The 72,089-nt window shown below is 40.1% G+C and overlaps 1 protein-coding gene across 1 annotated transcript; it reads left to right on the forward strand.

The window, feature by feature from the left end:
* The first annotated feature begins 29,030 nt into the window (after positions 1–29,030).
* LOC121390454 (tumor necrosis factor receptor superfamily member 11B-like) lies at positions 29,031–59,455 on the forward strand. Its single transcript, XM_041522273.1, has 6 exons — positions 29,031–29,196; positions 42,289–42,381; positions 50,023–50,338; positions 51,881–52,078; positions 53,488–53,576; positions 58,607–59,455. The coding sequence occupies exons 1-6, from the start codon at positions 29,194–29,196 to the stop codon at positions 58,619–58,621; spliced, it is 714 nt and encodes a 237-aa protein (XP_041378207.1). The 5' UTR covers positions 29,031–29,193; the 3' UTR covers positions 58,622–59,455.
* Positions 59,456–72,089: the final 12,634 nt, after the last annotated feature.

Genomic DNA, 72,089 nt, shown 5'->3' on the forward strand with positions numbered 1-72,089 from the left:
TTAATCAAGTTTAAAGTAATTGGAAAAGCTATATTTGTGATTTAGTTTTTATCATAGTTTAAAATAATTGGGAAAGCTATTTGTGACAGGTTTTCCTGCCAACCACCAAATTGTGATATCCCACAGACGACAACAGTAACATGTGGCTAAAATTCCTACCTGCAGCGTATCAATCGACATACACAACATGGATATAAATACTACCACCCCTCACACTTAACAGTAAATCAGAAAGAATTGGGAGTTATCCTGCTCATTTCTGACATAACGGGTACTTTCTATGACTACCCTAGTTCCACACAAACATTGTCAGCACAAGGATAGTTGGTACGTTGATACGTAAATCAGAAAGAATTGGGAGTTATCCTGCTCAATTCTGACATAACAGTAGTTTCTATGACTACCCTAGTTCCACACAAACATTGTCATGCTATATTTAGTAGAACCCCGCATGTGTTTCAAGCACAAGGATAGTTGGTACGTTGATACTAGTTCAGGTTAAATTACAGGAATTTATTGGCCAGATGAATTTGTAACAACTGAAAATGCACATTAAATACATTTTCTTTTGAATATCGGGGGAATTGTTTTGGAGGTAAAATCCAGTTTGGTCTTCTTACACATATTAACCGAAAAGATGCTGAATATAAAGACACCGATACTGGGCCATTCCTGAAAAAAAGAGAAAAAAAATCTCATTGTGGCTTGAAAATCAGTTGAAGCCTGACAGCTTTAATAGATGTTATAAGATGTCTGTAGTACCTTAGGTCATATCATGCAACTAGCTAGAGAGAGTCATCACTTATATGGTGGCCATCTTGTTTGTTTTTGTTTGCCTTTGTTACCAATGGTAACCTGTTACAGTGGCAGCAAACTCAGGACAGTCTCTTTAACTGATTACTTACACAATACAATTATATATGTATATTTTAGAACAAAATGTTACATTTAAAAAAAAATTATAGTTTGTCATTTAAAAGGTATTATTATTAGCCCTACTGGAGGGGATTATAGCTTCCATCTCCGTCCGTCTGGCAGGCTGGCTGTCCGTTCCACATATAGATGAGTTTTTTTCACAATATTTTGAACTATTCAGCTGAAATTTAGTATTTAGCTTTATCGTGTACTGTTACAGATCAAGTTTGACTTTCATAAGAATTTACCCATTTTTAACAGGAGTTACTTATATGACCTTTGGGGTGGGATTTAGCTCAGTCGGTTGAGTGCTCGCTTGAGGTGCTTGCGTCGCAGGATCGAACCACCTCGGTGGATCCTTTCAAGTGATTAGGTTTTTTCTCATTCCACAAAGGAAAGGCTGTGGTATGTACTTTCCTGTCTGTGGGAAAGTGCATATAAAATATCCTTTGCTGCATTAAAAAAAAATGTAGCAGGTTTCCACTGATGACTATGTGTCAGAATTACCAAATGTTTGACATCTTGTAGCCGATGATTAATTAATCAATGTGCTCCAGTGGTGTCATTAAACAAAACAAACATTTGTATGGCCTTGACCTTAGCAGATGTGGAAATTTGTTTTCTGAACTTTTTTCTCCAATGCCTCCAGATGTTGAGTTGCAATTTGTGTAAAGCTTTATCATGTACTATTACATATCAAGTTTCACTTCCATGATGATGTGTACCCAGTTTGTCAGAGTTATGGCCCTTAAACTTGGGAGATACTAAGATTTGTTTTCCAGAATATGAAGTCACATGTTAACCTATCAGTGACCCTCAATGGACTAGGATCGATCCCCTCGTTGTGTTGTTGGGTTATTGTTTGTCCCAGCCAGTGATCCACAACTTGTATAATGATATGTTGGCAGCGGGTTTCCTCTCATTATCTGTGTGGTCCAACACGATATAACTGTAATTGCATCGTTAAAACATTCCTTCCTTCCCTCAGTGGATTTTGTAATATTATAAAATTTGATATATAAAACATAGTAAATGAAATTATTTTGTTACTGTTCATTGTATATCATTATCATTCCCACCAATATTTATTTCTTATTTATTTTTAATATAAATTGATATTTATTAAAGTATTGTACATTTGTAAAGTTTACTTTTTGAAATAACTATGTAGGCCCTACTAATGCTAAGTCAAACAGGAATTGCAATATTTTGCAAACTTCACTGCTTACTGTGGCTGCATTGAGATCCGATAAAACATGGTCCCACATGCCTGTCATCTATTAATATTCATTGAAATATTAGCCAATCAAATTTCACCTTTATTGTGCTTAAAGATGGTGGTAATTTAAGTAAGAACTACCACACAGTGTGGTAGAGGACCAAGTATCTTCTTGATGAGATTTCATTGCTAACTGTTCATAAATGCATTTATATATAGTAGAAACTTGAATTAAAACCAGATATTGTGGCACACATTTGCCGTTCACCCCAACTGAGATATGATGGTGATTGTCAGATCTTAATGTAACACATAGTAAATGTTCATTTTCATAGTGTAATTCTCTCACATTGGGAGAACACTTTAAATACTCTTGTGTAATGTTTGCTCAGGAACTTACATGTCTTTGATTGTATTATTTAAGTATTTTTGATAAATATTGTATACTTAATGTTGACTGTGATGAGTTGTAAAGTGCCAGTTTTGTATATTTCCCTGTATAAATTTGTATTATTCAATATATTACTCCTTTTAAGCCAGTAATTGTTAACAACATTTTCGTAAATAAGTAATGAACAAAAATATTGCTGTTTGTTACTTTTCACTTAACTTTTCATTGATGATCAAAGCCAGTTTCCTCAACTGAAGTGTGACGTGTCAATTGTATGATGTAGATCCCATCACAACCAGTGCCACACAACTGGTATACCAAAAGTTGTGGTATGTACTGTCCCATCTATGGAAAAGTGCATATAAAAGTTTTTTTTTTACCCACTTTAACCCCCCTCCCCCCCCCCCCCCCCCCCCGAAGTATTTGGTAGTAGTTGGTATGTGATACAAATGGATTTTCTCTCTTTTTCCAGACACAATTGTCTTTAACATTGTTAAACAGCAAATAGCTGTACTTATTAAAGGTGCTGCTATTTCGTCAAACTTTTCTCACAAACTGTAAGTCCTAGATCAGTGAAACTTGGTTTATAGTTGCATCGAATGTTCATCACAATGCATATTAAAAATATTAAAATTTATTAAATTAAATTTTAAAATCAGATATAATTTAATTTAATTTTTTTTAAACGTTTCACTTGTATTTTATTTTTAAAAATTAAATTAGTCTTTAATTTTACATTACAAATTATTTCTTTTATAAAATTATTTTGGAAACTTGTTTACATTTATTTTTATTTTTTAACATACATCGGGATGAACATTTATGGATGCTGTTTAACAGCTTTAATGTAATAAATAAAATAACTTGTCTACAGTGTTGTGTTAGTGATGTTTCATGTTACAGCTGTTAAATCAGTTTTATCATATAACGGCTGTTGAATTGAGTTTATTATATAACAGCTGTTAAATCAGTTTTATCATATAACAGCTGTTGAATTGAGTTTATTATATAACAGCTGTTAAATCAGTTTTATCATATAACAGCTGTTGTATTGAGTTTATTATATAACAGCTGTTAAATCAGTTTTATCATATAACAGCTGTTCAGTTGAGTTTATTATATAACAGCTGTTAAATCAGTTTTATCATATAACAGCTGTTGAATTGAGTTTTATTATATAACAGCTGTTGAATTGAGTTTATTATATAACAGCTGTTGAATTGAGTTTGTTATATAACAGCTGTTGAATTGAGTTTATTATATAACAGCTATTGAATTGAGTTTATTAAATAATGGCTGTTCGAGTTAAATTTATTATATAGTACGTGTTGAATTGATAGAGGATTCTTAATATTGGAAATATCAACCAAGTCTATGATAATTGGTATTTGTGGAGGCTCTGCCAAGACCAGTACTAATTAACGAGATGAGAATATTTAGTAAATCACAGTTTTTAAAGTCAGTACTATGATGTCATCACAATCAGCACAAATGTAATTTGATGTCACCCTAAATATTATCAAAGCGTTATGCTTAGGGTCCAATTCCACAAAACATAGTAAGCCTGGTTCTACAACTCGACCACATTTCTTATGACTGTTAACATTATAGCAAAACATAGTAAGCCTGGTTCTACAACTCGACCACATTTCTTATGACTGTTAACATTATAGCAAAACATAGTAAGCCTGGTTCTACAACTCGACCACATTTCTTATGACTGTTAACATTATGACTATTAGCAAAACATAGTAAGCCTGGTTCTACAACTCGACCACATTTCTTATGACTGTTAACATTATAGCAAAACATAGTAAGCCTGGTTCTACAACTCGACCACATTTCTTATTACTAGTAAGCCTGGTTCTAGAACTCGACCACATTTCTTATTACTGTTAACATTATAGCAAAACATAGTAAGCCTGGTTCTACAACTCGACCACATTTCTTATTACTGTTAACATTATCGCAAAACATAGTAAGCCTGGTTCTACAACTCGACCACATTTCTTATGACTATTAACATTATAGCAAAACATAGTAAGCCTGGTTCTACAACTCGACCACATTTCTTATGACTAGTAAGCCTGGTTCTAGAACTCGACCACTTTTCTTATGACTATTAACATTATAGCAAAACATAGTAAGCCTGGTTCTACAACTCGACCACATTTCTTATGACTAGTAAGCCTGGTGCTAGAACTCGACCACTTTTCTTATGACTGTTAACATTATAGCAAAACATAGTAAGCCTGGTTCTACAACTCGACCACATTTCTTATGACTAGTAAGCCTGGTTCTAGAACTCGACCACTTTTCTTATGACTATTAACATTATAGCAAAACATAGTAAGCCTGGTTCTACAACTCGACCACATTTCTTATGACTGTTAACATTATAGCAAAACATAGTAAGCCTGGTTCTACAACTCGACCACATTTCTTATTACTAGTAAGCCTGGTTCTAGAACTCGACCACATTTCTTATTACTGTTAACATTATAGCAAAACATAGTAAGCCTGGTTCTACAACTCGACCACATTTCTTATTACTGTTAACATTATCGCAAAACATAGTAAGCCTGGTTTTACAACTCGACCACATTTCTTATGACTATTAACATTATAGCAAAACATAGTAAGCCTGGTTCTACAACTCGACCACATTTCTTATGACTAGTAAGCCTGGTTCTAGAACTCGACCACTTTTCTTATGACTATTAACATTATAGCAAAACATAGTAAGCCTGGTTCTACAACTCGACCACATTTCTTATGACTAGTAAGCCTGGTGCTAGAACTCGACCACTTTTCTTATGACTGTTAACATTATAGCAAAACATAGTAAGCCTGGTTCTACAACTCGACCACATTTCTTATGACTAGTAAGCCTGGTTCTAGAACTCGACCACTTTTCTTATGACTGTTAACATTATAGCAAAACATAGTAAGCCTGGTTCTACAACTCGACCACATTTCTTATGACTAGTAAGCCTGGTTCTAGAACTCGACCACTTTTCTTATGACTGTTAACATTATAGCAAAACATAGTAAGCCTGGTTCTACAACTCGACCACATTTCTTATGACTAGTAAGCCTGGTTCTAGAACTCGACCACTTTTCTTATGACTGTTAACATTATAGCAAAACATAGTAAGCCTGGTTCTACAACTCAACCACATTTCTTATGACTAGTAAGCCTGGTTCTAGAACTCGACCACTTTTCTTATGACTGTTAACATTATAGCAAAACATAGTAAGCCTGGTTCTACAACTCGACCACATTTCTTGTGACTATTATCATTATAGCAAAACATGGTTATTATATAACAGCTATTCATTATGGTTATTGTATAATAGATGCTCAATATGGTTATTATATAATAACTTGAATATGGTTATTATATAATAGCTGTTGAACATGGTTAATATATAATAGCTGTTTAATATGGTTATTGTATAATAACTGTTCAATATGGTTATTGTATAATAACTGTTCAATATGGTTATTATATAATAGCTGTTGAATATGGTTATTGTATAACAGCTGTTGAATATGGTTCTTGTACAATAGTTGTTGAATATGGTTATTGTATAATAGCTGTTGAATATGGTTATTGTATAACAGCTGTTGAATATGGTTAATGTATAATAGCTGTTGAATATGGTTATTGTATAATAGCTGTTGAATATGGTTATTATATAATAGCTGTTGAACATGGTTATTATATAATAGCTGTTCAATATGGTGATACAACAGCTGTTGAATATGGTTATTATATAATAACTGTTGAATAAGGTTATTATATAACAGCTGTTGAATATGGTTATTGTATAACAGCTGTTGAATATGGTTATTATATAACAGCTGTTAAATCAATCTGATTAAAATGAGCTCTACCTTCACACATACACATACACCTTGGCATAATCGCAAATGTTTTCAAATTCTTTTCAAATCACTGGCATGATTTTGCAAGTAAGGTTTTGATTGGTCGAATGAAAGGTCAACTGGACATGATCTCCAACGGGGTGCTGTAAGATCCACATGTAATAGTTGAGCTAATTTTAATTAGATTGCTGTTGAATATGATTATTATATAATATAACAGCTGTTGAATATGATTATTATATAATATAACAGCTGTTGAATATGATTATTATATAATAGCTGTTAAATATGGTAATTATATACTGGATGTTGAATATGGTTATTATATAACAGCCGTTGAATATGGAATCAGGATTAGTGTTGCTGCCCATAAAAATTAATACTATACTAGTATTGGTCCGATTTAGTAACCATTACGTCGTACAGTAGAAGATCGATACCTTTACAATCTTGCAAAATAAAATATGTGAAGAGTTATTTCCCTTAAAGTATCACAATGCAATGTTTGATTGCACTTCTAAAAGGTGAGTGCGATAAATAAGGCTGGAAAGAACAGTTAAAAAGAGCAGCCAGCTATTTTGAAGTTGGGGCGGGGTGGGGTGACAGAGACATGCTCCAACTGAAAGGTTGGTGAACTCAACTGCGATTTCTCAGCAACTGGATAACAAAAGGCCATGTTTTAAAACATTTCCGTATATACATGTAATGTGCTTACCTTTTCTGACACCCAGCAACCCATGTGTATTTTTGTGCCGTGGTGTTAAACATTCATTCATTGTCTCTCTCTCTCTCTCTCTCTCTCTCTCTCTCTCTCTCTCTCTCTCTCTCTCTCTCTCTCTCTCTCTCTCTCTCTGTATCACTCGAGCCCGGGGTACATGGAACCTGCTGTGTTTGCCAGGTAATCATTCCCCATGTGGGGTCATACACTCTGGAGACACGCCCATGATCGCACCTGTGAAGTGGGTGAAACTGTGTATGTGGCCTTACACCTACCCACTGAGACTAGTAGTGCACTCCAGGTTGGAGCTGATACTAGCATGAAAATGCCCCATTGTCACAGGTGGGATACCAGTACCTACCAGCCTGAAGTCCGATTGCATATGGGGGAGGGGGTGTGTGGGTGTGGTCATAGAATTTAATGTCTGTTAATTTTGCCCAGGGTTCGGTAAATTAAAGCTAGTGATTTTTTTTTAAACATTTGTCGAACTCTGTTTTGCCATGTGCAAAGTCCCACACCGCACCACTGTGTTAATAAGGAGTGACACCACCTCTCGCTCGTAGACAATCAACACAACGTCGTAGCATGCAGCTGTCGATCAGACGTCGAAAGAACTGCAGGCTGTAGCCTGCCACTCCGAATGGAAGCAATGCCCCAACTCTTGAACACTTACAGGTTGGCTATGATTGTCTCTCAGTCGGTTTCCCAATTCGTCCTTGACAGGCATGTTCATGGTATATCAAAGGTCGTGGTATGTGCTATCATGTCTGTGGGATGGTGTATATAAAAGATTCCTTGCTGCTAATGAAAAAATGTAGTGGGTTTCCTCTCTAAAACTATATGTCAAAATTACCAAATGTTTGACATCCAATAGCCGATTATTAATAAATCAATGTGCTCTAGTGGTGTCGTTATACAAAAGAAACTTTAATTTTGGTATCTGCAGATATCTTACCTGAACGACGGTAGACACTGATTGTGGCGTCATTGAACTTTACGGCAAACCTAGACTCGTTTGTGAACAGTACCCTCCGCCATTCATCACGTGTCTTGACGTACTGCTCGGTGACGTAGGAGAAGAGGTGATCTAACTGCTTGGCAGCGAGATCGAATACTGTTGACTCCTAAACGATTCTAGGTTGTCTGGTCAGAGACCCGTGCACCTGTTGCAACTCTCAGCTGGTCACCAAGATGTCTTGACTGACAGGGCGTTGACGTAATGTCACGTGTACAAGATACCGGTCTTCATGGTGTGATGCTGAGCATACTAGATCGAGGACAATTCTAAATGGAACTGAGGCACCGTTTTACGAAACGATCTTACCACTAAGATCACCTTAAAGCTACCTTATACATTTATGGCGATCTTAGCGCTACGATAGCTTCGTAAAACGAGGCCCAGGGCAGTTGACACTTTGACTACAGTCGATTAATTATCTGTGTCACGTTCCTCTTAGACCAAATCGAATGCACGCTATAGCCCTTCTCCAACTGACGTCTAGGCATGGTCCAATTTAACACTAATGAATCATCTGAATTGTAGAGATTTGCCAGCCAAATCTATGCACTATGACTGTTATATCAAAGGCCGTGGTATGTATTATCCTGTCTGTGGAATGGTGCATAAAAAAAGATCCCTTGCTGCTAATCGAAAAGATTAGCCCATGAAGTGGCGACAGCGGGTTTCCTCTCTCAATATATGTGTGGGACTTAACCATATGTCCGACGCCATATAACCGTAAATAAAATGTGTTGAGTGCGTCGTTAAATAAAACATTTTCTTAATTCCTTCATGACATCTTGTTCAGGGGCATTATGTCTCCAAACCCCCTAAAAGTTACTCGCTTCGTATTCTCTTCCTCAGTCAGTCGGCCCCTCCCAGCAATATTCACTTGCTTCGGCGGTACCTGCACTTAATTATTCATTATTCAAAACTGTTTTATCAGCCTTGATGGTGTACCGGTTTAGCCATCAGCATGAAGTCCCGTAGTTACTGGGTTCGCGTCTCAGTACCAGCTCACACCCGGAGTGACTTTTAAAGCAATAAAATTGAATTATTATTAAAACGTTTTACAGACGGCCACTACACCACTCTCTAGGAAGTAACCATTAGTCCAGGACAGCGTACTTGAACCGTAATCAGGCTCGTTTGCAGGAATTTGAGCAGTGTGTGTATGTGTGCGTGCGTTAGTGCGTGTGTGTGAGTGAGTGAGTGTGTGTGAGTGTTAGGGTGTGTGTATGTGTGTGTATGTCTATGTGTATATCTGTGTATGTATGTATGTGTGTATGTGTGTGCATGCGCGCGTATGTCTGTGGGTATGTTTGTGTGTGTATGTCTGTATGTGTGTGTATGTCTGTGTGTGTCTGTATGTGTATGTTTGTGTGTGTATGTGTGTATGTCTGTGTATGCCTGTGTGTGTATGTATGAAGAAATTCAGAAATTCAGCACAGCCTAAACGGACAGCATATCACATAGCAATATTAGTAAGTTTGCAGATTAGAGTGGAAGCATAGATTAACTGCAGTTATTTGTTCTTTTTTGGTCGGACACAAATGCAAGTAAATTTAATAATAATAATAATAGATGTTTATTCCAGATCAGAGATCCATAGAACATATTTAAACATCACACACACACACACACACATATATGTAATAATAATAATAATAATAGATGTTTATTCCAGATCAGTGATCCATAGAACATATTTAAACATCACATACACACACATATATATGTAATAATAATAATAATAATAGATGTTTATTCCAGATCAGAGATCCATAGAACATATTTAAACATCACATACACACAGACACACATACACACACACACATATATATATGTAATAATAATAATAATAATAGATTTTTATTCCAGATCAGAGATCCATAGAACATATTTAAACATCACATACAAAACTGATTACATCATATATACAGTAGCTTGTGCCAGCGATTTAAACATACACATTTGAGGTACACGTTTGTACACCGCAGGTGGGCAAGTAGGTCGTTTGAGGTTGTTTCGATTCTGCTCTTCAGCGAATATGCTGTTGAGCGAAGTAAAGCGCCAAAACGTTTTACTCGACGACTGACAAACATCTTGCTGGCACTGTATGGTCGTCGTTGTCCGACCATCCATCACATGGGCGTACATAGGATTTTGAAAAGGGGGGTTCCAAAATAGATTGCAGATATTGGGCATATATTTCTGTTGAGTAAATATAATAATGTCAGATATATTAAATTATAAAAAAAGCGATTTCGGGGGGGGGGGGGGGGGGGTCGGTCGAACCCATTGACCCCCCATGTACGCCCATGCATCAGTATGCATTATTATAACATATATTAAGATTCTCCATGGTATCTGTGTAAATTTCACCTATAATGCACCCGCGTACAAATTACTACAATAATTCACAAATAATTGTGTTTTAACAGATTCTGAACATTTTGCAAATCGCCGCAACGTTTGCACGTACACAAAGGGAAATACTTAATCGTAGCCACCAGGATGTAACATCTCGCGAAATGCGATTTTAAGCTACGCCCTTTTTCGTAAGCCACGCCCCATGTCATAAACTAGTCTGATATGTTTCCGCGGGAAATAAACATAAATATGAACGAATAGGCCTAATTCCCTAGTAAATTATGTCAAATATAGAGCTGTGTTATTGTAACGAGCATTTAATAAAATATTAAGTAATACAAATGCGTTTTTCAATGTGTTTTTTTCTTCTAATCTGTACTTCCGATGTTTTGACGTACCTACGTAGTCCGATACACCTGCCGTCAACTCGGCAACTGAGTAACAGTGAGTTTATGACAGATGTATCGGACTACAAACAACGCTGTAAAGTTAATCGTTTGTAAACGTGACACAATATTAATAATACGTGAATAATATAATATATCGCATAGTTTGGGGGGAGAGACTAAATCGTAGACACTGAGAGTCGTCAGCCAGTGAGCGTCTACTGAATATTCATGATCAAACGGTTGATCGACATCGAGATTTTACGACATCGAGTAATGTTCTGGTGTATACATATATAAATTATTCCAACTGTAGATATTAATGTAACAAGTATTTAATAATATACAGTGTGCTTAATAAATTGTGTAATTGAATGTTACGTAGCGTATATCAATGTCGTTGTTTGTTGTTTTCCTGCTCTTCTTCTGTGGGATAATCCCGCCGATATTTTGATGAATTTTACACCAGTGGTTACGGTTATCTAAACGTCAAAATTGTAATGCACGTCTGTACAACTTAATTTCATAAACAAATAAACAAACAACAACAACAAAAATCATTCAACAACTACAGAATGTATAATTTAAAATAATTACTGTATAAATACTACAGAATGTATAATTTAAAATAATTACTGTATAAATGAGTACAGGTCAAACCGATTACAAAAAATGTTGTCCACTACTGTTAATTATAATTATTTAATTATTTGTAATAACAATTGTCCTAAATAAAAATAATAACAACAACAACACAACAGTAGTTACGGTAGGTTTTTGGAAAATTATAAATTTAAGATTTCAGTAGGTTGGATTATAAATACATTATCTCAATACCAAGTACACATGAAGTCATCCACTGATGTAGTTAACAAATTACACACTTCTTGACTAATGTCTATTTCCTCCAAGTAAAAGTCTACTTTTGTAGACACAAAATTAATCAATTATCTAAGTGATCAGAGTAGATTTCTGTTTCATCCCAGATTTTTTTAAATAGGCGCCATTTATTAAATAGATTTGCCACGGCAACGTTGGGAGGTTGTGCTGAGCCAGCAACGCCTGTGTTGCCCTGGCAGTGTGCGGCCTGGCATTACATACTTGCTGCAGCAGCGCAACACGTGTGGGTGAGCGTGCAAAGTGTAACCGGGAACGACGTGATTGTTGATGACGTCATTTTGGTACACGGCGGCATTAACGCGTTGTCTCTAACACATGCAAGTTGTGTTCTGTGGTTGCATGAGAACCCACCCCACACCATCACACTACCCCCGCCCCATCGGTAACGGCCTGCAACTAACGCAGCAGTCGGAGTACACGTTCATGTCGACGTCGCCATAGACAGGATTCGGCCATCAGCGTTGGAAAGATTGTAAGCGGCTCTCATCAGTAAACAGAACATATGTTGCCACTGGCCACGTCGCCATCTTTGTTTGTTGTAATGCGCCCACTGTTGACGTTGTTGGCGGTGCCGAGGGGTCAATATTGGTCCCACATAAGGACGGCGGTTACGGAGTCCTGCTATAACATCAGACGGCGTCGGACGGTATCGGCGGACACTGGACCACGTGGACCACGCACCTGGTGAGCGGTGTTAGCTGCTGGCAGCATCCGATTCCTAAGGTGGGTCACCCGGATGTACCGGTCTAGGGCTGCGGTTGTCACCCTCGGGCGGCCGGTGCGTGGTCGATCGTTCACAGATCCAGTGATTTGGTGACGTTGAGAAAGGCGTGCGATTGTCGAAACATGACATCCCAATTGTCTGGCTACAGCAGTACGGGTCTGTCCGGCTTGCAACATCCCGATGGCCATCCCTCGCTGGAGTTGCGTCAGTCGCGGCATTTTTAAAATGTGATTCTGTTGTCTGTCACTACTCAAATTGAATTTATGCGATTAAATCCTGGGCCCATATTTTCGAAGCTATCTTAGCCTACGAAATCGTGAAATCATCGTAAGCTATGACGTCACTATGGCGTGCGCTGTAGTGACGTCACAACCTACGACGGTTTTACGATTTCGTAGCGCTAAGATGGCTTCGAAAATAGGGCCCCAGGTGTGTAGGCTTTATAAGCATTTCAACGTGTTTTGAGAATTCGTGACGTCACACAGGTAATGAAATTGACACGCAGGTGGGACTGCGGTGTGGGTGTGTGCCATGTCCTTTAACACAGTTGAGGTTCAATTCCACCAAAGATACTGCTTTACAAAGTGCAATTCTTTCGCATTTTCAGGACCTGCGTTTCTTTTGCGTTTTAGTATATATTTCAGCTACGTAAACACCGTTTAATGTAGACATGACAATTCAATATGAATGTGATGGCTTAATCTATTATTTAACTAATCAGGGTAGATTTTCTTTTCATGTGTGAAAGTTTGATTTTATTTTGGATTTTTTTTTTTTTTTTTTTTTTTTTGTAACAAGATGTCAATAATCTTACTGCATATTTACTATTCATGTCAGGAGTGGTTTTCAGAAAAGATGACTCTTAAAATTTCAAAAGCGTGGATTTTACCATACTTAACTACCAAAGGTATATGGACATCATCCACCGAGGGTAGTTTTCCTTTAATATGTTATATTACATTACACATATGTTGGCTAATGTATATTTCAGCTACGTAAACACCATTTAATGTAGACATGACAATTCAATATGAATGTGATGGCTTAATCTATTATTTAACTGATCAGGGTAAATTATCTTTTCATATCTTTTTTTTTTATTTAAATAAATAGATATGAATAACCTTACTGCATATTTACTATGTCAGGAGTAGTTTTCAGAAAAGGAGATTCTTAACATTTCAAAAGGGTGGATTTTACTGTACCTAACTACCGAAGGTACATGGATATCATCCACTGAGGATACTTTTCCTTTAACATGGTATATTACATTACATATATGTTGGCTAATGTATATTTCAGCCAAGTAAACACCTTCTAATGTAGACATGACAATTAAATATGTATATCATGGATTAATCCATTATCTAAATGATCAGAGTACATTTCCAAATTAAAAGAAATTATTATTATTATTATTATTATTATTATTTAAAAAATATATGTGAATAACCTTATGGTACATATATGTTTACTGTCAGTGCTAGGGATAGTTCTAGGAAAATGAGACACTTAAGATTTGAGTAGGGTGGATTTTACAGTACCCAACTACCGAGGGTACATTATCGTCCACCAAGGGTACTTTTCCCAAAAGATGTTATATTAATTTACATATTTGTTAACTAATGTATATTTCAGCTAAGTAAACACTTTATGTAGACACTATATGCGATAGATTAATCCATTATCAAAATGATCAGTGTAGATGTCTAAATTGTATGTAATGTTTTTATTTTGTAATCAAATATATGTGAATAACCAACCTTACAGTATGTTTACTATCTATGCTAGTAGTGGAGCAACTTAGCTGATCAATTGTGCACTTTTCTGTGAAAGCATGAACATTGGCAAATGGTTAGATTAACCCAATACAAGGATATTTAGTCCAGGGCCCACTGGAAATTGCACCCTGTATGGCTGCCATCTTGAAATCCAAGATGGCCACCATTGTGGACCTGTTTTGTTTAATATCTCCTTAACTAATACACATATCGAGAGAGTTGAAATGCCTATACCCACATGTTAGGGGACTAGGAATCCAGTGGTGACAGAAGTGTTTGCAAATTGTGGCTGTCATCTTGAAATCAAAGATGGTTGCCGTCCACATGCTATTTTGCCAATCTGATTAACAGCTCTTCTGGGTCTGACAGTAGATCTAACAGCATTGCGTGGACTCTTATGTCCAGGTGACATTTCATCTGTAAATAACAATTTAAATATTGACCAATTACACTTTGCCTTTTATAGCGTTATTCGGGAACATACAAATTCTAAAAATATTGGGCGAGACTATTTATGCAATAGGCGACCTTGTTGGTCTTTTTCAACACTGAAAAAACAGGGGGGAAAGTGCAGTAATAAACTCTGGATTGTATACTAGTATAAACAGATTTTATGGCTATACCATCACAGCGGGGTTTTTTGTCTTGAAACGAATTTTATATAAAATTTTATATTGAAATTAGTTTTCAGCATACTTCGTAATTCACCCGAATCATTTCATATACCCTCGGCATAATCCCGAATGTTTTCAAATTCTTTTCAAATCACTGGCATGATTTTGCAAGTAAGGTTTTGATTGGTCGAATGAAAGGTCAACTGGACCTCATCCAACGGGCTTCTGTTAGATCCACATGTAATAGTGGAGCTAATTTTAATTAGATTGCTATTTTGCTCAATATCTCATTTAGGAGAAAAGATATCATTACAGATTTAACACCTAGACTGACATATCAGGGGTCTAAGAATCCAATGGTGACATCGAATATATGGCTGTCATCTTGAAATCCAAGATGGCCTCATCCACAAGCTATTTTACTCAATATCTCCTAAAATATAAAATATATCAATACAGTTTTAACACCTATAATAACATTAATCATCGGCTATTGTCACTATAGGTACTTGTGCAATCATACATCAAAATGACGAATCTTGCAATAATAGTGGTCATCCTGTTCTGTTATAAAGACAGGCTGCAGGTTCTGAAATCAAGTCTTAAATGAGTGGCAAGCAGTGTGGACCATACCACTAACAAGTCAGCAGGTGTGCAGGCAGAATTAATGGAATTTTCTGTAAGGAGACTGGAATTTTAGGTGATAGTAAAGATCTTGTCACAAAGGTAGTGTTGGACAGCTCATTATTTTATATAACGGAACTGACAGAAACAAGCGGACACTTATAAACAATGGGGAATGGGGAAAGCTAACAAAACATGAGTGGCACCCAGAGGCATCAATGGCTTCACTATGAGAGCTGACTGATTTCTTCAAATGCACTTGCAAATTTATCGCTCATTAATAGGAGATGGTATAAATATAATATAAAAAAAACCCCAGAATTACAGGTAGTGAAATGTTTAAGCAACACTTTGACAGCAAATTAGAATTTACAGTTCTTAAGGGCTCAATGGATAGGTGTAAGGCCACTATACCCTCTTCTCTCTCACTAAACAACTAACCACTGTCCTAGACAGACGGCCCAGATAGCTGAGGTGTGTGCCCAGGACAGCGTGCTTGAACCTTAATTGGATATAAGCACGAAAATAAGTTGAAATGAAATAAATAATGAAACACTATATTAAAGTGACCCTTTATTGGGTAATGTTTTTTTCTCTCGGGTACTGTGTGTGTTGTTTAGTGAGCATGATAGTTTTGCCAGTTTGCAATGGAATTCAGTTTTAGCTGGTCTGGTTTTTTATTTTTATTTTTACAATAATGGTATTTAACACTGGGAATAAATAGCAAGTACTAGGCCACCTAAAATAATGTTACACTGCAAATTAACAAAATTACATCATGCATACTACACCATGCACAACACTACCAAATATCTTACATTCTATTGGCCAAGAAAAGGTCACTGTAAAATAATGTTACAATGCATTTTACATCTGTCAATCCATTCAATTGAATGGGTTCTTTCTCGTTTCAACCAGTGCACCACAACTGGTCAAAGTCCATGGTATGTGCTTTCCTGTCTGTGGGAAAGTGCATATAAAATATCCCTTGCTGCATTAAGAAAAATGTAGCGGGTTTCCTTTGATGACTATATGAGTCAGAATTACCAAATGTTTGACATCCAGTAGCCTATGATTCATTAATCAGTGTGCTCTAGTGGTGTCGTTAAACAAAACAAACTTCTTCTTTATATCTGTCAAATTATTTTATTATTATTAATTGATTATCTTAAACCCACAAGTTTTTTCAATGACTGTGTTAATCATTTTACAAATATACAGTGGCACTTATTTTTAACAGTTCCATCTCCTTAGGTACATTGTCTGTATTGGTTGGCATCTTGAAATAATTAAAATTAACTTGTATAGAAGAATTGAACTACTTTCATCGTATTCCATGACCCCTAAAACTATGGGTTAGACGCAAGAATTACATTTTAGTACCGAATAATAAGGAAGTTATTGTAATTTTCTCAATTTGGACCACCATATTACATGGCCCATTTAGTTAAATCTGAATTTTGATAGCACCATTGCCCTCCTTGGCTCCTACAACCATAGGGTAAATGCAATCATTTTTGTTTATCTGTCAATTTATAAGCAAGCTATAGCCATTTCCCTGATTTGGCCACCATTTTGTCCACCATCTTGGATTTTTCTTCAAGGGTGCCCAGGTGGCACCCAGTAGATTATTGATGTGCCCCAAATTGTGCAGACTTTGAACCCAAATTGGCATTTGGCTATTCACATTTTTATTTTATTTTTATTATAATAATAATTTTTAAAAATATAATAATTTGTTATAATATGGAAATCTACCCTGATCATTTAGATAATGGATTAATCCATCATATACTTATTTAGTTGTTAGTGTCTATATAAGAAGGTGTTTACTTAGCTGAAATATATATTAGCTAACAAACAAGTAAATTAATATATACCATATTTTGGGAAAAGTATCCTCGGTGGATGATCTTGTAACCCCAGTAGTTAGGTACTATAAAATCCACCCTATTGAAAGCTTAAGTGTCTCATTTTCCTAGAACTATCCCTAACATTGATAGTAAACATACAGTGAAATTATTCACACATATATATATATTTTTTAAATTAAATAAAAAAAAAAAAAAAAAAGTAATTTAATTCTTATAATTTGGAAATCTAGCCGTATCATTTGGATATTGGATTAATCCACCATATACATATTTAATTATTAGTGTCTACATAAGAAGGTGTTTACTTAGATAAAATATACAATAACTAACGAAGAAAGGAAATATTTTATTTAACGATGCACTCAACACCTTTTATTTATGGTTATATGGCATCAGACATATGGTTAAGGACCACACAGATATATAGAGAGAGGAAACCCACTGTTGCCACTTCATGGGCTACTCTTTTTAATTAGCAGCAAGGGATCTTTTATATGTACCATCCCACAGACAGGGTAGTACATACCACAACCTTTGATATGCCAGTCGTGCTGGTACCAGAAATTAATATACCATATTAAGGGAAAAGTAGGCCTACACTCAGTGGATGATATTGTACCCTATTGAAATCTTAAGTGTCTCAATTTCCTAAAACTATCCCTAGCACTGATAGTAAACATACAGTAAGGTTATTCACATATATTTAAAAAAAAAAAATAATAATAATAATTTCTTATAATTTGGAAACCTACCCTCATCATTTAGATAATGGATTAATCCATCATATACATATTTAATATTAGTGTTTATATAAGAAGGTGTTTACTTAGCTGAAATATATATTAGCTAACAAATAAGTAAACTGTGACGGAACATGCTCTTAATTTGTTTTCGCCTGTGGCAATGTGCAGTCCCAATATGCACTTAGACTAGGTGGGCACTTTGTTACATAATACCTCCGCGCGACGGTGGTCAAGCTGTTCTAATACACACCCAGATCAGGTGCGGAGGCCATGTGGCCAGTAGTTACGTAATACCTCCGCTAGTTCGGTTACGATCGGGGTATTGCTGGCGAACTAGGCGACGACCAGTCTAGGCTTCTAAGAAAAAATACCGACTCTGGGAGTTGTGGGAAATTCACATGATGGGGGAGGACCGCGATGTGCCCCCAGCCGATATTCGGATTTGTAATAAATAGCTAGGATTTAGATTTATCGGGGAGAAACATAGGAAGGCTGCAGGGGAAACGGACATCGTCCACTGAACGAAATATATAAGTTCAGTCCGGACGTGGTAAATATATTTTTCTGCTCTGTTGTATAACCTTGATGTGATTGATGTGACTTTAAATATTTTAATACTGTATTATACCAATATTATTTAGACAGTGTTTCCGGTAAACTGACGAAGTAAATTGTAGGCTTCACTGTTCTAAAATTATTAAGGCTTAACCAGTCATCCTAGAGGACCTAGGTAAACTGTAGGTTATTGTCTTTATTGTGATAGGTACCAGTATTAATTCTGTATTACAAGGTTACTGAATGAGTAGTTAAGGGTTAATTAAAAATTAACCAGTTAGGAATAGAGTTGTAATTCCTTTTTTAATTAAGTTCCCCTGGCAGCATTTCTCAATTATCACACGTGTGTGTGTTGTATCACGGTGAAGTGATTAGAATATTGTGTAAACTAGACACCTAGTGATTAACTAAGTGATTAGTTCTGGGTTGTTATTATTATTGTTGTTGTTAACTATTAACTGCCGCAAATATATTTGTCAGCTTAAGGTTAATACAGATTCCAAAGTGTATTGTGTTTTGTTGTGTTTTCTAGTGAACTAACGTGCTATATTATACCTAGAGCCGAGCCACTCGGGTATAGACTGCCCGATACAGAGAGATCTAATAGATCTAATAGATAGTAGATACAGTTAGGAGAGATATTTGGATAATTGTGTTTCATTCAGTTACGGGTATTATAGGATCCCTGTGACATAAACTAATATACCATATTTTGGGAAAAGTACCTTCGGTAGATGATCTTGTACCCTCGGTAGTTCGGTACCATAAAATCCACCCTATTGAAATCTTAAGTGTCTCATTTTCCTAGAACTATCCCTAGTACTGATAGTAAACATAAAGTATGTTTATTCACAAATATTAAAAAATAGTAATAATAAAAATAGAAAAAAATAATAACTTGTTATAATTTGAAAATCTACCCTTATTAGTTAGATAATGGAAAGAAAGAAAGAAATGGTTTACACCTACCCATTGAGCCTTGTGGAGCACTCACTCAGGGTTTGGAGTTGGTATCTGGATTACAAATCCCATGCCTCGACTAGGATCCGAACCCAGTACCTACCAGCCTGTAGACCGATGGCCTACCACGACGCCACCGAGGCTGGTTTAGATAATGGATATACATATTTAATTATTAGTGTCTACATAAAGTGTTTACTTATCTGAAATATACAATAGCTAACAAATACATAAATTAATATACCATATTAAGGAAAAAGAAAGAAAGAAAGAAATTTTTTATTTAACGACGCACTCAACACATTTTATTTACGGTTATAAGGCATCAGACATATGGTTAAGGACCACACAGATTTTTAGAGGATCTTTTATTTGCGCTTCCCACAGGCAGGATAGGACAAACCATGGCCTTTGTTGAACCAGTTATGGATCACTGGTCGGTGCAAGTGGTTTACACCTACCCTTTGAGCCTTGCGGAGCACTCACTCAGGGTTTGGAGTCAGTATTTGGATTAAAAATCCCATGCCTCGACTGGGATCCGAACCCAGTACCTACCAGCCTGTAGACCGATGACCTACCACGACGCCACCGAGGCCGGTCTAAGGAAAAAGTACCCTCAGTGGATGATCTTGTACTGTTGGTGGTTAAGGTACTCTAAAATACAGCCTATTAAAGGCATTATTTAGCTGAAATTAACATTACATATAAAATGGAAAATCTACCCTGATAAAATTGCAAAATCTACCCCAGTATATATAGTACATGTGCAGCTTTGGTGCAATCTAAAGAAAGAAAGAAATGTTTTATTTAACGACGCACTCAACACATTTTATTTACGGTTATATGGCGTCAGACATATGGTTAAGGACCACACAGATTTTGAGAGGAAACCCGCTGTCGCCACAACATGGACTACTCTTCCGATTGGCAGCAAGGGATCTTTTATTTGCACTTCCCACAGGCAGGATAGCACAAACCATGGCCTTTGTTGAACCAGTTATGGATCACTGGTCGGTGCAAGTGGTTTACACCTACCCATTGAGCCTTACGGAGCACTCACTCAGGGTTTGGAGTCGGTATCTGGATTAAAAATCCCATGCCTCGACTGGGATCCGAACCCAGTACCTACCAGCCTGTAGACCGATGGCCTGCCACGACGCCACCGAGGCCGGTTCTGGTGCAATCTAAAGCCCTGACATTAGCCAAATATCATGTACCACATTGTTAGGTCAGTTGTTCGGTCAATTTAACCTCACCGTACCTGTAGGTGGTAGATTATGAATTAACGCACGATTATATATTCATTTTTACATATACTGTATATATATTCATGTTTACATATCTGATACAGACGTTAACCCCCCCCCCAAAAAAAAAAAATGAAGAAAATAATATAAAAAAATAATACACCCACCCAAACTATGCGATATATTATATTATTCACGTATTATTAATAATGTGTCACGTTTACAAACGATTAACTTTACAGCGTTGTTTGTAGTCCGATACAGCTGTCATAAACTCACTGTTACTCAGTTGCCGAGTTGACGGCAGGTGTATCGGACTACGTAGGTACGTCAAAACATCGGAAGTACAGATTAGAAGAAAAAAACACATTGAAAAACGCATTTGTATTACTTAATATTTTATTAAATGCTCGTTACAATAACACAGCTCTATATTTGACATAATTTACTAGGGAATTAGGCCTATTAGTTCATATTTATGTTTATTTCCCGCGGAAACATATCAGACTAGTTTATGACATGGGGCGTGGCTTACGAAAAAGGGCGTAGCTTAAAATCGCATTTCGCGAGATGTTACATCCTGGTGGCTACGATTAAGTATTTCCCTAAAAACACTGGCTCGCATCTGTTTCACAAGTGGAAAAATGCTCATTCAGTTTCACGCCGGTTTTGAGAGAGTTGTGTTTCTGTGCTAGGGGTGGAGGGATGTATCATTTTGACGTTTATATTATATCAGTAGATATAGCAGAAATTAATTATAATTTCGCCATTTAATATGTTTAAAATATAATCTGTAAACGTAGAAACTCTAAACTAATAATGATTGTATATAAGTGAGAAACAATATGCATTCCTCAACAACGTACCCACTTCGTGGAAATGAACTCAACCATGTGGCCTAGATTTACAATATTAACCGGTACGACAAAACACGACTAATAAAATTTAAAACTTGTTGTCAAAGATTTAGTATCAACAATGCAACATGTCTTAAACAGTATTTCATTTTATTTAATCGCATTTTCGCATCCAAAAAGCAAAACCCCTGCGCGTGCTGTAACCTCACCGTGGTGCAGGGGTGTAACATTCTCTTTGAGAATGGCCAATACAGCACAAATTGAAGTTTAGAGTAAAATTCGGTGTCCGTAAAATTCTGTGATATTTGTATTTGTATTTGTATTTTTGCACAGTTCTTTACACTGTTTTTGTTTAAACCTTGAATTTTTATATTGATGCTGATCATCACTTTATTTATTTGCATTACCATAGTTTGACACCCAATAGCCGATGTATTTTTCGTGCTGGGGTGTCGTTAAACATTCATTCATTCATTCATTCATTCCAAAAAGCAAACATACACAGGACTACCTTATGAAATGTAAAAGTTGATAACTTCCAAGCAAATAAACACATAACGGTGGATGTCCCACTTTAAAACCAAACTGATAGTCCGATGTACTCAGGTCTGTTCGTGATAAAAGTACATGTTCCATAACTTTTGATATCACAGTTGCTAATGCAATTGAACGGTAATTGCCTTTATCTGTTACGTCTCCGGTTTTGTTTTTCACAATAGGAACAAGAATAACATCTGTCATACTACTAGACCAGGCCCGTAGCAAGGGGGTAGGGGGGCAGGGGCCCGCCCCCAATAATTTTGGCTGGGTTTTTTTTTGTGGATAATCTTTACATCTCGACTGAATGTAAAAGTTGTAGCGAGACTAACGGATCGAGATTTACGGCGAGAGTTACAGTAACGGGCAAATAACCTTTGAATCATGCCCCCAGACCCCCCCCCCCCCAATAACTCCGAAGGCGCTCTTTCCCCCCCCCCCCCCCCCCCCCCCCCCCCTCAATAATGCCCACCATGCTACGGGACTGTTGATACATGCCCGTGTACAAGCGTGGCACTGAAACGAACTGACAATAGAATGAATAATCTCTTGGACACATATTGGGGATGTTCCGCTGAGAGGCCATCATTCCCTGCTGATTTCCCACTGCTAAGTTTAAAAACAAACTCCATTACCTCACTGGGATTGCGTTCATTTCAGCAACATAACTTGAATCATTAGTGATATACTCTTCAGCATAAATACATGCGTGCTTCTATGGGACAGGGGCGCCTTTGTAATTTGGCGCTCCTAACGATTCATTATGACCAAGATATAGATGTGAACGAGGTTACAACATTATTCGCCCAACAGCACCCGAGAAAAATGCAACTGGACTCTGTATTTATACAATGAAATGATGTGATCTTATGCAAGTTAGGGGACGTAGCAAGAACTTCTGTCTGAGGTTCCATTTGCTGAAGGTTGGATCCTTCTTAGTGGGCCCGTTTGATTATTTCCCGTCCCAACCAGTGGTCCATAACTGGTCCATCAAAGGACGTCGTGTGTGCTATCCTTTTTGTGGGATGTGGGAAGTGCACATAAAGATCCCTTGCTGTTATTTGGAAAGAGTAGCCATGTGGCGACAGCGGATTTCATCTGTCACCAAGTGTCCATATTACTGTGCGTTTGCCAACCAATAACCGCTGATTAGTAGTCACTGTGTTCCAGTAGGCTTACATTTGTTACAATTTTTGCCATGTATCATTCAATATAATTATTATAAATACATTCGTACGATTGAAAACAAACGGTTTCTTGTCGTGGCTCTGTGACCAGGCCATTTTACATGCATACCACAACTTAATGCAACTTGTTAACGTATATTTCGCAACAAAAGTTAATGTATTATTCTCGAGTGCAACAGGCGTCATCACATTGTTTGGCAAGGGGTTATTTATACACACACACACACACACACGGGTATGGCGCCATACCCAAAATCTTTTGCAGCTTCTATTTTTTTAAGTTAACCTTTAGACAAAATTAATGACTAATCATTATGGTATGATTTTCTTAACACTAACCCTAAATTTAACCCATTTTCTTTCTGGGGGAGCGCCCCCCCCCCCCCCCCCCCTCTACATCCTGTGGACTGCGGATGCATTCAATTCCATAGCGCCATATTCAAAAATGTCTTTCTGGGAAAGAGAGACAGAGACAGAGACAGACAGAGACAAGGAGGGAGAATGACATGAGCTGGAGTGTCATATGCAATTTATGAAACGCGTTTGGGAATTGTCTATTTCCTGAGCGAAAGTGTGCTTTATAACAAACCATTCCCAGTCTGGAGATCCACGCGGTAAGACGTGTTTGTTTCGCTTGTGCACACTGCACGTGCTTTCATGTGCTCGACTTGGGGGTCCTTCATTTTGTTGTTTTTGTCAGCGAAATGAAGTTTTCTACTGGGATGTATGCGGCCATTGGAACTGATTGAACGCTGGAACGCTTCTCGTTTCGACAGCCTGCACCACCAGGTTGGATTCTTTTTTAGCGAGATTCCTTGCCTCCACGTCATGTCTCCGTCTGACTGTCGACTTGTGTTTTTTCGTGACTCGTATGACGGCCATTCTACAGAACGCCACGGTTGTTCGCGTTTAGTCTCTACATGTCCGAGGCTGTCCTAGCAGCACTGGAAGATTGACCGCTCCACTCTAAGAAGAAATAGGAAGCGGGGTCGGCCCCTACTACTTTTTTTCTAGACTTTACCTTGCTTTATAGTGATACCATCTCGTATCCTCCGGAGTCGGGCCCGTCCGCACCACTATACCAAACCATGACGACTGGACTATACCCTAGTCTGATACCTAGTCTGATAAGATCTGTATTTCAGCACAGCACTACACCTTCAACGTCTATCGACTGTCAATCTAGGGATTTTCTTGACGGGATGCAACCCATCTCGTCCCTTTAAGCTGTGCACCCAAACGGCCTTAACGAGGCCACTCGCGTGGACATATCGATCGGACTTTAAAATTTTAGATCTGCGTTCAAAATTTTATGTCGAAATTACTTCTTTTTAAAAAAAAATATTATTAAATAGTCCGATCCTCTCTTCTTTCTCTTATTTAATTTTGGACTGTCCTTCTAAAATGCTCCAAATTATATAAATATTCGGCCGAGCAGTCAATTCTTTTTATTTTTGGCTTGTAACCTTTTTCTTTTTTTTCTTTATTCTATTAATTTTTTTACTAATTGCTATTTTCAAAATTCTGCCCATTTTCAACCCCTACCCCCCCCCCCCCCCCCCATCCCGAGTTAGGCCACCGATCTTATCGGAGGTCGGACTCGGGATGGGCGTGTTCGAAACCCTAGTGGTATATGGGCACGTTAAACTAGTTATCATCATTATAACAAACGTTAAATATGAATGTAATCGCTTCACAATCAGGGTTAATAAAAGTCAGCGACGTCCATTACAGTAACGGGTAATACTGTTAATATCATAGCAGCGACCGCCGCAAGCATGTAGCTACTATAGCAACTCCAGTGACGTCACTCAGACGTGTGCTATATGCTATAAAGATATAACGTGGGTGAAATACGATATTTATGTGACCATTTATAATTGTAAACCATATGAGTGATAAATATAAACCATCGTTGTTACTACTGGATATACCAGTCATGGTGCACTGGCAAGAACGAGAAATAGCCTCTTGGAGAGGAAATCTGCCACATTTTTCCATTAGGTCCGTGCAGTAGCGGGTCCATGGGGTCCGGACCCCCCATTTCTGAAAACCGAGCATGATGTGTGCAAAAGGAGAGATCAGTCATCGCATTTGGACCCCCCCCCCCCCTTTTCAGAAATCCTGCATCCGCGCCTGCCGTGTGATTGTTTTTAACGTGCACATTAAGAGTCAGCTGTTGTAGCGCACGCTTGTCAGGGTTGCAGGTTTCAACTTGTACCATCTCCTCCATCATGTCATAGGGTTTAACGTGCACATTCAGAGCCAACTGTTGTAGCGCACGCTTGTCAGGGTTGCAGGTTTAAACTTGTACCATCTCCTCCATCATGTCATAGGGTTTAACGTGCACATTCAGAGCCAACTGTTGTAGCGCACGCTTGTCAGGGTTGCAGGTTTAAACTTGTACCATCTCCTCCATCATGTCATAGGGTTTAACGTGCACATTCAGAGCCAGCTGTTGTAGCGCACGCTTGTCAGGGTTGCAGGTTTCAACTTGTACCATCTCCTCCATCATGTCATAGGGTTTAACGTGCACATTCAGGGCCAGCTGTGGTAACGCACGTCTGCCATGGGTGTAGGTGTCGGCGTCCCCCCCCCCCCACCCCGCTTCTAAAGCCAGTGTTTAAGATGATCATAAAACTAAGTAATAAAGTAAAATAGCATTATACATCTTAATGCCTGTGCTCAACATGGATGCCAAATCCTGCTATTGTAATTCTTCTACACATTCGACTTGTATTGTGTTTTCCCTTCATACCCCATAGCCTTATAGGCCTAATATAACTGGTGGCAACCATATGGCAAAATGATGTAAACAATATAATTATAGTCTGACCCATGGGGAACGTATTTTTTTCATACTATGAAACTCGCTACAAGTAGGGCCTCCATGAGTCTAATATATTCAACTCGAGTACTCGAGAGTCAAACTCGACCCGGACTCGATATACGAGTATCCGGCACTTACACTAGATGATGAAAATGAGATTAAGGAATAAAGTAAAATAGCATAATGTACATCTTAATTCCAGCGCTAAACATTGTATTGCATTTAGAAACCGGTTGATACGTCCAGTGTTGTGACGGACGGACGGCCAGTTTAAAAAGAGAAACTAGCGCATGATTAGGTCTCACTACACAGATGTCATCTGCCATTGAAACCCATGTTAAATTGCCCAACTTCAAACGAAGATTGCTAATAGAACGGGTTCTCGTTGGCACTAACAACATAGACCATTTCGAACATACATTAAAGTATATAAGCATTTATTTTCACTCCAAAATTGAGAACATTTCCGTCTCAGTTTTTTGCTATATGACCGCATCTGGCTGTAGTACCGGTCCGAACAAGTGGTTTATTAACCGATTCACTCCGGCTGTCACTTGCGCTATAGGTTGCACTACACCAATTAATTTCCGGCTGGGTCGAAGTTCGAGGTGTACCGACTTTTGATAGAGAAGTTAACACCACAAGTCCTGTGATTGGTTATAAATGTGAGTGTGTTGGTTGTAAAAAAAATTAGTTTCATCTGGGCTAAAAATGTATGCAATTTTATTTGATGTAGTACCACCGTATCAAGTAGCCTTGTGCTTGGAACATGTATGGGGTACCTGTAAAAAAAAGTACTAAAATTTTGTGCGAAACTAGGGGTGTTGCAGAAACATCTGGTTATACCGAAAATGAGCCATGAAAGGTACCATTTTCTGCAGTTAATACTTTGAGGTAGGGGTTGTAGTACTGATATTTATGGGTCACAGTTTGGTTGATATATTGCATATAGTGTTTTTAAACACAAACGTTAACATGGTCGCCTATGGGATTTGAATTGGTATAGTCCAACCTATATACCCATGTCCCAAAAGGTCGATGCACAATATTACAAAATAACATGGGCAAAATACAGCCAGGAGGCTTACCATTAAACATACATATTGTTTTAATTCTTCACCATTTCCTAGAAGTGAATATGTGAACCATAACGTGTGTCACAATTAGGAACTATAGTGGACGTCATCAATCAACTCTCATCCGGAAGTGATCTGTGTAGTGAGACCGTATATAATTATTGTGCAACTTATATTGTTGATTATCTACTGCTGAAATTATTGTGCTACATTGTCCATTTTATTATAGTTGATCATTGTATTCCACCTTGTACGGGTACTCGAGTCCTGTGCAGGGACTCGAGTCTTCCTAGACTCGACCCGTGCCCGAGTAGGCCTATTCGTGGAGACCCTAACTACAAGTTATTTATTTCTGAGCCGATTGTTTTCTAAATTGCACACAAAAATAGTATATATTTTTTATTTCCAAAACAATTTTACTTTTCTTTTTTATGTGAAACCAAACTGATATTATTTACAAAAAAACAACAACAAACAAACAAACAAAAACCCCGATTTTTGTAGGAGGAAAGAAATAATTTTTTTATTTAACGACGCACTCAACACATTTTATTTACGGTTAAATGGTGTCAGACATATGGTTAAGGACCACACATATTGAGAGAGGAAATCCGCTGTCGCCACTTCATGGGCTACTCTTTTCGATTAGTAGCAAGGGATCTTTTATATGCATCACCCCACAGACAGGGTAGTACATACCACGACCTTTGATATACCAGTTGTGGTGCACTGGCTGGAACGAGAAATAGCCCAATGGGCCCACTGACGGGGATCGATCCCACACCGACCGCGCATCGAGCGAGCGCTGTACCACTGGCCCGACTGGGTTACGTCCCGCCCCGATTTGTAGGAGGAAGGACGGACTATAAATGAGTGCTGTTAGACGGCCCATGCCCCAGAGTACCAGTGGAGACCCTATTCTGGTTATAGTCCAAAAGTTGAGTGGGGTGGGGGTGGGAGGGGGGGGGGGTATTTAACCGAAAAGGTCCAAAATGTCTGAGGGTATTGTTGAATACCCTGATATAGGCTACGTAGTTTTACGACATTTTAGTTATCCCTACCCCTAATTCCTCCACTTTAACACTGTTATTAAGAACATCAACATTTTTCAAAATCGGAATAGATTTGGCAACTAAGATTCAACCTCATTTATCAGGGTATTCAAAAATACGCTCAGACCTTTTCAGTTAAATACCCCCCCCCCCCCCCCACACACACACACACCTCCTAGCTCTTGGACTATTATGTTTGATTAGGTGTTATTGATATAGTACTTGCTCCACTTTAACTTGCTGGTATAATAACTTGCTTTTGTCAAAATAAACTGCCTATTTATATGGATTTCAGGGCCGTGCCCTCCGAGGGGAAGGGGGGGGGGACGACTTTTGTTTTTACTCCAGAAAATAGCATACACATCTCGGGGTTTAATTTGTATAGTGTTTCATTCATTGTTTATAAAAAGTAGCCCCCCCCCCCACTAGGATTTTGATCAGGGTACGGCCCTGGATTTTAAAAATATAATTCAGTACTTAACGCACAGACATACGGAATTTGACTGATATTTCCGATCAGAGTGACGGAATTTCCTCTTAATATAATTTTCACTTGTCACTCGCTAAAGCTCGTTAGAAGTGAACATTATTTCACTTGGGACATAAGTGTAAAAAGTCATCAAAAACAGGTGCACAAAGGGAGCTAATTTCCACCCGGAACTGGTGTAAGATGGGTATTTTGTCTTGTCATGGAAGTACACTCCGTGGAAACATCTAGAACTAGCATTGGAAGGAGTGATGGTTGGTTTGTTATGATTATTGATTTTGAACTTCGTAGTCTGAATGCTAGAGGTTTACGGGAGTGGGTAGCTGGATTTATTTCCGACCATCATCTGATGTGCCGATTAATACATAATCTCGCCTCGAAATGAAATATTCTTTGATATTACGCCGCAGATTGAAAACTGCGCATCTTAAGGCTATTATATAACAATCACGGTGATGTTTTTGTTTTAGTTAAATGATGGAATATGTTTTAAAGAACTATTAACATCTTAAAAAAACTTTTTTTGTATATAATTTTAGTTTGGTTTGACTAAGAAGAAACGTAAAACTGTTTTGGAAATATCTATCCCCCCCCCCCCCAAATAAAAAATAAATAAATAAATAAATAAAAAATAAATAAATAAAATTTAAAATAAAAATAAAAAAGAAGAGAAAAAAAACCCAAAACCCAAAACCTATGGTGCAATTAAAAAAAACCTATCATCTCAAAAATAAATAACTTTATAAAGTTTGTTTTGTTTAACAACATCACTAGAGCACATTGATTTATTAATCATCGGCTGTTGGATGTCAAACATTTGGTAATTTCGACATCTAATCTTAGAGAAGAAACCCACTACCAGTGATGTCATTAAAATAAAAAATAGCAGGTGAATATCAAATTATAGGCGGCCATTAAAGCTGCAGTGTCTGGAATATTTTTATTATTTAAACATTTAGAATAGATGATCCAGTTCTGTTTGGTACATAAAAGGCCCACCACATCGCTATAGTTTCGCAATGCTCGCTTATCTACATTATCTAGGTCAACTGCAAACCCAATGGCGAGCTTGTTTTTCTTCAATTAGCGGGACGCCAGTAGAACTGGGAATTTATGCGATTTGCACAGGTGATTGAGCTTCTCGCGTGATTTTGAACAAATTTAACTGTCTTGATTGAGGGGTCGTCTCATACCTCCAAAATATATTTATATCCATAGAGGTATGGTACAATACCTTTCCAGGGTTTGATGGGGGATTTGCCTTGAAATTTTGTCAGTGACCAGCGGTTGGCATACATGTTACATGTAAGGGGGTGTTAATAATTCCGTAATGCTCTAGGGGTAGAGGAAGAGGGCGGTATGTTCGATATACGTAACATTTAAGAAGTTATTTCTATTCATTACTTAGACCTAAAAATGTGGGTTTTTTTTTTTAATGTGCGGTCAGTCTAGGATCGATCCCCATCAACGGGATTGTTCCAGCCAGTGCGCCATGACTGGTATATAAAAGGCCATGGTATTTTATATCCTGTGTGTGGGATGGTACATATAAATGATCCCTTGCTAAAAAAAAAAAGCCTGTTGTGCCAAATTAGTGAGATGTAAAGCCTTGACAGGGGACACAAAATTAATGAACTAACAATTTTTAGAAATCATTTAAGGACTTTGACAGATATGAAGACTATTCAATCATATATGATAGTTCTGGAAGAAGAGAAGATTTTTTAATCATGGCTTATTTTTTTCCCACTTGGTGAGGCCATCCCATCATTTCCTGGAAGGTGGTGGGATATCAGAATTTTCTAATTCACAAATTTATGTTTCCATTTGTCAAGGCTAATTCGGTTTACTGTGTAGCATTAAAAACCAGTCTAGCGAACGTTAGCCAGGACGCTCAGAATGTGCACGTTAAAACTTGACCTTTGTCTTGCTTCCATCATTAAGCTTAGAACGCTAGAATGTTTTAATGCTATATTATAGCCTACCATATGGAGATAATATAAAGTTAGTTATAGTTTAAAAATTATATAAAATATATAGATTCCTCGTATTTAAAACAAACAAATTAAAATTTTATGTGTGATATTTGCAGTTGGAACACTTGGAACACAAGTCAACGCACCAACCCTTTCACGATAAACATAATCTAATATATACAATTTAAATAACAATTAATATGTTAAAACATAAACAATTCAACTTCTGTAATTCTGTAACTATTTAAATCAATATGTGATACTTACCATTAGTTTTCCCAAGTTTTGGCACAAAATCGGTAAAAAGCATTTGCCGACATTATCGTTTCATTTTTATTCCCCTGCACCTTGAAAGCGAGGCTAGAGTATGACCCAGTGATCTATTTTTAAATCATGTCCCCCACCCCTATCCCTTCATTAGTAGTCCAATCACAAAAAACATTTCAACCTCGTACGGCAGTTACCAAAAATTGGGAGTTCAGATAGTCGTGCTTTTTCGCTAAACATTTCCCGTTACATTGTGCCTGTTTAATGAAGTGGTCATTCGGTTTAATGAGTAGCTTAAGCAACAGTTCAGCAAATTTTGAAACACATGGCTGGCTGTAATCAATAACCGGTCGAGAAGCATTGTTTATTGGAAGTTCAGTAACCAGCGACAATTGATTTGATAGCTGGCGAAAAGAATCGCTGAGTGCCGGCTATTAATGACATCTCTGACTACATTTTTTCATTAGTAGCAAGGGATCTTTTATATGCACTATCCCACAGACAGGATAGCACATACAGCAGCCTTTGATATAGCAGTCGACCCCAGACTGACTGCACATCAAGCAAGCTTTTTACCACTGGGATACATCCTGCCCTTAAATAACTTGTATCCATACTTTAGACAACAAAAGTGTTTCCTGTGGGAAGGAAGTCCTACAATGCTGATGGTCACCTGTATTTTGGGATATCTTCTGGAGGGTCAACTAAAAGGTATTGATAACTACTACCAGTAATATTAACGGTCAACATTTATCAAAAACGTAATTCACTATTGTTTGGTATCTACGTATACCTTTTACAATATATATATGAAGTATCAATAAAATAAATGTAATTTTTTTTAACCGTTTTTAATATATTCGCAATAAAAGGTTGTGTTTTTCCCATCGCTTGCCAAAACGCCTGTCGACTCCAAGACCTAAGTCACGTGACCTTGTGACGTGGCTAACCGGCATAACATGTTCGCTTGATTCACAGCCATTTTACTGGGAAGGTGGAACACGTGTATTTTTAAAACGCGATAATTTTATTCTGTGGAATTGTATGGATAGAATATTCTTTTGGAGATGGTTTTCAAATGTAAAATATGGTGAACCATTGTTTAGTGTTAGGATATATCAAAGCAGCAGTTTTTCCGAACTTTAAACAAACCGACAATCACTGGGTTTGCATGGAAATGATTCTTAAACTGAACCCGTGCGTAATGGAAAGGACCATCACGTTGGGATAGGATCTGCAGTGACCACTTCATCCCTGGGGATTACCACAATTATTTAAGGTGGTCGATAAATATGACAGCTATATTTTTTTAAACATTTCTGTTCCAAGCCTGTATCCCCACCGCCAATGTAAAATGTAGTTGTACGTCTCAAGGTTGCCAGACTCTTCTTTCAAATTCAATTGAGGACATTTTCACAGATACAACAAATATAACCCACAAAAGTGCCTCTTTTAAAAGTAGTACGGCCATGCCATGTGCCGCCTCTGCAGTGGCGTAGGGAGGAGGCCCACAGGAAGTCGTCCCCACCCCCATGAAACTTTTAAAACTATTTATTTTTATAAAAATCATACAGACACATATATATATATATATAATATATATATATATATATATATATATATATATATATATATATATATAATACACACATAGTTGGGGGTGGGGGCCCCCCCCCCCCATCCCCAATATATAAAATCCTGCCTACGCCAGTGGAGGGTACCAGCCTAGAACGATTAAAAATATGGGGCCAGTATTTCATAATTAAATACAAACTTTTTGTGCATGCGTGTATGTGTGTGTACACACACACACACCATACCCGCACACACAAAGTTTGTTATGTGTGTGTGTGTATGTACAGTCAGACCTCGTTACAACGACAGTGGTAACTACGACTGTCACGGGGATTCTATAATTCCCGTAGCTGAATAAAACACGATTATCAAAATATCTCTCCTAACTGTATATCTATTAGATCTCTCTGTAACAGGCGGTTAAACCCTAGTATGGCTCGTCTCTAGTGTATGATCAGAGATACGATCTTATATAAAGTATATATTATTATAGCACGTTTAGCTCACTAGAAACACAACAAAACACAATACACTTTGGAATCTGTATTATCCTACGCTGACAAATGTACAGCCGTAGTAGTTAATTAATAACAGCAATATAACACCCAGAACTGATCACTTAATTAGTTAATCTCTAGGTGTCTAGTTACACAATAAACGAACCACTTCACCGTTACACCACACCCACACGTGTGTGAATAATTGAGAAACGCTTCCAGGAGAAGTTAATTATAAAGGAATTACAACACCATTCCTAACTGGTTAATTTTTAATTAACCCTTTACTACTCGTTCAGTAACGTGTAATAATTTAGGAACGCTTCAGGGGAAACTTAATTAATAAAGGAATTACAGCTCTATTCCTAACGGGTTAATTTTTAATTAACCCTAACTACTCCATTCAGTAACCTTGTGACACAGAATTATACTGGTACCTATCACAATAAAGACAATAACCTACAGTTTACCTAGGTCGTCTAGGATGACTGGCTAAGCTTTATATTACCAAATACTCGTATAATGTTAGAACAATAAGTCTACGATTTACTTCGTCAGATGACCGAAGACACTGTCTAAAGAATATTGGTATAATACAGTATTAAAATATTTAAAGCCACATCAATCACATCAAGGTTATACACAGAGCAGAAATGATATTTACCAAAGTCCAAACGGACTAACGTTCCCGGGATGCTTCCTTTTCCGTTCTTCTCGATATCTCTAAAAACTAGCTATTTATTATAAATCAGAATTCGCCTGGGGATACAAGGCGGTACCTCCCCCTATCATCTGATATTTCACCTCTACTAGCGTCGGTATATTTCTCTCTGATCGTCAGACTTACTGACGCCATCGTCGCCAAATCACGGTTGTAAAAACCGCACTCGCAGAGGTATTATGTAACTACTCGCCACATGGCCTCCACAGCTGGACTAAGTGCATATTGGAATGCCCGATCGCGCGAAGTATTATGTAACAAGTTGCCCACCTGCGCTAAGTGCATGTGGAACTGCACATGGCCCTCTAACACAATTAAAATCGCCACAGGCGAAACAAATTTAAGAGCATGTTCCGTCACACACCCCCACCTCAAAAAGGATATTTCCTCTACTCTAGGAATAGGGAAATATACTACATTAAAACAAAAAGGTGCGTTAACCGACGCATACGGACATTTATAACACATGTAATAATAAGGTGACTACCAGTAATCACACTGAGTCTCTGAGTCCCTGGTATACAAATAAAATATATATAAACAAAACAGAAATAAAGAATGTCAACACATTATCATAACGTTCAACTTCGGGACAGGGCATCAGCGGTTACATTGGATGTGCCTTTGATATGTCCAATGGTAATTGGGTATTCTCGCAGAAGAAGACTCCACCTCAAAACTCTCTGGTTGGAGGCTTTCATTAGGATGGTCCAGTCCGTCTTCGTCTTCTTGGAACAGCACAGCTCCAGCACCCACGTCACTGGCACCCACAGCTAGCTTGAACGGCATTCGGTAGTCTGGTGCTGCCATCACGGGAGACGAGTAGCGCCTCTGCTTGAGACGGTTGAATGACTTCTCGCATTCACCTGACCACTGGAACGTCGTTTCTTTCTTTTTCAGTGTCGCACGTTTTCCAGGTTTTCTCCGATAGGCATGCTGTCGAATCTGTGTAGCGTTGGGTTCCAAGCGCACATCTTGGCTTAAGGTGTTGGTAACTGTTGGAAGGTTCTGACAAATGGAAACATTGTCTTGTTTCGACGTAGTCAAGTTTGCTCGCTGGGGGTTCAAGTCTGCTAGAATCTGGCTGTTGGCCAATTTGATCTCCGCAGTCTTGATGTCATCACAGGAAATTGAGTGTCTCTCAATTTGGACCGGTCTCACTGGAACTATTGGCAGTCTGTCAAAATAACCTTTTAGCAAATTGATGTGACAATACCTACTTTTCCTAACCCTATCAGGAGTGTTTATCACATACCCTGTCTCTTTAACCCATTTGTGCACAACATAGGGCCCGAAATACCTGAACCCCGTTTAATGGGAAGGTACAGCAGCACCTTATCCCCTGGTTTAAATTCCCGACTCTTAGCCCTCCTATCAAACACTGATTTTATTTTGCTCTGAGCATGGCTCAGTTGCTTCCTAGCTAGTTCGGACGCCGGCAACCTCCTATCCCTAACTCTTTTATTCATCAATACTCTCTCAGTTAACAATGTAGTGCGAACTGCCAACAATTTTGGATCAGCCCCCTGCTCTAGAATTAACTCTTGTCTATTACAAGGTAAATCCCCTCTATCAAACACAACTGGTTCAATTCCCCTCTGCGGGAGATCAACAGGTTCCACCACATTTAATTTGTCAGTTGACTTATCTACCATTTTACTGATAACCTCATCCACTCCAATTTCATGGCTCACACACGTATCAGACAAATCACAAATATCCTCTGCGTCTTGTGCTAACCTACTGGCCATAGCCCTAGTCTTTACACACGCAGGATATTTAATCTCATCAACCTCACACTCTTCTATTGGTAACGTGCTGTCTTTAATTAACAGTTGGTCACATTTCGGCTGACAACACTGACTAGTCAAATCATTTCCCAACAAAACTCCTATGTTTTCAACGGGCAAGTCCTTCACAACCCCTATAATGACTGGTCCCGTCACAAACTTTGAACACAAGAAAACGTTATGTAACCGAACAACCATTTTTTCTCCAGTAACCGAGGTTAAGGCCAAACTACGTCCTATGTCTGAATTTTCAATACCAGCTAAACACTCTTGTGTGATCAAACTCTGACTACACCCGGTATCTCTATAGATTGATATAGCCTTAGGACTCAATTCTTGTTTCACATCACAAACCATACCAGTGGACACATACGGGTTTACTTTCTCTGCCATGGGACTAACCATTAACTCACTCGCTAACGGAGCTGACCTCACTAAACCGACCACTTGCGCATTATCGCGTTTCCTTTTAAAACAGTCCCCGATAAGATGGTTATCCTTTTTACAGTAACTGCAATGTGGACGAAAAGTTCGTGCATTGGCTGATAATGCAGGTCTATCCTTACTTTGCCCACCAGGTGCATTCCTTGCCTGACTAGCTGACCAGCTAGATGACTCTCCCCGATAGTTACTTTCCCGGGAAAAACCTGGCTGAAATTTCTTCTTATCACCCTGTTGTAAAGAGCTACCCGGTACTGCCTGAGCTTTTGTATATTAACACGTAATCATCTGCCACTATGCCTGCCTCCTCTATCTTTTTGACATCACGATCCTCTAAATGAATACGTAAGCTAACTGGTAATCCATTTTTAATGTCCTGTAAGATCAACAACTCCCGTAACTCGGTATATGACTCTACCTGATGAGACACCACCCATTTATCAAACATCCCTGCCTTCTTAGCCACAAACTCACTATAAGACTGACCCTGCGTTTTTCTCAACTCGCTATACCGTAAACGATAATCCTCCGGTCGTAATTCATAAGCCCTCAACACTGCAGCCTTAACTAGGTCGTACTGACTTGCTCGCTCATCACTCATTGAATTATAAGCTATACTAGCCTTCCCCTTAAAACTTAGACACGGCTAACAATGTCCACTTAGACTGCGGCCAATTTAGCTGCTTAGCGGCCCGTTCAAAAAGTTGAAAGAACATGTCTACCTCCTGATCGTCAAATACAGGCACTGATCTATAAGCCTCCGACATGTTAAAACCATTTCCTGCCTCACATCTAACTTCTTCAGTATTCAACTTTAACTCATGTTCCACTTTTAATTTTTCTAACTGGAATTCTCTATCCCTCTCTTCTCTTTCTCTCTCTCTATCCCTCTCTTCTCTTTCTCTATCGCTATGTCTATCTTCTCTATTTCTCTCTTCTCTTTCTCTCTCTCTCTCTCTATCCCTCTCTCTATCTTCTCTATCTCTACCTCTCTCTTCTCTATCTCTATCTTCTTTTTCTCTCTCCCTCTCTCTATCCCTCTCTCTATCTCTCTCTCTATCTAATGCACGTTCCTCTCTTTCGTACTCAAGCTTTTTAAAAGCTAATTGTTGTTCCACACTTAACTCATTTATCTCTATCTCTGGAACAATCTCACTGTCTTCCATAACAGGTCTATCACCAAAAACTTCCTGGATAATAATTGTCTTTATATCACCTAAGGTTTTAGCTGATGTTAAATCAATTTCTCGCTCACCCGCGATTTCAACTAACTCGGCCTTACGTGCTCGCTTAATCTCCACTACACTGAGCGTAGGCCTATCCAGCAAATTCTTATCCATGTTTAGATATGACGCACTTATTATTAATTAATTTTCTAGTGAACAACGTGCTACTTCTGGTAATTTGTAAAAATTAATTTATAAAGCCCCCATTTACAAACAATACTTTTTTAAATATGCATGTCCCGTTTCAGATCCGGGACGAGCGCCCCAATTTTCTACTCCTGTCACGGGGATTCTATAATTCCCGTAACTGAATAAAACACGATTATCAAAATATCTCTCCTAACTGTATATCTATTAGATCTCTCTGTAACAGGCGGTTAAACCCTAGTATGGCTCGTCTCTAGGTATGATCAGAGATACGATCTTATATAAAGTATATATTATTATAGCACGTTTAGCTCACTAGAAAACACAACAAAAACAATACACTTTGGAATCTGTATTATCCTACGCTGACAAATGTACAGCCGTAGTAGTTAATTAATAACAGCAATAATAACAACCCAGAACTGATCACTTAATTAGTTAATCTCTAGGTGTCTAGTTACACAATAAGCGAACCACTTCACCGTTACACCACACCCACACGTGTGATAATTGAGAAACGCTTCCAGGAGAAGTTAATTAATAAAGGAATTACAACACCATTCCTAACTGGTTAATTTTTAATTAACCCTTACTACTCGTTCAGTAACGTGTAATAATTTAGGAACGCTTCCAGGGGAACTTAATTAATAAAGGAATTACAGCTCTATTCCTAACGGGTTAATTTTTAATTAACCCTAACTACTCGTTCAGTAACCTTGTGACACAGAATTAATACTGGTACCTATCACAATAAAGACAATAACCTACAGTTTACCTAGGTCGTCTAGGATGACTGGCTAAGCTTTATATTACCAAATACTCGTATAATGTTAGAACAAAAAGTCTACGATTTACTTCGTCAGATGACCGAAGACACTGTCTAAAGAATATTGGTATAATACAGTATTAAAATATTTAAAGCCACATCAATCACATCAAGGTTATACACAGAGCAGAAATGATATTTACCAAAGTCCAAACGGACTAACGTTCCCGGGATGCTTCCTTTTCCGTTCTTCTCGATATCTCTAAAAACTAGCTATTTATTATAAATCAGAATTCGCCTGGGGATACAAGGCGGTACCTCCCCCTATCATCTGATATTTCACCTCTACTAGCGTCGGTATATTTCTCTCTGATCATCAGACTTACTGACGCCATCGTCGCCAAATCACGGTTGTAAAAACCGCACTCGCAGAGGTATTACGTAACTACTCGCCACATGGCCTCCACAGCTGGACTAAGTGCATATTGGAATGCCCGATCGCGCGAAGTATTACGTAACAAGTTGCCCACCTGCGCTAAGTGCATGTGGAACTGCACACAGCCCTCTAACACAATTAAAATCGCCACAGGCGAAACAAATTTAAGCGCATGTTCCGTCACAACGACATTTACACCATCCAACAATAAATTGTCGGGAACGAATGTACACCAATGTTATTCTGTTCATTACACCGGAATTCACACCACCGGACACTGACAGAGCAAATTAGGAACAAACGTGCACCCAACATCTAAAAACACCTCTTTACAATGACATTACATAATCACAGATGTCGTAGTACGTTGGCAATACACACAGCCATTTGGCATTCTTGATCTCGTCGTGAGCCGACAGTGTCACATGATGTCGGAGTTACCGATGTCGGCTAACTATGTAGACGTGTATTGCTTTTGAACATAAGCCTTTCGTCATTCAATTAAAGGATTAACTTCGAACAATCAAGTCTACTAGTTTATGACATTTTGTATAGGAAGTAGGTACCAATCGATTCGAATGATTGTGAATGCGCTTTGGTTAATAATAATATACTTAGTATTTAATGATGGTCTGTGATCCACCTCTGTCAGTGGGACCATTGGGCTATTTCTCATTCCAACCAGTGCACCACGGCTGGTATATTAAATGCCTTGGTATGTGTTATATATATATATACACACACACACACACATATATATATATACACGTTCAGCTACTGTTAATTTATTAGAAAAAGAAAATTCTGTCGACACCGGATGCCGTCTATTCTGGACTTCGGGTGCAAATTCAACAACAAAAGAACGGTCCATGTAGTAATTAGTCTGTCTACATCGGTGCGCGATATTGCCTCTGCTGTCTACACCGACATGCGATACCTCAACTGTCTGCCAGTGGTCATCTTTTAATCAATGATGGCAGTTTCCCAGTGATTAGGACACCACAGAATGTGTTATGAAACAATCGTGCCTCTTTAAAAGCTTAATAACCAATGAACAAGATAAATTGGATTATTATTTGTATGTGTTCATACCTGCATTGCATCATACCGATCTGTCTAAAACAATAAATTCATATCCCTATTTTATGCGATATTAATGAATAAAATGTTATTTATTTTTGCTTGTTGTTTTAAATGCGTTCTGATCTGAACACATATTTTATTACAGTCAAATGTTAATATCTCACTTTAAAAAGTCGGGACTGAACATGTGTCCAGCTTCTCACAGGTAGGTAGGTAACTAGGTTAGCGTACTCGTCAACCAGTTCCTCACCAATCGAAGGTACCACTAGAGTAGATGATAAGACCAAAATGTCTAAACTAGCGTCCGTTAAGAATCGGCTGTTTTTCAAAGAATCATTCTCTGCTGTCGGCATGCTGACCTACTAACAGAATGCCGGTTGATGCTTCACAGGTCTGATGTAGGTCAAATCGACTGAGCAGTGGGTTTTTTACACAAGCGTTTTTCAAAAAGCCACTTTATTAATAACTGGGATGGTATTTTTGTTTTTTTATTTTTAATACTGTAATTTTTATGTATTTGTTTTATATACTGTGTATTAATAATATGCCATGAGCGTTGACCTTTAACACAACCATCTTAGTGCACAGGCCCACTTGGCTCAGGCCTGGGGTGCTATATTTTAGGGTGGGGGTGTGTGCAAAATCTTGCATTAGAAATATTTTTTTGGGGGGTGGGTGGGATTGTTTCAACCTTAGGCCATGTGTATGTGGCCTTACATCTCCCCATTTAGGCTGGTGGTGAACTCACAGTCACTCTGGGTTGGAGCTGGTAAAGAAAAATCCTCCACTGAGGTCAGTGAAACTAGGTTACACCTGTCATGATAGGATGTTGTCTCAGTACAGATTAATTTCTTAGTTTTTTTTAATCCCGTTGGCCAGAACCAAGAGTTTGACCTATCGGGTAGTTTGACCTAACCATTTGGTCAACAGCGTGTAAGTGTAACTGCGACTTCGTTTTTGGTTCAAGCGTTGCAGCGTATTCGACCCAACGAGATTCCACTAGATTGATTACACATTTTACATAATACAGCCCTCTATGTGGGCGCATATGTGACAAAACGTTTCATTTTGCGACTAAAACATTTTATATTATCCAGGGCATCTAGAATTTTTACAAAATCCACTAGCCATGGTATCAATAATTAAACAAATTTACTAGCCACGTTTAAAAATTCACTAGCCCTACTTTAGTTTAAGTTAATACAATAATCCAATATGTCACCTAAAGGGGGAGACAGAGCTTAAAAACACTAACATTGAGGGGTTGGGGTGGGGGAGGATATTCATATTTACAAAATCTACTTAACTGCAACATTTGACTTTGTTTTCACTAGTTGTCGAGCATGACAATAGTAATTATTTACTAGCCCAACATTGAATATCACTAGTAATGGGAGTGGAGCTACCATAATCTAGAAGCCCTGTCTGGCATGACAGTAGTAGTTATATTACTAGCCCAACATTGAATATCACTAGTAATGAGAGTGGAGTTACCATAATCTAGAAGCCCCGTAGTGTCACTAGCAATGGGAGTGGACCTACCATAATCTAGAAGCCCTGTAGTATCACTAGCAATGGGAGTGGAGAAGCCCCCTACCTACCATAATCTAGAACTAGCAATGGTAGTATCACCGTAGTATCACTAGCAATGGGAGTGGAGCTACCATAATCTAGAAGCCCCGTAGTATCACTAGCAATGGGAGTGGACCTACCATAATCTAGAAGCCCCGTAGTATCACTAGCAATGGGAGTGGAGCTACCATAATCTAGAAGCCCCGTAGTATCACTAGCAATGGGAGTGGACCTACCATAATCTAGAAGCCCCGTAGTATCACTAGCAATGGGAGTGGAGCTACCATAATCTAGAAGCCCCGTAGTATCACTAGCAATGGGAGTGGAGCTACCATAATCTAGAAGCCCCGTAGTATCACTAGCAATGGGAGTGGAGCTACCATAATCTAGAAAGCCCGTAGTATCACTAGCAATGGGAGTAGCTAGCTACCATAATCACTATGGGAAGCCATAATCTAGAAGCCCCGGAGTAGATCTACCATAATCTAGAAGCCTTGTAGTATCTACATATAAAAAATAGAAGCAGGCGCCATCTGGCTCCTAGATGGACAAGTTAACAGTGGGCTGTAATAAATAATTTATTTTATAAAATTAATGTGAAGATTTAATATATTTAAAAATTTTGTTTAAAATGTATTGAGATGAACTAACATATTTTTTAGATAGGTGCATCTTTATGTGATGTCACATGGAATCATTTTATTGTTTTGATAGACATTTTTTTCTGCAGAATTAAGAAAAATTATGGATACAGTTTGCCTAACTAATGGTTTCGTATGCATATATTGAAAATACATGAAACTAGTATTTTTTTCACTTTCTTTATTAATTTTTTTTTATCCATTTCAGAAGATGATAAACAGTTTGAAAGGTCTTGTCAGTTTAACAGCAATAATTATTTGTTGTGTTCCAGTTCAGACGCCTAGTTTGGCCACTTTTAAGGTATGTTTGTCAAGTGTTTTAATGTGCACATTCAGAACAAGCTGTTATTGCACACACATATGTTTATGTACATGTCATCCTTTTAAAACAGCAATCTTGTTTCATCATAGTCTTATTCAACTTACTGTGCTAGCACAACAAAAATGCTATTCAACCTGAGTCATACCTACACACTGCAGAATTCTCTCCCTTGCCGGATATGCGCAATGCTATCCTTGCACGGGCTACCTGTAACTTCATTCTCAATTCTGCAGTCCACCTGTTAACACCTGTTAAGCTTTGGCAAAAAGTTTTCTTACTTGTAATTTTGTGTTTGTTTTTCGGTTGAACTTGACATACGGTTGTAGTTGGGAATTCTGTGTTGAATTTACCATTTCCGACGCGAGTTTGTTGACAGCTAGCACACGGAAAGTTTGTGCGCGAGATGGTTGTCCATTTCCTTTACGACGTAAAGACACACACGTGTTGTGTCCGGACTGTCGGTCTTGTTCTCAAGACTGTCAGTGTGAGATCTGCGCCACATGGTCTCCTGACCAGTGGGTTCGGTTCGGTTCGCAGACTCAGGTTTCGGGTACCAGCAAAATCTTGTTGTCTGCTTCGGCAGTAGTCGGCAAGTTGGACTTAGTGGGTAGGTCCCATAAGTCTGTAGACACTTCGAAAAGTGTCCGGAAAGGGGGGAAACAAGGGTGTTTCTTCGTCGGTCCGTGTTACGAGTACAGTTACAGATACTTCGGGAGCGCCCCCCTGGGCTCCTATTGTGACCGTGGTACGTGAGCCGTCTTCGTTAGTGACGGCGCCTTCTTCTGTTTGTGTGGCTTCGTCGCGGGCGTCGCCATCGTCGTTACGGTTACCTTTACAAACAGAAGGGGGGCAGGGTGGAGTCGTCGCGGCACCGGTTTTGACGATTTCATCGGTTACCGAGCACATGCACTCCGTTGTGCATAGGTCCACTGCTTCGTCCGCAGAGCAGGTGGCCCTGACTTTGCCTTCGATTGCTGACAGTCGCTTCGGCACCTCAGCATTCTCAAGGCCCGAGGAGAGTTCTGCCAGTTTGCTTCGAACTGAGCCAGTTGTTCCGATGCCGGGATCCGTCTCTGATGGCATCCCGACCGATGTTTACCGTTGGGTGGAGGACTCATCCCGTTTGGGTCCTCCGTTTGCATATGTTTACCCCAAGGGTCCGGTGACTTCGGTAGCAACGGACATCTCCTCACAGTTTGCACCGTCTTTGGTCCCTACCTCTTCGACTTTACTCGATAGAGGACGAGGTTCACGCAGATACTCCTCGGCTGGGGGGTACTCTGTGGCCGCAAACTCCGACCGTTCCGCACTTGGCGCAGGAACGACCTTTAAGCTTTCAGGAAACGTTGTTTCGGAGTTTTGTGGAATTTTTGAACGCTTCGCCTCAGTTTGGATCATTGCTTTCGCAGACGGGACCGTCGGGTGCAGCTCCCATTCCTCCCCCTCCTGGTTTTCCGCCAAAACCAGCAGAAACTGCGTCTCGACAGCAGTTTGACGATGCAGTTAGGGATTGTCGTTCGGTTCCTATTGTTTCTCGATTAGGGGGAGGAGTCCATGTAGATCTTCGGGATCCAGTGGACCGTGACCTGGCTTCAGAGGAAGCGTCGGTTGGACCGGATTCTGTCGCTGACCCAGCTCTCTCTCACTTCGGTTCGGAGGTAGAGGAGGAGTGCGATTATCCGGCAGTTCTGGCTTTTGTCAGGGACCAGGTCCGACAGGTATGCGGGGACGCTATACCTCAAGTTGAGGCCTAGCCTACATTCAAGGGTGTCTCCTTCGGGAACCGTTCTTTGAATTTGGTCACTCCTCGTGAGGAGTCGGGTTTACCACTTGCACAGGAGGCGCACAGTTCACTTTGTGACATTGATGTGTTGATCACTGGCAGTGATCGTATCCTGGGAGTGGGTGTTGATGAGTACCGAACGGCACTGCCTACGGGGAAAATCTTAACAGGAGTGCGCATTTTTCGTGCCGACTCCTATGAGACGTTGGGGGCGGATTTTCTCGAACATCCGGCGGTCGTTCCCGCTAGTGTCCGAGCCGCTTGTTCCCCATCGCCGCATGTGTCATTGCCAATCGCGGATCTGGAATCATTTGAACGGCTGGCTAAGTCGATGTTCCAGGTTAATAACCATTTAGGTACGTTCCTATTTGGCTTGGATAAGGCTGTCGAGCCTTCCCGCGATGGCGAAAGGCTGTTTGGAGGCTGCGTCAAAAGCCTCTAAGCATATTGCTCAGTTATCTGGCCGATTGTTTGCGAGCAGTCTTTTGTTACGGCGTGACCATTACCTAGCGGGTTTGAGTGCCTCAAACGTTGCGAAGACATTCTTTCGTACACGTTCGGTATGGGAAAATTTACTTTTCGGTCCCGATTTTAATATTGTCCTAGACAAGGATTTGTCGCGACCAGTCCCAAACACTCACCCCTCAACCTCTGGTAAACGTCGGTCCACGTTTTCGGGGTTCAAGCCGCCTCCTGTGAAAAAGGCTGCTTTTTTACAGTCGGCTCAGATCCCTAGGGTTCCTGACACTAGGAGGCAACCATGTAACAACCCGTCTTCCGCTAAGCGAGGATGCAAACGTCTTACTGCGTTCCGTTCTCAGTCCACCAAAGGCGTTGCGCCTACGGGTGGTAAGCGGTTGGGGTGAGGGTACGTGAACGATCGGCAGTTGCTTTCGGAGGTACCGTTAGCAAACATACCCGTGGGGGGCAGGCTCCGCCATTTCCTTCGAAATTGGTGCCAGCTGCCTGGGCTCGACCCCTGGGTTCTGTCGGTCGTTCGACACGGTTACAAAATACCCTTTTCTTCGAGCCCCCCTCTTACTTCCACTCCGAGAATGCCGCCGTTACCGTCCGCGGATCGGCGCGTTTTAGTGGAGAGTATGATTGCCGAGTTTCTCGACAAAGGGGCCATCCAGAGAGTCAGTCTGGACACTCCGGGATTTTATTCTCATCTTTTCTTCGCCCAGAAAAAAAATGGGGAATGGAGACCAATCCTAAATTTGAAACCACTGAACGTCTACGTCGATGTTCCTTCCATGAAAATGGAAACGGTTCATTCGGTCCGGAACCTGCTTCAAATTGGGGAGTGGGCTGCGTCGATCGATCTGAAAGATGCATACCTCCATGTCCCGGTGCACAAGGCGTTTTGGAAGTTTCTGCGCTTCCTGTTCGACGGGAAAGCGTACAAGTTTCGTGTGCTCCCGTTCAGTTTGGCGACGAGTCCCCATACTTTTACACGTGTGGTAAAAGCGGTGGTAGGTCATGTTCATTTGTTAGGGGTTCGAATGCATACCTATCTGGACGATTGGTTGATCCCAGCTTCGTCGCAACAGGAATGTCAGACCAATGTCGGGTTGGTTTTGGACACGATCCTCCAATTGGGTTTTATTCCCAATTGGGTGAAATCGGAGTGAACGCCGGCTCAGATTTTCACATATCTCGGAGTGGTCTTCGATGTTGTGGTAGTGTCGGTTCGTCCCACCAATGCGCGTATCCACAATTTTCAAACGTCGGCGCGACGTTTGATAGGGGAGCAAAGTACTACGGTACGATCTCTCCACGTGGTGTTGGGCCACCTCGAATTTCTGGCCTCATTGATCGTGCGGTTCAGACGATTCAAACGACCACTCCAGTGGCATTTGTCCCCACGGTGGGACGGTCACAATTGGGACATGATAGTGCCTCTGGGCCCATGGTTCACTCATCCGCTACAGGAGTGCCTGTCGGACAAGTGCATGTCCCTATCGGTTCCGTTGCACCCCCCTGCTCCGGATCTGATCCTTTTCACGGATGCGTCGCTGCACGGGTACGGGGCGCATCTGTTGGATCAACACATTTCAAGGGTATGGAATCTCTCCGAGAGGAAGCTTCATATCAACTGTTTGGAGATGGAGGCAGTGCATCGTGCCTGTCTTCATTTCCGGTGTGTTCTTCGACACCGTCGAATTTTGTTGAGATGCGACAATACGTCGGTAGTGGCATATCTCAATCGTTGGAGTGGAACCAAATCGGAGACTTTGGGTCGCAAAGCTCTTGTGATTTTGGAATTCTGCGACCAACTAGGGACCACTCTGTGGGCGAAACACATTCCTTCATCAGTGAATGTGTTAGCCGATGCCCTCAGTCGACATACCCCTGTTCAGACGGAATGGATGTTGAACAAAGGGGTGGTCGCAGCGGTTCTTCGGGTGTGGGGCAGTCCACAGGTGGACATGTTTGCCACACGGTTGAACAACCAATTGCCGGTGTTCGTGTCCCCGGTACCGGACACATTGGCGTTGGAGTACGACGCGTTAAGTATGGATTGGACGGGACTGGATTTTTATGCCTTCCCTCCTCCTGTCTTACTCGGCAAGGTGTTGACCAAAGTGGTCCAGGAACCTTGTCACGTGACGTTGATAGCTCCTCTGTGGGTGGCGCAGCCCTGGTTTCCACAGCTCCTGTCACTGTTAGTGGCAGTCCCGTTCCGGTTACCGGTGTTGTCCGATCTACTCAGCCAGCGACTGAGTCAGACGGTGTGGCATCTTCCGGCTTCACGCGTGGGGGTTATCAGGGCTTCCTTGCGATGCAGAGGTTTTTCGACAAGAATTGCGCATCTCATCTCTTCAGCCAAGCGCATATCTACCGAGTCGGTTTATCAGTGTCACTGGCGGTTGTGGGTTCGTTGGGCGAACGCACGGGATTTCGATCCCTTATCGCCTACTGTCAACGATTTAGCGGAGTACTTTCTGGCGTTGGTTTTTCATGACAGTGAAAAGTCACAGAGCTGCGATTTTCACTACTCTTAAACAGTGTGGATGTCGTGACTTTTCTACGAACTTGGTATTGCATGATTTACTTAAATCATTACAATCCACGGTTGAACGACCTTCCATTATTCCGAAATGGAATGTCTTTCTGGTGTTACATGCTCTTAAGGGTGCGCCTTATGAGCCGTTGAGGTTTGCTAGTCTTCGTGCCTTGACGTGAAGACTGTTTCTGGTTTCACTGGCAGCTTGTCGTCGGATCAGTGAGATACATGCTTTTTTGCATGATTTGGTTGATTACAATTCGGACGAGTCTGTCACTTTACGTACCGACCCTATCTTTGTTGCTAAAAACCAGTCTCCGGGGGAAGAGTTTCCACCTACTGTCATTCACAGTTTATCTCGTACACTGTCATCTGATAACTCGGATAGACTTCTTTGCCCGGTGAGAGCATTGAGGTATTATTTGGAGCGTACGAAAAACCGGCGGCAGGGTAAAAAGAGATGGTTTATTTCTTATACCTTTAGGCCGGGTGATGTCACAAAAAATGCTTTGTCTCGATGGATAGCAGCTACTATCAAGCTAGCATATGAGATAGCGGGTGATCATGTGCTACGGAATTCTCTGTTAAACCACATGAGATCCGAGCCATTTCTGCTTCCCTGAATTTTCATGACTCTTTAGATATTATAAAGGTCATGAATGCAGGGGTTTGGAAAGGACGGCACACTTTTGACCGTTTCTATTTCCGGGATATGGCGGTTGGTCCTGACGGTACGCCTAGGATCCAGACAGTCATTGCGGCTCAACACGTCGTGTCTGTGCGCAGGGCAACGGAAAGGGGTCGACCTCTTTTCCGTCCCGACTGCCATCGATTCACGCTTCGGACATGTTTAACACTCCACCCCTTTCTGAGGGATGGGTTTTTTTGTAGTGTTGTCTACCGTTTCCTCTCCCTGGGGAGATGTTTTTCCCCCCTTTCATGGGGATGAGTTTTTCTTTTGGGAAGCCCCAAAAGTTTTTGACTCCTTGTTACCGTATGTCGTGGTTCGTCCTATCTCCATGTCATTACTTCAAAGGAGCTTTTTGGGTACGGGTAAGTCCTCTATTTTCTTACCTCCTCCCATTAATGTTGAATTCACGTGCTCTAACGGTGTCATTGCATGTCCGTTATAGCATATTTGTTGTAAGTTGAATAAGACTATTAGAAAATTTTGTTTCTAATTTTCATTATTATTCATACTTACCTAGTGCTAGCACAACAAACTATACCTCCCACCCACCCCTATGAGGCTTTCCCTCGGTGGGTTTGGGTGGACTTTGAACCGAGAATGAAGTTACAGGTAGCCCGTGCAAGGATAGCATTGCGCATATCCGGCAAGGGAGAGAATTCTGCAGTGTGTAGGTATGACTCAGGTTGAATAGCATATTTGTTGTTTATAACAAAACACAATTTCATCAACTTAATTTTTGCCTGTATCATTTGTTTATTTTTAAAGTATGGGTGGGGACATTTATAATGCCAAGGGCTGGCATTCATAAATCTGCTCTGCTTGCTGTTAGCGGAAAGCGGTTAGGGGGCGTAACTCTGTCTAATTTTTCTCCCTAATTTTAAAAGTATTTGATAAATTAAGACTTGTAATAAGCGTTGGGTACCGAGTTAGCGTAGGGGGTTAAAACATTTTTTCAGATGTAATTGAATGTAGGGTGCTGAATAAGCGTAAGCACTGACATTTTTTCACAAATTTAATAAACATTGGTGTACGTTTATTTGGTACTCGAGAGTAATCAGAATGTTTGGTAAGGAAGGGTTGACAGAAGTGGTGCTGCATGATTCCAAAAATAGCAGTCTTATTGACCCCACTTAACCATCGGGGTTAAATCAAAGTCGACGTGATAAAACGCTGTGTCCAACACAGTCGCGCCCATATTAACTACAAACATGCTGACCTCAAAATATTTCTCCTCAAAACCACTGAAATGTTAAGGTTAATTAGATTAAAATAACTTTAAATGCATTTCTGAATATTGACAACTCTACACCAGCTAAAGCCCTGACTATGTTGCCCCCATTTTAGTGAGATCTAAAGCCCTGACTATGTTGCCCCCATTTTAGTGAGATCTAAAGCCCTGACTATGTTTCCCCCATTTTAGTGAGATCTAAAGCCCTGACTATGTTGCCCCCATTTTAGTGAGATCTAAAGCCCTGACTATGTTGCCCTCATTTTAGTGAGATCTAAAGCCCTGACTATGTTGCCCCTAATTTAGTGAGATCTAAAGCCCTGACTATGTTGCCCCCATTTTAGTGAGATCTAAAGCCCTGACTATGTTGCACCCATTTTAGTGAGATCTAAAGCCCTGACTATGTTGCCCCTAATTTAGTGAGATCTAAAGCCCTGACTATGTTGCCCCTAATTTAGTGAGATCTAAAGCCCTGACTATGTTGCCCCCATTTTAGTGAGATCTAAAGCCCTGACTATGTTGCACCCATTTTAGTGAGATCTAAAGCCCTGACTATGTTGCACCCATTTTATTGAGATCTAAAGCCCTGGCTATGTTGCCCCCAAATTAGTGAGATTTAAAGCCCTGACTGTGTTGCCCCCATTTTAGTGAGATCTAAGCCCCGACTATGTTGCCCCCATTTTAGTGAGATCTAAGCCCTGACTATGTTGCCCCCATTTTAGTGAGATCTAAAGCCCTGACTATGTTGCCCCCAAATTAGTGAGATCTAAGCCCTGATTATGTTGCCCCCAAATTAGTGAGATCTAAGCCCTGACTATGTTGCCTCCAAATTAGTGAGATCTGAAGCTTAGAGTCATTGATATAAATACATTGAGTTGGTGAAGTGAGATCTGTGTATATGTTTACAGTACGTTTCTCACACATACATCAGTGAAGAGAAAACCATCTGTATGAAGTGTCCTCCGGGAACGTATGTGGAGGAAGATTGTCATGAAAATTTCATCGAAGGGACATGTATTGATTGTCGTGATGGAACATTTTCTACAGACTTCACAAGAGCAAAGTCTTGTGAGAAGTGCCATCGGTGGTGTTCTGATGAACACCAAATTCAGACGAAATGCACTAAAACGGGAGACATCACGTGCACGTGTGAGCCAGGCTACAAGCTGGTGGTGGATGATGAGAACTTGGACGAGCAGCACTGTCAGAAGATAGAAACGCCAGGTAAACACCCGCCACGAGGTCAAGTTAGCATATTATTACCCTGGCAGCGGGCACTCATAACCAGGGAAGATAACAATCGTATTTTCTCACTGAGAAATTATTATTTAATCATTGGTGTAACATACATGTACAAGATTATTGGGTTATTTGACCCTTTCAAACCAATGACTTTGCCGGTACTAAAGATGACGTCATCACAATTTGGCAAACATACACAATGATGTCGCATACTTTGAAGCATTTGCATTTATATCTCTCAGTTTTTGATTTTAAATTTTTTAATAAAATGCTATTTTAATACAACTCATTAAAAAAATGTCACAAAATAAATAGAACATTAGTTTTTAAAAATTATCTGCAAATGTGAATAAAATACAAAGTTATAGAAATACTCAGAATAGTGTATAAAGTTGTTAACCTCGTTTCTACATAAATGTAGTTTTAATGAAAATAGAAGGTTCTTAAAGGAAAAAATTGCTGAGGTAATAAATAGAATAACAAACTCAGTACCAGTTATTAACAACTTTATGTCAATCTTGAAATAATTTTCATTGGTGACTCGCTAAAACTTGTGAAAACTGAGAATGATTTTACTTGGGACATAAATTTTATAATAACGGGTAACTCGTTTATTATCGTCTATTTAATTGATATTTCCACTGACCTAGAAACACTAGCAGCCTAGAGGTCACTGGGAGGGTTACGATTAATGCCAGTGGGACCTGTATCATTTAAATAGCCCCTGTGATTTCTACTCGCCCACCCTTGCAACTGCCAATGCCAATGCCAATCGACAATGCCGTGGAGTTTTAATTCACCACAACACCCTTTTACCTTGGATTACATTCAGGTTGTTTTTTGCCGTGGACTTTCCTTAATTGCAGGGGTTGCTCGCCTGTAGTGAAGGAACATGTTATGTTTTCCACTTCTGGGTCCCATTCCCGAAGCATAGATGAGAATCCTCCAGATTTATCTGGAATTACGGATTTTTGTGCTGTCCGATTATGGTCCAGGTTTTGTCAAAATTTGCTACATTTCACACCAGAAGTTCGGGTTTAATACCAACCCAGCAATCCAGATTGCTCAACATGGCCGCGATTATATTATCCATGTATGTTATCTTCATCACGATTGGTCAGTTTTGATCTCTGAGATCTGTTAGCAGTGTAAATGTGCGTATCTGTTTGGACTACAGCGGTGCACGCTGGTCGATGTTCCCTCACGTAACCGGTCAGCCAAGCAAGTGACAGTAGCGAAATTGTTGGCAAATTCCAATACGGTAGCCGTTGTTATGTCTACACTATTAAATTTTAAATGTGTTATTTGTGATAATAAATACTTACAAATTGTTATTCATCCAAGACATTAATTTTTGGATGGGGCGCTGAGATTGGCTGTTCAATTTATAATTGTTAATAATTAAATTTCTGTTACATTCATTACTATATAATGTCAACCCATTGGTCCAGCCGTAGCAACACAAGTTTGTTCATACCCTGATGAATGTAAAACAAATAACCAACGATCCTTAATGACATTTAGACACCAAGGACCAGAAGAGTGTGACGGACTCTCCGAAGAGGTCGGACCCAGACAACGAGACAGCACGTCCCAGGAGGTGTAAAGTGTCCGTGGTGCCGAGAAACAACATGTGTATGGAGTGCACGGTGTGTCACCAAGGAGACGCCGTACAGGTTTCTGACTGCCATGTCCTGCCGAATTACACGTCATGTTTGAAAGGTGAAAATACCCAATCTTGATGACGTGAATAGTAGTAATAATTAAAATAAAAACCCCATTATTATTAGTATTATAAAATGTGAACATTTTGTTCAGAATCACATCGCGATTCACTAGGCAAGTTTCAAAGATAGCTACACAATTTTAAAACATTAAACAGTAGTTGCTAATCAATTTTCAATGGACTGGAAATATCACTAATGAAGATTTTGAAAACAAAATGTTCCCTGACAAAGATGAAGTGAATAGTAGTAATAATTATTCAGGGCTTGAACTTAAAGCCGCACGCCCTAGTTCCATCCAGCGAAAATAAATTATAATTTGGTTAATCTACAAACCTGTAACACACTTAGATCACGTTTTTATCAAATGGAGTGAAAAAGCAGGTTTTATATCGATAAATACCATGGGAATCCCCATGTCCCAATTGCTTGAAATAATTTTGAAAGTTAGTATTCTGATGTCACCGGTAGATGTCGCTCGAAGCACAACAATGCCTACGTCACGACTAAATATAGTTCCATCGCGAGGTACTAACTAAATGCCCATTAACTCCAACAAGGAACCAAACGCCCTTGTTAAATACTGGCAGATAATGTTCATACACGTTTATACATTTTTCCGTCGGTGAGGAGCTTTACCGATGGCAGTAATTATTATTCGGTGGCACAAAAGTGCCATCGGTGACGCCCCCAACCGACAGCAGTTTATGTCACTGACAGCAAAAACACAAAAAAAACCTCATGACTGATATTCGTATAAAGACCGCGTATTCGACATTGTCGCGATGACCTAAATTTAGACAGTCTGGCATACTACATGAGACACACTGGTTTAAACACTTAAATTACGTTAAACGTATTAATAAGGTTGGGAACCAGTTAAACTATTCGGCTGTTTTCATATTGAACTTCGTTGATGCTGTATGTTTTTCTTTTTTTTCTATTTGTTTGCTGACACCAGTTTGTTTGGTATTGTGCAATAAATTAAATTGAAATTTAATTGAATTAGTCATTAGGTTTTTATGTATTAAAAAAAAAAATGAATGTAAAATTTATTGACATGGGAAATCTTTTGCGTCAACCAGATTTTATTTAGGAGTATTTTAGGTAAATGTTGCGTCAGATACGCAGGATTTCTGCGTCATGTGAAACCCTGCGACTTTAGAACTATGATTTGCTAAATATCGAATGAAAATGTTATTTTAGAAGTGTTATAGGATAAATAGAATTTGGTATTTGTGTATTTTTAATATGTAAAATATCCATCTCGTCCAGTTAATTGCAGAGCCTTGACAAATACTTAGTAGATATTTTTCATTTTCATATTAAAAAACGCTCGTGATGAATCCTCTATGTAAACCATGAGGATAATAGATTGACACTGGACACATTTGTTTCTGTTTGTAGGTGACAGTAAGACGAGTCACGGACAACGATTGTCTTCCTCTTGCCTTGTGGCCATCTTGTTTCTTCTGGTCATGAACGCCATCTTCCAGGTACATTACAACACCAACATACAATTCCTTAATGTGTTCACCTTCCAGGTACATTACAACACCACCATACAATTTCTTGATGTGTTCATCTTCCAGGTACATTACAACACCAACATACAATTCCTTGATGTGTTCACCTTCCAGGTACATTACAACACCAACATACAATTCCTTGATGTGTTCACCTTCCAGGTACATTACAACACCAACATACAATTCCTTGATGTGTTCACCTTCCAGGTACATTACAACACCAACATACAATTCCTTGATGTGTTCACCTTCCAGGTACATTACAACATAACATACAATTCCTTGATGTGTTCACCTTCCAGGTACATTACAACACCAACATACAATTCCTTGATGTGTTCACCTTCCAGGTACATTACAACACCAACATACAATTCCTTCATGTGTTCACCTTCCAGGTACATTACAACACCAACATACAATTCCTTGATGTGTTCACCTTCCAGGTACATTCAGACCTGTCAATCCTCCCGGATTCCGCGGGAGTCTCCCGGTATTTGATCAAATCTCTGAGACAGTTTCTCCTGTTAAATGACATTTTTGTAAGCATAAAAAAAAAATCGATCCTCGTTTGTCAAAATAACATACGGGAAGTAACTCATTCGGAAAATGTCGACTACTTTCGTTTTCTGAGAATGTAACAGGCCGAATTGTCCCGACTGTTTAACCTTTGCCGAAGTGAGAATTGTGGGATAGCCTATTTATATTGTTAAACCAAAAATGTATAAGTTATTAAGCACACATGGAGTTTATAAAATGACGTGTTATTATAATGTTTGTTGTCATCGTAATGGCTACGAAGCGTGTTGCCGCTAATTCAACAGGCTGTGTATTGACATTCAGTGTTGCATAAAAAAACTAAAAACTATCCAATTTAGTTCTAATAATACCTCTGAATTGTAAAATGTCTTCCCACTGGATTACATAATGCAACTATGACGAATCTGAACTGCCAGACTCCGAGTTGACAGCGATACACACGATGCATGTTACAGTCACATGTCACAGCAAGACAACGAAAAGACCAATTAGCTGTATAAACATACTTGTGTCAGTTAATTTTGTATGTTTGTGCAGTAAAATGTTGGTTATAAGGGTACTCTTCAAGAAATTATTTTTGTACAATTAAAAGAAATTGTGTTTGACATTGACATAAAGTTACTCACGGAAATGGGTATAATTCCGGTATATTTCACACGATGTCCGTAATGAGGTTTCACTTATGATTAATGAAAATACAATGTTTATTGCATCATTATACGTGTTCTTGTATCATTTACTCGGAACTTGTGAAGTACCACGCCACCGTTCCTCATTATAGTAAAAATGAATATTAATTTATAAGATTTATATAAATTTGTCTTTGGTACTTGGGTACACTAACCACAAATGATAATGTAACGCAACCTGTCGGCACCAAAAAAGGCTGTAAGTGTAATACCGTAAATGTATTAATTAAACTTTTTATTTCTTGTTCATGTTCTTAACATTTTTGGATAAAATATTATTATTTTTTTAAATATGTATTAAATCATAATAATATTTAAACTTTAAAAAAAAAAAGAGTATATATGACATTATATAGTATTCATATAACTTATTGTAATAATGTTTTTTTTAAATCTTGCGATTTTGGGTTAAATTGTGTGAATTTAAAAAATCTCCTGCTTTTTGACAAAATCTCCTGCTTTTTCAACACACACCTCCTGCTTTCTCTTGACTAAAGGTTGACAGGTCTGGGTACATTACAACACCAACATACAATTCCTTCATGTGTTCACCTTCCAGGTACATTACAACACCACCATACAATTCCTTGATATGTTCATATTCCAGGTACATTACAACACCAACATACAATTCCTTAATGTGTTCACCTTCCAGGTACATTACAACACCACCATACAATTCCTTGATATGTTCATATTCCAGGTACATTACAACACCAACATACAATTCCTTAGTGTGTTCACCTTCCGGGTACATTACAACACCACCATACAATTCCTTAATGTGTTCATATTCCAGGTACATTACAACACCACCATACAATTCCTTGATATGTTCATATTCCAGGTACATTACAACACCACCATACAATTCCTTGATATGTTCATATTCCAGGTACATTACAACACCACCATACAATTCCTTGATATGTTCATATTCCGGGTACATTACAACACCAACATACAATTCCTTGATGTGTTCACCTTCCGGGTACATTACAACACCAACATACAATTCCTTGATATGTTCATATTCCAGGTACATTACAACACCAACATACAATTCCTTGATATGTTCATATTCCAGGTACATTACAACACCAACATACAATTCCTTGATGTGTTCACCTTCCAGGTACATTACAACACCAACATACAATTCCTTGATGTGTTCACCTTCCAGGTACATCACAACACCACCATCCAATTCCTTCATGTGTTCACCTTCCAGGTACATCACAACACCAACATACAATTCCTTGATGTGTTCACCTTCTAGGTACATCACAACACCAACATACAATTCCTTCATGTGTTCACCTTCCAGGTACATCACAACACCAACATACAATTCCTTGATGTGTTCACCTTCTAGGTACATTACAACACCAACATACAATTCCTTGATGTGTTCACCTTCCAGGTACATCACAACACCACCATACAATTCCATAATGTGTTCTTAAACATTGTTTTCTTATCGACACTTGGTTACCTGAGCAGTAGGCCTACCCCATAAACATCACACAATCATGGAACATTAATTGGAATTGGAAAAAAACTGTAAAATAGGTTAATCCATCAAAAGGGTTTGATCCTATGACTGATAACTTTTCAAGTGAATACTCATGTCCACCCTGTCAGGCATTGAAATAAGTCGACAATGGTGCTTCTTTTTCAATAATGGGTGGGACATACATAGCCCATATTGGTAAAGTGCTCACTCAGTGCATGATCAATCTCGAATCAGTTTCTGTTTGTAAACGCACTGGGTTATTTCTTATTCCAGTCAATGCAGTGTGTACTATCCTGTCTTTGGCATATCATGGATCCCTTGCTGGTAATCAGAAAGAGATGCCCATTACGTGGCAGCAGCGGGTTTTCTCTCATTATCTGTGTAGTCCTTAGATATGTATCTGATGCTACTAAACCAAATAACTTCGGGCTGGGTCAAAGTTCGAGGTGCCCCCAACTTTTGATAGACAAGTGAACACCACAAGTCCTTTGGTGATAAATGTGAGTGTGTTGGTTGTAAAAACACAAAATAGTTTCATATGGGTAAAAAAAAATATGCAATTTTATTTCATCTAGTACATGTACCACTGTGTCAAGTTGTGCGGAACTAGGGTAGTCATAGACCATACCCGTTATCTCAGAAATGAGCAGGATTCACTTTAAGGGTGAGGGGTGGTAGTATTTATATCTGTGGCGTTTATGTAGATTGATACGCTGCAGGTAGGAGTTTTAGCCACATACACTACTATTGTCGTCTATGGGATTTGATTTGGTAGTATACACCCTGTGTAACAGTAAATAAAAAATGTGTGGAGTGTGTACATATCGGTCAGCTGAATGTCAACATTATGTCGGTGAAGGAAGTTTATAGCAATAGTAATCGGAATTGCAAAACTTGGGAAATGTGTCCTAACCTACGGATTACCAGTCCCACAAATGACCACAACATTTGTGAAGAAAAAAAATCAACATATACATGTAGGTTAACCATGAATATTTTCAGTTAGCCGCCCTCATGCCAGAGCATCAGCTCATGTTGCACAGTTATTATCAGTTAGAACTAAATTTAACAAGTAACTTCAAACCAATGAGTTACTTAAATACCATGAAGGTTAGCCTATTTGTAATCATCAAAGAAATTATTTCAAAAGGCATTTCATTATTTTGTATTAAAATGTTTTTAATGAAGAACTGTTTCCTAAACTGGACTATGTATATTAATCTGCTACAATAAGTAATAACATAACAACAAATGGTGGTGTGGTGTGTATATATATATATATTTCTACATTATTAATATTAAATATATACATTAATAATATGAAATACATTACATAACCAAAAGAATCCATTTCTATCACATAATGATGTTTTTTGTATCAGTATACAAAGGTAAAAATAATAACATTTCTAAGAAAACTCTGGGAGATGCAGCAGCCCCTGCTCCTGTATACCCCTGCTCCTCTATACCCCTGAATTGAGTTAGTTTTGTTTAACAACACCACTGGAGCACATTGATTTTTTAATCATCGGCTATTGGATGTCAAACATACGGTCACTTTTGACAGTCATGGAGAGGAAACCTGCTACATTTTTTCATTAGTAGCACCATCCCACAGACAGGATAGTACATACCACGGCCTTTGATATACCAGTTGTGGTGCACTGGCTAGAATGAGAAATAGCCCAATGGGCCCACTGATGTAGATCGATCCCAAACCGACAGCACATCAAGCGAGTGCTTTACCACTGGGCTACGTCCTGTCCCTCCCCTGAATTGAATATGTTCTCCTGCAACTTGGATGCAAATTTACTGTTGGTGGAAATATTTATTTACCCTAATTTTCACTTGTCCAATTGTCTGGTATATCAAAGGCTATGGTATGTGCTATCCTGTCTGTGGTATGTGTTCTGGCGTAGGAAGTGGCGGGGGGCATGTGCCCCACACTTTTCAGATATTTTGCTTTATATTTACTTTATAATAGTGTAAAAGTGTGCCCCCCCCCCCCCCCCCCCCCCCCCCACACACACACACACTTTTTGGCACCTTCCTACGCTTGTGGATATGTGGATATAAAAGATCCCTTGCTACTAATGAAAAAATGTAGCAGGTTTTTTCTCTAAGAATATATGTCAAAATGAGCAAATGTTTGACATCCAGTAGTTGATGATTTATAAATCAATGTGCTCTAGTGGTGTTGTTAAACAAAACTAACTAACTATTTTTAATTGTAATGTTTTTGTGTATTTCAGAGAGTATACAGATGAAGAATTTATAGAACTGATGCTGCTACAAGTGTGTTAAAAATACCCGGTGTGTTTGTTATACATGATCTGTAATTCTGATGTTTAAGTCACACACAACCATTCACTTTCTTCCACACCTCTTCATAAAGTCAGCTACAGTTATTTAAATTGCCAAAACAGTCAACTTGATGTGATGTGATGAATTTATTTACTTTGGAGTTCAGCAGCATGTGAATCTAGCAGTAAGAAATGCTTGTGTACAATAATGACCAACTACAAATATTTTCTATGCTAAAACCGGCTGTCAATGAAATGTTGATAGCCGTTAGGGGATGTTGCTTCTCATTGCAGAAAAGCTGGTTGTGTGTGCCAGGTGAACAGAGAGAATGAGAACATGTGTGGAGATGAATACTCTGTACAGTTGGTTGTCATTTACAACAGAACACTTTTTTACAATTTTAATTTTACAGCTTTAATATTAGTATGGACTTACATATTGTTGCTTTTTGATAATTTTATTCATCTCATTTTCTCTCGCTTGCGCTTGTCTGGGGTATGGCTTGTAATTATGTTAGACAGCAAACGGCTGTAGTTTTAAATGTTCTGATGTTGTTAAATGTGTATATTCCTCTTCTTTCCCTCTGGACTGAGTGTATAAACATGTGAGACACCAGAATGCATGGTTTCTGCCAGAGGGCACAATTACACATCCTACAATCGTGAACAAATATGGATACATTTTTATAACTTTTAGAGAGATTACAATCAGGGAACTGCAGTGTCAAATTTCAAAAGATTTCAAACCCATAACCACCTAGTAATGTCACTTATTTTTCATTTCATTTCAGCTTATTTTCCAATTAAGGTTCAAGCACACTGTCCTGGGCACACACCTCAGTTATCAGGGCTGTCTGCAGGACAGTGGGTTAGTTGTTAATTGTTAGTGGTTAGTTATAAAGAAGAGGGTGTAGTGGTCTTACACCTACCCATGAAGTCATTAAAACTCGTTCCGGGTGGGAGACGGTACCGGGTTGGGAACCCTGTACCTACCAGCCTTACGACAGATGGCTTAACCACTGCGCCACAGAGGCCGGTAATGTCACTTATGATCCGTTTTGTTTTTATTAAGTACCCTCAAATTATTTCCTGGCAGAAAGCTTTGAATAGTTGTAGATTAATGTATTGAGAGGTTGTTGACCAGACATTACCGGTCTTGTCTAGTAGTTACACACATCAAACTGTGTGATGGTGATGGGTCCAACCACTAGTCGGTGGTTTCTATACCGGTCTTGTCTAGTAGTTACACACATCAAACTATGTGATGGTGATGGGTCCAACCACTAGTCGGTGGTTTCTATACCGGTCTTGTCTAGTAGTTACACACATCAAACTATGTGATGGTGATGGGTCCAACCACTAGTCGGTGATTTCTATACCGGTCTTGTCTAGTAGTTACACACATCAAACTGTGTGATGGTGATGGGTCCAACCACTAGTCGGTGGTTTCTATACCGGTCTTGTCTAGTAGTTACACACATCAAACTGTGTGATGGTGATGGGTCCAACCACTAGTCGGTGGTTTCTATACCGGTCTTGTCTAGTAGTTACACACATCAAACTGTGTGATGGTGATGGGTCCAACCAGTAGTCGGTGATTTCTATACCGGTCTTGTCTAGTAGTTACACACATCAAACTGTGTGATGGTGATGGGTCCAACCAGTAGTCGGTGGTTTCTATACCGGTCTTGTCTAGTAGTTACACACATCAAACTGTGTGATGGTGATGGGTCCAACCAGTAGTCGGTGGTTTCTATACCGGTCTTGTCTAGTAGTTACACACATCAAACTGTGTGATGGTGATGGGTCCAACCAGTAGTCAGTGGTTTCTATACCGGTCTTGTCTAGTAGTTACACACATCAAACTGTGTGATGGTGATGGGTCCAACCAGTAGTCGGTGATTTCTATACCGGTCTTGTCTAGTAGTTACACACATCAAACTGTGTGATGGTGATGGGTCCAACCAGTAGTCGGTGGTTTCTATACCGGTCTTGTCTAGTAGTTACACACATCAAACTGTGTGATGGTGATGGGTCCAACCAGTAGTCGGTGGTTTCTATACCGGTCTTGTCTAGTAGTTACACACATCAAACTGTGTGATGGTGATGGGTCCAACCAGTAGTCGGTGATTTCTATACCGGTCTTGTCTAGTAGTTACACACATCAAACTATGTGATGGTGATGGGTCCAGCCAGTAGTCGGTGATTTCTATACCGGTCTTGTCTAGTAGTTACACACATCAAACTGTGTGATGGTGATGGGTCCAACCACTAGTCGGTGGTTTCTATACCGGTCTTGTCTAGTAGTTACACACATCAAACTGTGTGATGGTGATGGGTCCAACCAGTAGTCGGTGGTTTCTATACCGGTCTTGTCTAGTAGTTACACACATCAAACTGTGTGATGGTGATGGGTCCAACCAGTAGTCGGTGGTTTCTATACCGGTCTTGTCTAGTAGTTACACACATCAAACTGTGTGATGGTGATGGGTCCAACCAGTAGTCGGTGATTTCTATACCGGTCTTGTCTAGTAGTTACACACATCAAACTATGTGATGGTGATGGGTCCAGCCAGTAGTCGGTGATTTCTATACCGGTCTTGTCTAGTAGTTACACACATCAAACTGTGTGATGGTGATGGGTCCAACCACTAGTCGGTGGTTTCTATACCGGTCTTGTCTAGTAGTTACACACATCAAACTGTGTGATGGTGATGGGTCCAACCAGTAGTCGGTGGTTTCTATACCGGTCTTGTCTAGTAGTTACACACATCAAACTGTGTGATGGTGATGGGTCCAGCCAGTAGTCGGTGGTTTCTATACCGGTCTTGTCTAGTAGTTACACACATCAAACTGTGTGATGGTGATGGGTCCAGCCAGTAGTCGGTGGTTTCTATACCGGTCTTGTCTAGTAGTTACACACATCAAACTGTGTGATGGTGATGGGTCCAACCACTAGTCGGTGGTTTCTATACCGGTCTTGTCTAGTAGTTACACACATCAAACTGTGTGATGGTGATGGGTCCAACCAGTAGTCGGTGGTTTCTATACCGGTCTTGTCTAGTAGTTACACACATCAAACTGTGTGATGGTGATGGGTCCAGCCAGTAGTCGGTGGTTTCTATACCGGTCTTGTCTAGTAGTTACACACATCAAACTGTGTGATGGTGATGGGTCCAGCCAGTAGTCGGTGGTTTCTATACCGGTCTTGTCTAGTAGTTACACACATCAAACTGTGTGATGGTGATGGGTCCAACCAGTAGTCGGTGGTTTCTATACCGGTCTTGTCTAGTAGTTACACACATCAAACTGTGTGATGGTGATGGGTCCAACCACTAGTCGGTGGTTTCTATTGGGTCTTGTCTAGTAGTTACACACATCAAACTGTGTGATGGTGATGGGTCCAACCACTAGTCGGTGATTGGGCTATACCGGTCTTGTCTAGTAGTTACACACATCAAACTGTGTGATGGTGATGGGTCCAACCAGTAGTCGGTGGTTCCATTATACCGGTCTTGTCTAGTAGTTACACACATCAAACTGTGTGCCATGTGATGGGTCCAACCAGTAGTCGGTGGGTTCATTATACCGGTCTTGTCTAGTAGTTACACACATCAAACTGATGTATGATGGTGATGGGTCCAACCAGTAGTCGGTGATTTCTATACCGGTCTTGTCTAGTAGTTACACACATCAAACTATGTGATGGTGATGGGTCCAGCCAGTAGTCGGTGATTTCTATACCGGTCTTGTCTAGTAGTTACACACATCAATCTCGCTCTGTGCACCACGACTGATGTATGATGGGTCCAACCACTAGTCGCTATCCTGGTTTCTATATCTCGCTCTTGTCTAGTAGTTACACACATCAAACTGTGTGATGGTGATGGGTCCAACCAGTAGTCGGTGGTTTCTATACCGGTCTTGTCTAGTCAGTTACACACATCAAACTGTGTGATGGTGATGGGTCCAGCCAGTAGTCGGTGGTTTCTATACCTATCTTGTCTAGTAGTTACACACATCTTGTGGGTGGGTCCATTGGGCTATATCTCGCTCCAGTCAGTGCACCACGACTGATGTATCAATCATGTTATGTGCTATCCTGTTTGTGGGTGGGTCCATGGGCTATATCTCGCTCCAGTCAGTGCACCACGACTGATGTATCAATGGCCATGTTATGTGCTATCCTGTTTGTGGGTCCATTGGGCTATATCTCGCTCCAGTCAGTGCACCACGACTGATGTATCAATGGCCATGTTATGTGCTATCCTGTTTGTGGGTGGGTCCATTGGGCTATATCTCGCTCCAGTCAGTGCACCATGACTGATGTATCAATGGCCATGTTATGTGCTATCCTGTTTGTGGGTGGGTCCATTGGGCTATATCTCGCTCCAGTCAGTGCACCATGACTGATGTATCAATGGCCATGTTATGTGCTATCCTGTTTGTGGGTGGGTCCATTGGGCTATATCTCGCTCCAGTCAGTGCACCATGACTGATGTATCAATGGCCATGTTATGTGCTATCCTGTTTGTGGGTGGGTCCATTGGGCTATATGACTGATGTATCAATGGCCATGTTATGTGCTATCCTGTTTGTGGGTGGGTCCATTGGGCTATATCTCGCTCCAGTCAGTGCACCATGACTGATGTATCAATGGCCATGTTATGTGCTATCCTGTTTGTGGGTGGGTCCATTGGGCTATATCTCGCTCCAGCACCAGTGCACCATGACTGAGTCAGTGCACCATGACTGATGTGTATTATCAATGGCCATGTTATGTGCTATCCTGTTTGTGGGTGGGTCCATTGGGCTATATCTCGCTCCAGTCAGTGCACCATGACTGATGTATCAATGGCCATGTTATGTGCTATCCTGTTTGTGGGTGGGTCCATTGGGCTATATCTCGCTCCAGTCAGTGCACCATGACTGATGTATCAATGGCCATGTTATGTGCTATCCTGTTTGTGGGTGGGTCCATTGGGCTATATCTCGCTCCAGTCAGTGCACCACGACTGATGTATCAATGGCCATGTTATGTGCTATCCTGTTTGTGGGTGGGTCCATTGGGCTATATCTCGCTCCAGTCAGTGCACCATGACTGATGTATCAATGGCCATGTTATGTGCTATCCTGTTTGTGGGTGGGTCCATTGGGCTATATCTCGCTCCAGTCAGTGCACCATGACTGATGTATCAATGGCCATGTTATGTGCTATCCTGTTTGTGGGTGGGTCCATTGGGCTATATCTCGCTCCAGTCAGTGCACCATGACTGATGTATCAATGGCCATGTTATGTGCTATCCTGTTTGTGGGTGGGTCCATTGGGCTATATCTCGCTCCAGTCAGTGCACCATGACTGATGTATCAATGGCCATGTTATGTGCTATCCTGTTTGTGGGTGGGTCCATTGGGCTATATCTCGCTCCAGTCAGTGCACCATGACTGATGTATCAATGGCCATGTTATGTGCTATCCTGTTTGTGGGTGGGTCCATTGGGCTATATCTCGCTCCAGTCAGTGCACCATGACTGATGTATCAATGGCCATGTTATGTGCTATCCTGTTTGTGGGTGGGTCCATTGGGCTATATCTCGCTCCAGTCAGTGCACCATGACTGATGTATCAATGGCCATGTTATGTGCTATCCTGTTTGTGGGTGGGTCCATTGGGCTATATCTCGCTCCAGTCAGTGCACCATGACTGATGTATCAATGGCCATGTTATGTGCTATCCTGTTTGTGGGTGGGTCCATTGGGCTATATCTCGCTCCAGTCAGTGCACCATGACTGATGTATCAATGGCCATGTTATGTGCTATCCTGTTTGTGGGTGGGTCCATTGGGCTATATCTCGCTCCAGTCAGTGCACCATGACTGATGTATCAATGGCCATGTTATGTGCTATCCTGTTTGTGGGTGGGTCCATTGGGCTATATCTCGCTCCAGTCAGTGCACCATGACTGATGTATCAATGGCCATGTTATGTGCTATCCTGTTTGTGGGTGGGTCCATTGGGCTATATCTCGCTCCAGTCAGTGCACCATGACTGATGTATCAATGGCCATGTTATGTGCTATCCTGTTTGTGGGTGGGTCCATTGGGCTATATCTCGCTCCAGTCAGTGCACCATGACTGATGTATCAATGGCCATGTTATGTGCTATCCTGTTTGTGGGTGGGTCCATTGGGCTATATCTCGCTCCAGTCAGTGCACCATGACTGATGTATCAATGGCCATGTTATGTGCTATCCTGTTTGTGGGTGGGTCCATTGGGCTATATCTCGCTCCAGTCAGTGCACCACGACTGATGTATCAATGGCCATGTTATGTGCTATCCTGTTTGTGGGTGGGTCCATTGGGCTATATCTCGCTCCAGTCAGTGCACCATGACTGATGTATCAATGGCCATGTTATGTGCTATCCTGTTTGTGGGTGGGTCCATTGGGCTATATCTCGCTCCAGTCAGTGCACCATGACTGATGTATCAATGGCCATGTTATGTGCTATCCTGTTTGTGGGTGGGTCCATTGGGCTATATCTCGCTCCAGTCAGTGCACCATGACTGATGTATCAATGGCCATGTTATGTGCTATCCTGTTTGTGGGTGGGTCCATTGGGCTATATCTCGCTCCAGTCAGTGCACCATGACTGATGTATCAATGGCCATGTTATGTGCTATCCTGTTTGTGGGTGGGTCCATTGGGCTATATCTCGCTCCAGTCAGTGCACCACGACTGATGTATCAATGGCCATGTTATGTGCTATCCTGTTTGTGGGTGGGTCCATTGGGCTATATCTCGCTCCAGTCAGTGCACCATGACTGATGTATCAATGGCCATGTTATGTGCTATCCTGTTTGTGGGTGGGTCCATTGGGCTATATCTCGCTCCAGTCAGTGCACCATGACTGATGTATCAATGGCCATGTTATGTGCTATCCTGTTTGTGGGTGGGTCCATTGGGCTATATCTCGCTCCATCAGTGCACCTGACTGATGTATCAATGGCCATGTTATGTGCTATCCTGTTTGTGGGTGGGTCCATTGGGCTATATCTCGCTCCAGTCAGTGCACCATGACTGATGTATCAATGGCCATGTTATGTGCTATCCTGTTTGTGGGTGGGTCCATTGGGCTATATCTCGCTCCAGTCAGTGCACCATGACTGATGTATCAATGGCCATGTTATGTGCTATCCTGTTTGTGGGTGGGTCCATTGGGCTATATCTCGCTCCAGTCAGTGCACCATGACTGATGTATCAATGGCCATGTTATGTGCTATCCTGTTTGTGGGTGGGTCCATTGGGCTATATCTCGCTCCAGTCAGTGCACCATGACTGATGTATCAATGGCCATGTTATGTGACTGTTTGTGTATCAATGGGCGCTCCAGTCAGTGCACCATGACTGATGTATCAATGGCCATGTTATGTGCTATCCTGTTTGTGGGTGGGTCCATTGGGCTATATCTCGCTCCATCAGTGCACCACGACTGATGTATCAATGGCCATGTTATGTGCTATCCTGTTTGTGGGTGGGTCCATTGGGCTATATCTCGCTCCACAGTGCACCACGACTGATGTATCAATGGCCATGTTATGTGCTATCCTGTTTGTGGGTGGGTCCATTGGGCTATATCTCGCTCCAGTCAGTGCACCACGACTGATGTATCAATGGCCATGTTATGTGCTATCCTGTTTGTGGGTGGGTCCATTGGGCTATATCTCGCTCCAGTCAGTGCACCATGACTGATGTATCAATGGCCATGTTATGTGCTATCCTGTTTGTGGGTGGGTCCATTGGGCTATATCTCGCTCCAGTCAGTGCACCACGACTGATGTATCAATGGCCATGTTATGTGCTATCCTGTTTGTGGGTGGGTCCATTGGGCTATATCTCGCTCCAGTCAGTGCACCACGACTGATGTATCAATGGCCATGTTATGTGCTATCCTGTTTGTGGGTGGGTCCATTGGGCTATATCTCGCTCCAGTCAGTGCACCACGACTGATGTATCAATGGCCATGTTATGTGCTATCCTGTTTGTGGGTGGGTCCATTGGGCTATATCTCGCTCCAGTCAGTGCACCACGACTGATGTATCAATGGCCATGTTATGTGCTATCCTGTTTGTGGGTGGGTCCATTGGGCTATATCTCGCTCCAGTCAGTGCACCACGACTGATGTATCAATGGCCATGTTATGTGCTATCCTGTTTGTGGGTGGGTCCATTGGGCTATATCTCGCTCCAGCCAGTGCACCACGACTGATGTATCAATGGCCATGTTATGTGCTATCCTGTTTGTGGGTGGGTCCATTGGGCTATATCTCGCTCCAGTCAGTGCACCACGACTGATGTATCAATGGCCATGTTATGTGCTATCCTGTTTGTGGGTGGGTCCATTGGGCTATATCTCGCTCCAGTCAGTGCACCACGACTGATGTATCAATGGCCATGTTATGTGCTATCCTGTTTGTGGGTGGGTCCATTGGGCTATATCTCGCTCCAGTCAGTGCACCACGACTGATGTATCAATGGCCATGTTATGTGCTATCCTGTTTGTGGGTGGGTCCATTGGGCTATATCTCGCTCCAGCCAGTGCACCACGACTGATGTATCAATGGCCATGTTATGTGCTATCCTGTTTGTGGGTGGGTCCATTGGGCTATATCTCGCTCCAGTCAGTGCACCACGACTGATGTATCAATGGCCATGTTATGTGCTATCCTGTTTGTGGGTGGGTCCATTGGGCTATATCTCGCTCCAGCCAGTGCACCATGACTGATATATCAATGGCCATGTTATGTGCTATCCTGTTTGTGGGTGGGTCCATTGGGCTATATCTCGCTCCAGTCAGTGCACCACGACTGATGTATCAATGGCCATGTTATGTGCTATCCTGTTTGTGGGTGGGTCCATTGGGCTATATCTCGCTCCAGTCAGTGCACCATGACTGATGTATCAATGGCCATGTTATGTGCTATCCTGTTTGTGGGTGGGTCCATTGGGCTATATCTCGCTCCAGTCAGTGCACCACGACTGATGTATCAATGGCCATGTTATGTGCTATCCTGTTTGTGGGTGGGTCCATTGGGCTATATCTCGCTCCAGTCAGTGCACCACGACTGATGTATCAATGGCCATGTTATGTGCTATCCTGTTTGTGGGTGGGTCCATTGGGCTATATCTCGCTCCAGTCAGTGCACCACGACTGATGTATCAATGGCCATGTTATGTGCTATCCTGTTTGTGGGTGGGTCCATTGGGCTATATCTCGCTCCAGTCAGTGCACCACGACTGATGTATCAATGGCCATGTTATGTGCTATCCTGTTTGTGGGTGGGTCCATTGGGCTATATCTCGCTCCAGTCAGTGCACCACGACTGATGTATCAATGGCCATGTTATGTGCTATCCTGTTTGTGGGTGGGTCCATTGGGCTATATCTCGCTCCAGTCAGTGCACCACGACTGATGTATCAATGGCCATGTTATGTGCTATCCTGTTTGTGGGTGGGTCCATTGGGCTATATCTCGCTCCAGTCAGTGCACCACGACTGATGTATCAATGGCCATGTTATGTGCTATCCTGTTTGTGGGTGGGTCCATTGGGCTATATCTCGCTCCAGTCAGTGCACCACGACTGATGTATCAATGGCCATGTTATGTGCTATCCTGTTTGTGGGTGGGTCCATTGGGCTATATCTCGCTCCAGTCAGTGCACCACGACTGATGTATCAATGGCCATGTTATGTGCTATCCTGTTTGTGGGTGGGTCCATTGGGCTATATCTCGCTCCAGTCAGTGCACCATGACTGATGTATCAATGGCCATGTTATGTGCTATCCTGTTTGTGGGTGGGTCCATTGGGCTATATCTCGCTCCAGTCAGTGCACCACGACTGATGTATCAATGGCCATGTTATGTGCTATCCTGTTTGTGGGTGGGTCCATTGGGCTATATCTCGCTCCAGTCAGTGCACCATGACTGATGTATCAATGGCCATGTTATGTGCTATCCTGTTTGTGGGTGGGTCCATTGGGCTATATCTCGCTCCAGTCAGTGCACCATGACTGATGTATCAATGGCCATGTTATGTGCTATCCTGTTTGTGGGTGGGTCCATTGGGCTATATCTCGCTCCAGTCAGTGCACCACGACTGATGTATCAATGGCCATGTTATGTGCTATCCTGTTTGTGGGATGGTGCATATAAAAGATTCCCTTGCTACTAATGGAAAAATATAGCGAGTTTCCTCTCTAGGACTGTAAAAATTACCAAATGTTTGACTTCCAATAATCAATGATTAATAAATCATGGTGCTCTAGTAGTGTCGTTAAACAAAACAAATTTTAACTTTATCTCTGTTATTGTCATCAAATGACATTTTTGTTTGTGTATTGAGACTGATAGGTGCTACTAAACTGTGTTTGTTTGTTAGGAATCTATGCACATAAATGAACTGTCCTGAGTTTGCGGCCATTGTAAGATGGTTCTGACTAAGAGAGTCTCTGTGGCATCTAAATTTACGTATTAAATACAACTTGTTTTCTTCACAGTGTCAGTGTGAGTTTGCGGCCATTGTAAGATGGTTCTGACTAAGAGAGTCTCTGTGGCACCTAAAATTACATATTAAATACAACTTGTTTTCTTCACAGTGTCAGTGTGTTCATAGGCATACTGACTCCCGAATTAAACAAAAATACCGGAATCTGGATTACAGCATTTATTCTTATTACCATTTAGTATTACTGCTAAACAGCTATATAGGACTGCAAATGAATCACTACGCAATTTTACATGGATTACAACTAATATTGCAGGTAGAATGATAGAAATACATGGTAAAAAGGTCTCAGGTTAGCACATTTTGCCCGAATATCTATCCTTTTTGCCCTAATTTGAGGATTTGCTCCAGCACAAGGAGGTGGGGCATTGTACCCCTTATGCCCCCCCATCTCGTATGCTTATGAGTATGTTTATAGTCGTGTGCTAATGTTTGTAGTAGTCATTTTTAATTTTACTTTGTAATATATGTTTTTTGTACCTATAAAAAATGTTAGAGATAAAATCCGGTTTGGACTACTACAAGCAGTAGGACGACAACAAACACCTTTTTTATACAGAAACTGATATTCTAAACAGGAAAATATGTTACCATGGCAGCAAACTGAGGACAGTTCCTTTAACAGTCCTATATGCAATTTACATTTGATAAATATTTATAGAGAATATTTTGTTATATTTATTGATCACATTTTATAAATAGTGACCGTATTTATGGAGAATATTTCATCATATTTATTGATCAAATTTTTTAAATAGTGACTATTTATAGAGAATATTTCATCATATTTATTGATCACATTTTATAAATAGTGACCGTATTTATGGAGAATATTTCATCATATTTATTGATCACATTTTATAAATAGTGAGTATTTATGGAGAATATTTTGTTATATTTATTGATAACATTTTATAAATAGTGACAGTATTTATGGAGAATATTATGTACATATTTATCAATAACATTTTATGGCTAAGCAGCCCCTTGATGTATATATTGATGACATTTGTTCTTCTGGAGCCATGTTCTCGAAAAAGTAACTTTATAATCTATTTTACATTTCTACATTTTTCTGTGAGTATAAGTCACTAATTGTAACTCTTACAGGGAAGATAAAATAAATCCTTAGAAACCATAAGTTCACGTCAACACATTGTTATTGTTATATGTATTAAGAAAAGACATATCATTTGCAACAATTGTAATCACAATGTTTATTTATGCAGGGAACATGTTGTTCAGTATCATGTCGCGATTCACTAGGCAAGTTTCAGAGATCGCTACACAATTTTAAAACATTAAACAGTAGTTGCTAATCAATTTTTAATTGACTAGAAAAATCGCTAATCAAGATTTTAAAAACAAAATGTTCCCAGTTATGATTTTAAGAAGATCTATTTATGATTTAAATTAATTGTGATTTGATTGTTTTCATTATGAAAACAAAGATAACACCAGTTAGTTAGATGTGTCTGTAGTGACTAAGAGTACGCTTAAATTTCTGTCTGGACTTACATGTCAGTTAGTCACATTAGGCGTCTCCTGACAGAAGGGTGCTATAGGTTTTGTTTCCATCCTAATACCCTGTCTGTGGGATGGTGCATATAAAAGATCCTAGTTGCTACTAATCGAAAAAGAGTAGCCCATGAAGTGGCGACATCGGGTTTCCTCTCTCAATATCTGTGTGGTCCTTAACCATATGTCCAACACAATATAACTGTAAATAAAATGTGTTGAGTGCATCGTCAAATAAAACATTTCCTTTGTCTCTGTCCATCTGGTTGCACATATAGACTTGAGGAAGTTGTTTAATTACGCAGTGCCTCAAACTATTGAACTGACACTGTCTATAGCTTAATCGTGTAGTTACAGATCAGGTTTGAGATGTGTGCCGATTTACCAATTTTTGGCAGAGTTACTCTTGTGCATTTGGTTTTCCATGGTTTGTATCGTGTAGTTACAGATCAGGTTTGAGATGTGTGCCGATTTACCAATTTTTGGCAGATTTACTCTTGTGCATTTGGTTTTCCATGGTTTGTATCATGTAGTTACAGATCAGGTTTGAGATGTGTGCCGATTTACCAATTTTTGGCAGAGTTACTCTTGTGCATTTGGTTTTCCATGGTTTTTATCGTGTAGTTACAGATCAAGTTTGACTTTCATTGGATATGCCAGAGTTATGGCCCTTGAACTAAGGCAATATACAAACATTACAGTTTTCTGTCCTTTGTAACATGTCAAGATATTGAGATGGATTACCTTTATGATGTAGAGCTACCAAAAAGGTTTGACTTACATGGGGTTTTAACCCTTTTTGACAGTTATAGGAAATATTACACTATCACCATGTCATAAATGGTATGTTCATATATCAGGCACTGCATGCATGGGGGGGGGGGGGGGGGGGGTCTGGGGGGCATACCCCCAAACCCCCTTAAAAACTTGGGCACCCTCGATTTCAGTCAGCCACACACACACACACCCAATGTCTGCTTGTTTCTGCCGTGCCTGTATATTGCATACCTATGAACATTTGTTGGGCCAGGTATTCTCTGAATGCTTGTTTTACGAACGTTTGTTTATTTACATTTATGTTCTGCATTCGAGAATGCACTTCTTCGAGAGAACATCGGCCCGGTCAGTTGGTGTGAGTGTGTCACCACAGTTGACGACATTTTTAGATAAATGTTTTATTTATTTATTTTTAAAATGAAATAATATTTCTACTTCCCAATTAATAATTGTTCAAATACTATATGTAGTATGTTGATTTTTTAAATAGTGTACAACTTCCATTGGACTGAAATAGATGTTACAATTCAGTTTTTACTTACGTTGTATTGAGATGTGACAAAACATAACCCAGAT

This window comes from Gigantopelta aegis, chromosome 15, assembly GCF_016097555.1.
Source record: "Gigantopelta aegis isolate Gae_Host chromosome 15, Gae_host_genome, whole genome shotgun sequence".
In the NCBI taxonomy this organism is placed as follows: Eukaryota; Metazoa; Mollusca; class Gastropoda; order Neomphalida; family Peltospiridae; genus Gigantopelta; species Gigantopelta aegis.

What these genes read in the sequence shown, in the direction of transcription:
- LOC121390454 (XM_041522273.1), top strand. An exon ending in CTAGTTTGGCCACTTTTAAG is followed by an intron (nt 42,382 to 50,022) that starts GTATGTTTGTCA and finishes ATATGTTTACAG; the next exon opens with TACGTTTCTCACACATACAT. An exon ending in TCAGAAGATAGAAACGCCAG is followed by an intron (nt 50,339 to 51,880) that starts GTAAACACCCGC and finishes AATGACATTTAG; the next exon opens with ACACCAAGGACCAGAAGAGT.